Source organism: Staurois parvus, unplaced genomic scaffold (genome assembly GCF_062004578.1).
Source record: "Staurois parvus isolate SC_StPar_1 unplaced genomic scaffold, SC_StPar_1.0 ptg001134l, whole genome shotgun sequence".
Taxonomy (NCBI): Eukaryota; Metazoa; Chordata; class Amphibia; order Anura; family Ranidae; genus Staurois; species Staurois parvus.
In genome coordinates this window covers 319,258-391,346 of record NW_028318930.1, presented here as the reverse complement: position 1 = coordinate 391,346, position 72,089 = coordinate 319,258, and the positions used below count along the sequence as shown (strand labels likewise).

The window sequence follows — 72,089 nt, the reverse complement described above, 5'->3', positions numbered from 1 at the left end:
CCCGGCCAGGGTTGTGGGAAAGAGGCCCTTGTCCCCATCAAAATGGGGACAAGGTGCTTTGGGGGGGAGCCCCCTGCCCCAAAGCACCCCCCCATGTTGAGGACATGTGGCCTGGTATCGTCCCCCCCCCCCCCTTACCTGACCTGCCGGGCTGCATGCTCGGATAACGGTCTGGTATGGATTTTGGGGGGGACCCCACGCTGTTTTTTTTTTTTTTTACATTTTGGTGTGGAGTTACCCCTTAAGATCCATACCAAACCCGAAGAGCTTGGTATGGATGGGAGGGGGGACCCCACGCCATTTTTTATTTATTGCGTTGCTGGTGTTTAAATGTAATTCTCGCTTTTTTTTTCTTCACTATAGCTCAGAAATTCAGCTGTCACTTTCCCCAGCTAAAAGAGAGAGTTTTCTTTGAGTTTATTTCCCTAAAGGAAACAATGTTTACTTTTAGTTTATTAAAAGATATAAAGTTTTCTGTAACTTCGGAGAAAGTGATAGATAAGCTTGTTTACTTTAGTGCAGAAAAAAAAAAAGCTGGCATTTGCATTTAAAAATCAGCGCTGATATACACTTTGTATTGCGAAAAAATTATTAACAATTGTGTAAACCGAGGCATTATTTTCAATGGATTTTCCTTCGTAAGTCGAAAATTACGTTAACCGAGGCGTTGGCAAACTTTGGTATGCCTGTATTAGTATTGCAATCCTTTGTATTGGGATACATAGAACCAACATACATCTCAATTGGCAACATAGCACAACATTTGTGTCACATTTGAGATATCTGGCTAGTTACACTGACCTTGCCCAGGGACTTAGGGTTGATTCACACCACAGAAATACAGGCAGGATTACTGTTCAACAGCTCCATGGATTAGTGGTTAGCACTGTTGCCTCACAGCACTAGGGTTGTCAGTTTGAATCCCAACCACGGCAATGAATTTGCATGATCTCCCTGGGTGGCTACCCTACCATAGATGTGCTGGTAGCAGCATCTTTGCTTTCTGTCTAAATGATCCCTAGAATGTGAATTAGAATGAGGCCTTGTCTGTTCAAACACCTTTAAAGCTGCACCTTATGTGAATGTCAAACGATGGGATAAGATAAGGGCCTGGACTAATAATTGATATGATAATGCTGGTTTGCACTCCACCCCCTTTTGGGAAGGATTTGTCAAGCGAAGAGCTGAGAGAGAGAGAGAAGGATTTTAAAAAAATGAATAAAATAATGGCATGGAGTCCCCCCCCAAATCCATAACGGAACCTTATCGGAGCATGCAGGTACCGCATGCCTTCAAAGATTTATTTCCTTTGTTGAATTGCCTGCTTGGTTCACACTAGATGCGATTTAAATTGCGCTTTTTGTTGGCAATTTCACCGGGTTTTCTCTAGATTTACCAATGAGTTATTGCGTTTTCAATTGTGTTTTGCATTGCGATTTCTATTGTAGTCTATATGTGAAATTGCTACAAAATGCAGAAAAAGTTAGACAAGAACTACTTTTGAAATTGTGCTGCAGCAAATCGCGTATGTTAAGACTCTCACATCCATATTCATTAGATCCGATATCAGGTACAAGTTCAATTCCCAAATCGCACCTGAAATCGTGCACCCTGGATGCGACTTTGCATGCCCTGCGACTTGCAAATCGCATGCCAAATTACACCCGATGTGACAGGGGGCTAACACCACAGTCCCATCTAATCCAATTTGGAAATTGGGCAACTTACAGTGAAGTCGTACGATTTCAAAATGAGATTGGATATGAATAGAACCTGTAGTGGACAATAGGGTGCAACTTGGCCTACGATTTGCAAGTCGCCTAGCATGCAAATCGCATGCCAAATTGCACCCGATGTGACTGGGGGCCACCATGGTCACATCAAAGCAGATTTTGAAGTGGTGCGACTTACACTATGGTCACATCATGTGACTTACAGTGAAGTCGGGGGAATGCTGATTTAAAGTGCGATTTGCAAGACATCTGACACAGATCTCTCTGCAAATCACGTGAAAAGTAGTGTATTCATTGCTTTGAAAATTGTTGTGGCTCCAACCAAGTTTGAACCACACCAATATGAACGCTCTAATAGCGGTCACATTGAATGCGACTTGGCATGTGATTTGCATGACATGCGACTTGCAAATCATATGCCAAGTCGCACCCTATTGACTGCTATTAGAGCGGTCACATGGGTGCGTTTCCGACACTGATTTCTAAAGTAGTACATGTACTACTTTTGTGGCAATTTGCATAGATATCTGTGTCAGATGTCTTGCTAATCGCAAGGAAATCGGAATCTTCACTGTAAGTCGCATGATTTCTAAATCGGCTTTGATGTGACCGGGGTGTAAGGCCTTTTTATGTTTGATTTCCTGAGTGTTTTTCCGATTTATGGGAAATCCCACATACTAGCAAAAGTGAATTGACATTTTCAGTATTGCATGCGAGATGTGGTCATGTGACTGCCTTAACTCATGCGATAATCTGGAGTGACTTGTGCCCATAGTGCCAATAAATATTGCCATGGGGTTCCCTTTCACATCCCTGTTCAATGTTCTGTTGTATGCTGCACAGGTACACTTCACTGTGGCTTTTTTTCTGACTCTGATTTGTGGGGCCTGTATACCAAGTGTTAAGGCAGGTGGGAAGAGAATTAACTGGTTGCCGTCCAGCCGCAGTGTTTATACTGCAGCAGGGCGGCACCGCTGCGCAGAATCACGTTTTTAAACGTCATTTTGCAAAACAGGTAGGGGGCCGCGGGTGTCAATCACCGGGTCCTGGCCGGTCCTTACCCGCCGGGTCCCAGCAATCACTGACAGGGAGCACGGCTGCAGTGTTTACACTGCAGCTCTGCTCCCTGTCAGTTCCCAGCACACTGATCCTGAGAGAGGAGTTTATCTCTCTGGATCAGTGTGTTCCTGTGAAGCACACACCCCCACCCCCTAGTAAAACACTCCCCTCACAGTTAACCCTTTCATTGCCTAAAAAAGGTTAACCCCTTCCTCCCCAGTGCCATTAGTACAGTGTCAGTGGTTTTTTTTTTGCACTGATCACTGTATTGGTATCACTAGGGATGTCAGTGACCCCAAGTCAGTTCCCCCCCAGTGTCAGAATGTCCGCCGCAGTCCCGCCATAAGTCGCTGATCGCCGCCATAAGTCGCTGATTGCCTCCATTATTAGTATAAAAAAAATTAAAAATCCAGTATCTATACCACCATTTGTAAACGCTATAACTTTCATGTAAACCAATTAATTTACACGTATTGGGATTTTTTTTAGCAAAGATGTTGCAGAATACATTTTTGCCAAAATTTATGATGAAATTTGATTTTTACATTTTTTTACTGGACATATTATATAGCAAAAAGTCCAAAATATTGTTTTTTTTTCTCAAAATTGTCAGCCTTTTTTTTTTTATAGAGCAAAAAATAAAAAACACGCAGGCGATCAAATACCACCGAAAGAAAGCTCAATTTGTGGGAAAAAAAGACATAAATTTAATTTGGGTGCAGTGTTGCATGACTGCGCAATTGTCAGTTAAAGTAAGACAGAGACGTAACACAAACCGCTTCTGCTTCGCGCTCCTGCTGTGTTCACACCCCACCCAGATAGCGTCAGATTGCCCGTCAGTACATCAGTCATCACATTTAACCCCTTGATTGCCAGGAACACGCTCATGCACAATAAACCTCCATTGCTAGTATAGTGTCTGAATGGCATCTTTGATCCGTTCAGCACTATACCAGCGTTCACATTAGTATAGTGTCCCCAAAAATGCGTTAGCGGGATCAGCCCCGGCACCTGCCAGCACCTGCGTTTAGCCCCTACGCTTACCCCCCCTTCTCCCCCAACAAGTGCAGTGTCAGTAGGTCACTGTCACTTTATACATTACAAACAAAACAGCAGTGTTCGCAGAATCAGGCCTGATCTCTGTTAGCACTTGTCAGTAAATTTTGATGATTCTCATATGCAGCAGAGTGCCAGTACTAGTGCCACGCTACCTTTTGGTGAACTGGCGAATACTAGTGGTCTAGTACATCCTGGTCTTTCACATATCTCTTAGATTGTAAGCTCCCAGGATCAGGCCCGCCTAACCCTCTTGTATTGAACTGTATTGTTCTGTATTGTCTCCCATTATATTGTAGCGCTGAGCAAACTGTTGGCACCATTAATCCTGTATAATAATAATACCAGCACTGCAGTATGACTTGGCGACGTGGTGAGTCCCATAAGTGCAGTATAAGCCGGTGCGATGGCGAGCACAAGTATTGTCCCTCAACCACAAATTCTGCAGCACCCGTACTTCCCCCATTCACTGCCCAACCCGGAATTCAGGTGGAAATAGCAAATTTAACTACTCCCCTTGATTTTTGGAGCTGTTTTTCACGGAATATCTGTATGCCTTGATTGTGGATCAAAGCAATTTATATGCACAACAATTTATCACCGCCAACCCAAATTCAAACCTTGCCAGACCTGTCGCATGGAAACTCATTACGGTTTTCGAATTTACATTTTTTTGGGCCTAACCCTCAACATGGGCATTACTAAAAAAAATGAATTGCGGTTGTATTGGTCCGCAGACCCAATTCATCATATGTCGTGTTCTCTGCTGCCATGGCCAGGCATAGATATGAGAGTATAATGTGTTTTATGCATTTCAATGACAATACACTCTGTCATCCTCGGGGTAACCCTGAATTTGACCGACTGCACAAAATTCAGCCCCTCGCAAATCACCTTATCCAAAAATTTGCAGATGTCTATACTCCACAGCAAAACATCTGCATTGATGAGTCCCTCATTAATTTTTCTGGCCGCCTTGAATTCAAACAATTTCTCCCCAGCAAGCATGCCAGATATGGGGTTAAGATGTAGAAGACCTGTGAGAGGGCAACAGGCTATACTTATAAGTTTCGGATTTACGAGGGAAAAGATAGTCACGAGGAGCCCCCCGGATGCCCAGACTACATGGGGAGCAGCGGCAAGATAGTTTGGGACTTGGTGTCATCCTTTTTCCATATGGGGTACCAATTATACGTGGAACATTTTTATTCAAGCGTGCCACTATTTAGACATTTGTTCAATCTTGGAACTCGCGCTTGTGGCAAAGTGTGACCTAATGTGTGCCCACCATTAGAAGTGGGTGGATGCAGGGTGGCATATTCTAATGGTGGGCATACCACACACTTTTTTTGGCAGAGATTTCTTCTCTTTTTTTCATTCAGCCCACAGGCTGCATACAAAAAAAAAAGAACATAGCATATATAACCAACAAGGATCAGCGACGTACTGGTACATCACTGGACTTTAAATGGTTATACCAGGATGATGCCTAGAGCTGCAGGCGTCATCCTGGTATCACTTTTTTCAGCCGGCGATCGGCTTCCATGTAAAAGCAATCGTAGTGGCTAATTAGCTGCAGGATTGCTTTTACAAGCAGCAGGAGATGATGACCCCCTCCCCCGCTGCCTTCTCGGGCAGTCCTGTGCCATCGGGGGAACCTGAGAATGCAGCCGGTGTTTCTGCCAGCTGACCATAGAGCTGATTGGAGACCAGAGTAGCTCAAGAGCACGGAGGTGCCATGAGGCCGGTAGCATATTTATCAAAAACAATGCCCATCCCAGTCCAGGGCATGCTGGGGTGTATCCAAGCTTTGCAAAGGGGGCAGTGCATGCTATAAATTCTACAGGATGCCCAAACTTTTGCAGACGCCATTTTTTTGTTTTCTGTTATTTTGAAAGTGTAAATGATGGAAATAAAATCTAACTTTTGTTGACATATTATAAGAATGTCTAATCTGTAATTTGATGCCTTTTGGAGATTTTTCCATCTTTCCTTGGCTTCTTTATGCACATTAATACAAATTTTTAGCTGGGGTGCCCAAACTTTCGATCCCCACTGTATATGAGATATGTACACACTAACAAAACTGTCTATGCCAGCTTCATGTAGAAATGAGTGTTTTTGCAAACTTTACAAAAAAGCAGATAAGGTTTACTCTCATTTCTAAAAAGTTGTAACCACAACTTGGGCGTTGGGTCAGATTACAGCCATGGTCTGTATGGCATGATAGATAAAGCAAAAGAGTGAAAATGCAAACCTCATACAAATAATTGTTGAGTTAAGGTAAAAAAATGTACATGTATTTGATTGGATGGTCTGAGGATGTGTTTGCCCAAAGACTACAGTATAATAACCCTAATGTTATGCCAATAAAATTGAAGTGTTTGCAATCGCAACTGAGGTGACTTGAGTGCATTCACTTTCCGAGATCTCGTAGCTGTGTCCAGGTGTGCCCGTTGGTATCTTGAGGGGGCCCCCAAGGAACAAAGGAAAAAGACCACCTACCTACTTTCACCAAGGGTGGATTATCTTTTCACGAGTTCATGCACTACTGTTCGTCATGGATAAACCACATGTGCCATTCATAGGCACTCTCTGAGTTGGTACTCTCACACAAAGGACATTCCATTATTCAGGAAATATTATATGAACTTTTTTTTTTGCACCATTTACCAGTTTACATCATTATTGCACTTTGTTGACTTTACATGCGTTTATGATTGTTAACATGCATTTAGAGCGCTGCACTATTACTTTAACATATTACTTTAACATTATTCAGGAATGATTATATGAACTTTTTTTAGCACCATTTACCAGTATACATCATTATTGCACTTATTTACCCTTTTTTGATTTTACATGCGTCTATGATTGATAACATGCATTTATAGCGCTGCACTATTACTTTAATATAGAATAGTTACATGATTAAAGAGAATGAAGATCTATAATTATATTGGGAAATTAAAACTAGACATTCCCAATTATTTGAGATATAAGTGTGAAAATGTTTGACATATGAAAATAGAATGTATGACATTCATTAGGAAATGCATTAGTTGTCCGATCATTTTTGGAGAAACAGCAACCAAAAAAAAAAGAAAATTTTTAATATAGGTGTGCTTTTTATTGTAAATTATAAATATTTTGATATGCAAACAGAAAAACGCCAACGGGACAAAGCCTGCGGTTGTGTGCCACCTAGCGAACATATTCGGCATTGCATCTAGAAATGTGCCTGACGTGATTCTGGATTTACTAACAGGAAAGAGTCTACAAAGTAGACTCTTTTCAATGAGTTTGCTATACGCCTTTCTGATAACTGACAGGTCTTGATTGATTGAATTGAGTCTGCCTGAATGTTCAGCATCTGCTGGTAGACTCATTTCTTGGTAAACCAGGGTCCAAGTGTCTACAAACTATGGTATATATAATGGAATTTACGCAGCTTTTACTTTTTGACTGCCTATTAGATTTCATGAGCTGCTAAAATGCCAGGGCAATACAAAAAACCCAAATGACCCCTTTTTAGATGGTAGACACCCCAAGCTACTTGCTGAAAGGCATGTTGAGCCTTTTTTTTTTTTATTTGTAACTTTAATAAGATATTTCTCACACCTGCCATGAGTGTATATGGAATTACACCCCAAACACATGCTCCTACTTCTCCTAAGTATGGGGATACCACATGTCAGTCTTTGGGCATAGCTGAGATGCACCACCTTCAGGCCTTCAAGGATTTCCTCATGTAACTTCCTCACTACCTGTCCGTTTTGGAGGTCCGGAAATGCTAGCATAGTAGAAGCATCCCCCAAATTCCACCATTTTGGAAAGACACTTCAAGGTATTTGCTGAGGCATGTTGAGCCCATGGAAGATCTTTTTTTTTTTTGGAAAATGACAGAAATGTTTGTAATTGAATGGGATATTTCTCACACATGCCATGGGTATATGCGGAAATACACATTTAGCTAGTGCTCCTGAGTATGGTGATACCATGGATGAGACTTTTTGATTGGGGGGGGGGGGGTCAATGAACACCTTTGGGGGAGTAATTTCCTAATTTAATTTCCTCACTACCTATCACAGTTTTAGAGGCCCTGAAATGCCAGTATAGTAGAAGCCCCCCCCCCCCCCAGATGGTCCCATTTTGGAAAGTAGACACCCCAAGGTATTTGCTAAGAGGCATGTTGAGTTCATGGAAGATTTTTTTGCCACAAGTTTTTGGAAATGGCAAACAAAACTTTTTTTATTTTTTTTTTACACAAAGTTATTACTTTAATGAGATAGTTCTCTCACATGCCATGGGTATATGCAGAATTACACCCCAAAACACATTCTTCTACTTCTCCCGAGAATGGGGATACCCCATGTGAGTACCCAGGCCCCGAAAATCCAATGAACACTTCAGGCTGTCAAAGGGCGTATTTCCTCGTGTCACTTCTTTACTACCTATCACATTTTATATTTTGGAGACCCTGAAATGCCAGGAGAGTACAAACACCCCCCAAATTACCCCATATTGGAAAGTAGACTCCCCAAAGAATTTCATAAGAGGAAGGTGAGTTTTTAGCAGAACTCATTTTTTGTTACTAGGGTGTCTACTTTCCAAATAGGGGTCATTTGGAAAGTGTTTGAACTGTCCTGGCATTTTATACCCAACATTAGAAGCTACACATCACCCACTCTTCTAACCACTTGCTGCTGTGAGAATAAACAGATCGGTGCTGCGCTATTTGGCGTTCCTGCAAAGCAAACGGTTAACAATAACACACAGTAACGATATAACATTAGCTCAATAAACCAACTTTTTTTTACTGAAATCTGTGCCAAAAAAGTGAAAAAAACGTATGCCAAAGATGGTGTGTAAATTTGGACTGTCGTGTCTATGTGAATGGAAGACCGGGTGAAAACATCCTGATTGCCCTTCTACTTCACTGCAAGCAATTCATCATTCCACATTCAGGCTTTCTCCCCCTTCGTCTGGTGTTTTCAAGCCGTTGGGGGAAGCCCCAGTGGTTAGGTTGTACAGTACCACATGAGCCAATTCCACAATCAAATAAAGTGTCTAAAAAGTGGTATGCTTCTATAGTTGTTGTCCACATACAATTGGTACCCCATAAGGAAAAAGGGTGACACCAAGTCCCATACTATCTTGCCACTGCTCTCCATGTAGTCTGGGTATCCTGGGGGCTCCACATGACTATCTTTTCTCTCATAAATCCTAAAAGAACATCCTCACAGAGCTTATACATTTTGACCTTAGATCTGGCAGCTTGCTGAGGAGATGCTGCTTGAATGTGAGGTGGTCATAAAAATGAATGAGATTCATCTATGCAGATGTTTGTTGCGCATACACTGTGTGCACAATTATTAGGCAAGTATTTTGACCAAATCATCATTTTTATGCATATTGTCCAACTACAAGCTGTACAAACTTGAATGCTTTTTGGATTTAAGCATATCAGGTGATGTGTATTTGTGTAATAAGGGAGGGTGTGTCCCAAGGTGATAAACACCCTATATCAAGGTGTGCATAATTATTAGGCAGCTTCTTTTCCTCAGGCAAAATAGGCCAAAAAAGAGATTTAACTGACTCTGAAAAGTCAAAAATTGTAAAAAGTCTTTCAGAGGGATGCAGCATTCTTGAAATTGCTAAGATATTGGGGCTTTATCACAGAACCATCAAATGTTTTGTTGCAATTAGTTAACTGCCAAAGATTTTAGACAAATCAAATGTGAAGCTACCAGGAACTCATTATCCTCCAACATTGTCATATTCCAGAACTGCAACCTACCTGGTGTGCCCAGAAGTAGAAGGTATTCAGTGCTCAGAGACATGGCCAAGGTAAAGAAGGCTGAAACCACTGAACAAGACACATAAGTTGAATCATCAAGACTGGGCCAAGAAATGTCTGAAGAGTTTTTTCAAAGGTTTTATGGACTGATGAGATGACAGTGACTCTTGACGAACCAGATGGATGGCCCCGTGGCTGGATCAGTAACGGCACAGAGCTCTACTTCGACTCCCTCAAGACGCCATCAAGGTGGAGGTGGGGTACTGGTATGTGCTTGTATTATTAAAGATGAGCTAGTTTAACTTTTTTGGGTTAAAAATGGACTCAAAACCAACTCCCAAACTTACTGCTAGTTTTTGGAAGACTTTCTTCAAGCAGCGGTACAGGAAAAAGTCTGCATTTTTCAAGAAGACATAATATTTATGCAGGACAATGCTCCTTCACATGCATTGAAGTAGTCAACTGGCTAGCCACTAAAGATCTTAAAGATGAAAAAATAATGACATGGCCCCCTTTCTCACCTGACCTAAACCCTATTGAGAACTTGCGGGCCCTTCTTAAATGGGAGATTTATGGTGAAGGAAAACAGTATACCTTTCTGGACAGTGTCTGGGAGGCTGTGGTTGCTTCTGCACAAAAAGTTGATAGTCAACACATCAAGAAACTGACAGACTCAGAGAATGGAAGGGTTATGACTGTTATTGAAAAGAACGATGACTATATTGGTCACTAATTTTTTTTCTTTGAAATTTCAGAAATGTTTATTTGTAAATTTTGAATTGCTTATTGTTCTCACTTTAACAGATGAAAATAAAGAAGTGAGATAGGAAAATTGAAATTTTTCATTTAGTTGCATAATAATTCTGCACACTAGTAGTGAATAAATGCAACAAGAAATATTCTTGTAAGGAAGTCAAAACCTCACTTTTACGTTCTTAAATATTCAGGTTTGAGATTTATTAACATTTTGAATTGACCAAGAGCACTGTAGTTGTTCAATAATGAAATTAATCTTCAAAAATACAAGAAAGCACAGAGAGGTAAGTGAGCGCTAAAATCCAACTAAGCTGCTGAAAACACCAAAAGGTACCAAAAAGACCCTCCAAAACATCAATATAAAAATGGGTACAGCGCTAATTGCATATCATAATATGAAAATATCAAAGTGTACAATACGCAAATAAATAGATGATAAATATATAAATGTCCAATACAACACAAAGTGACCAGTGATGTCTAATAAAGTGATATTGCAATGACAATAAAGTGACTTAGTGGCAACATATAACTCTGTCACTATGTAGTAACCAACAGTGCTTAATAAAGTGCTGGTATAATAATTTCAATGTCCAAAAAGGTGATGTACAGAAGATCTGATGATCTTCAATTGCTTGTGTTCTCTATAATAGTATGGTGATGTGGCCGGTAATATAAGGATTGCGCACTCACCAGATGCGCAATCAGATAGCGCATTTAGAGATAACTCTCTCAGTAGATCAACTGAAGATCCATCAAAAGGTAAGTATGGTCTGGTCTGGAGTTCCCTCACTGCTTCCTCTGCTGTTGGCAATGGCTCTGCCGTTCCCCTAATGCAGCTCTGTGGGTTGTAAAAGCTCACAGGAAGCCCAAAAAGAGGAGGCAAATAGCGTGATACTGCTTATAAAATGTATATTTATTCCATATATCGCAGTAGCAAGGAGAACAAAAAACACTGACCATGTGTTGAATTCCAAGATGGCCACCGGGACCCACGTGGTGCTGGCGGCGTGACGTCACGACGTTGTCGCTCCTCCCTGACGTGTTTTGTGCTATTGCACATAATCATAGGGGGTTACAACATGGTCAGTGTTTTTTGTTCTCCTTGCCACTGCCATATATGGAATAAATATACATTTTATAAGCAGTATCACGCTATTGGCCTCCTCTTTTTGGGCTCCCTGTGAGCTTTCACAACCCACAGAGCTGCATTAGGGGACCGGCAGAGCCATTGCTGATAGCAGAGGAAGCAGTGAGGGAAGACCAGACCATACTTACCTTTTGAGGGATCTTCAGTTGAAGTTTCCACAGTCTGTGTTGATTTGGGGAGCCATGTCATCTGCTGGTGTTGGTCCACTGTGCTTCATTAAGTCCAGGGTCAATGCAGCTGTCTACCAGGAGATTTTGGAGCACTTCATGCTTCCTTCTGCAGACGAGCTTTATGGGGATGCTGACTTCATTTTCCAGCAGGACTTGGCACCTGCCCACACTGCCAAAATTACCAAAACCTGGTTCAATGACCGTGGGATTACTGTGCTTGATTGGCCAGCAAACTCACCTGACCTGAACCCCATAGAGAATCTATGGGGCATTGCCAAGAGAAAGATGAGAGACACGAGACTAAACCATGCAGAAGAGCTATTGAAGCATCCTGGTCTTCCATAACACCTCAGCAGTGCCACAGGCTGATAGCTTCCACGCCACGCCGCATTGAGGCAGTTATTGCTGCAAAAGGGGCCCAAACTAAGCACTGAGTACATATGCATGCTTATACTTTTCAGAGGTCCGCTATTGTTCTATGTACAATCCTTGTTTTATTGATTGCATGTAATATTCTAATTTTCTGAGATTGTGGATTTGGGGTTTTCATGAGCTGTAAGCCATAATCATCAAAATTATGACAAATCACGGCTTGAACTATCTTGATTTGCATGTAATGAGTCTATTTCATATATTAGTTTCACCTTTTAAATTGCATTACTGAAATAAATGAACTTTTGCACGATATTCTAATTTTTCGAGTATCACCTGTATATCAGAACAAAGTAACAGTGTAGTGGGCAATAGTAGAAATTTGACCATTTATTTAGCTAAAATTACGCTTACATACAAAATTCTTGTATCTCAGCATGTATTCATTCATAAAAAAAGCATGGTGTGTAAAACCTTCTCCAAAATGGCCGCTCCGCAACTTCCAGTTTACGTCTGATGTTATATTCTGACATGTTTCTGACATTTTGTGGGATTGATAAGGTAGAGGAACACTAGAGAGGTAGCAACAAAACCAGATAGGTTTCTCAGAATTAAACTTTTTGGATTTTTGAATTAGACACGATGGGCTTGAATGTAGAGTTAGATCTTGCTTTTTTTTCAGGTGCATGATCCCAATTAGATAAGTGTGGGAGTTAGTGTCACTATCCCCTTTCCATTCTATTTTCCACTCTACTATTTTGGGTAGGGGGCCAATTTTCTAGTTTTGTGATGGATTTTGGTAAAATGCCTATTTAGTTTCCTATTGAATATTTTTATACACATTTTTATACATATCTACTTTAATACTATTTCTTTCTTCATATTTATAAATGTTTAGCATGAATATATATGTTGTGTGAATATTTTCCGTCTGCTGGGCTTTGTGGTACTTTAAGAAATCTTTGTTTAAGAAATATTTGCTCACAGGCACTGACCCCCTCCCATCGTGTGATTTCGAAGACAAAAGGAATGTTTTTCTTTCTACAAGATAAGACTTGGAAGATCACACCTATACCATGATGGAGATTGTTTTCATGTGGAAATGACCAATCAAAGACTAATATAATGCTTATGCTGTTGTCACATGACTCTCGCATCATTTTGCATATATAAACTCATTTTCTCATTATAATAAACTAGAAGCATTCAGACTGAACTTGTGTGTCAGCGTGAGTCTCTTCCAGTGTGCGCACATTCCAAAGCTAGCTAGCAAAGATTAATTAGGACAGGAGCAGATAATCAACGGACACTTTTGATCCTTATCTAATTGTTTATTTAGTCCACTATTAGAAGATTGTACAGTTTATTTATGATCACCCATGGTATAACTTTTTGCACAGGGCTAGATTTCCGGCTTTGAACAAATCCATTTTGGTAGCTGTATATTTTACTCCATCTAATTTTATATAGGATAATATCTTACTCCATTTGTTTTTATATAGGATAATATAGTATCTATTTGCTCCCCATTCGGGTTCATTGTTACTGTGAGAGGAGTTTTTCCTTTTTTAAGGTCTATATACTCTCACAGGGGCCACTCCCCATTAGATTTGAGGAGCAAATTGTAGGGCAGTTAGGGTGATTGAGGATTTATACTATAAAATTAAATATTATAAAATATATATTGATACCGATCTTTAATATGAGGCTAGTATCATGGATCTTATATGGCCTTGATATTTTATATCTTACTTAATATTTTATATTAGAATTTCCTATATGAGCCATTGGCCATATGATATGAGGTATAAAAACATAATTTTAGCTATATATTTTATTCACATAGCCATATTTTATGCACGTTATTCATATATTCAGCTATATATATTTTATGCATATATTCTATTCATGTAAATGATTTTTCATCCAGTCTTAGAAAAGAGATTATAAAAGGTATTTAATTATAATTTTAGATTAGTAGTGATTGTGTTTACTTTTAAGATGCACTCCACCACCAATACAAATGGTTATACCAATATCTTCCTTTTTTTTATATTGTAGCAGATCCATTATTGTACCACTAGATGGCAGTGTACCAAGAGGTTATGTATTATATTATGATTTAATGTTTAAGTATCCCTATGCTGTAGCCTTATAGAGATGTAATTATATTACACCTCTTTATAACCACATTGCCATACTTTTCATTCGTGCCATCGATCTGTACCATGAATGTGGGCTAAAGGGAATCCTCCAGTATGTGGCTGCCCTCCTCTGTTAATGCTGAGGACGGATGTGGGTATGTAAGTGGCTGCCACTCCAACATATACAGCCTTTGATGAAGTCAGAAGTGGCAAAAGTAGAGAGGGAGAGAGTAGCTGGCTCAGGCTCCCAGCGGCTCGCTTAGAAGCTGAGCCAGGTGCCACTCCAGACTCTATGGTAGATACCAACTTTGAAATCAGGATCTCCGCTGTTAGCTGAAAACGGGTCACAGGAGTGCAGAATAAACTTTGGCTGTACTTTTCCCTTAAATTCTACATTTAACCCCCCCTTTCAGGATCCCTAGTTTATAAATCCATCCTTCTTCTTTCTGATTATAGATCACATCCTTTCCAACAGGTTTCACCTTTTTGAATTGGTAGTAAGTTTAGGTAGGGTCCCCAGAATGTTTCCAAAATTGTTTTGGGACACTATGATCCATTTTGCTATCAATGTTGTGCATTCATTCTTCTATCAGTTAGGCAATGTGCATTGCATGCTGCCAATATATTGAGACCCACAAGGGCATTACAGAAGGCATACTACATTGATAGAATGACGGTAAAATCCTTTTTAGTTACATTAGACCTAAAGCTGCAAATAATTTCTATGAGCACTTTTAGAATTTTACAACATAGTATGTGCAGTGAAGGGATGTGCTGTCTAGCAATGGCAGGTAGGTGGATCTATTGCCCTTCTCTTATCTACTCTTTGTACGCTGCCTTAATGTGTCGGGAGTCCTACCCGTTTAGTCCTTTGGTCAAGAGCATGCACGCTGTGATGTGTTCAAAAACTGTGCTAGTGGGAGAGGAAACAAAGTGAATGCAATAACAACTACAAACAAGTTCTGTCATTTTCAAATATGAGAACAAGCATTGTGGATAAAAAATAGCCATAATTGAACTTAATTTGCTAAACGTTAAAGTGAAATTTCACTCTCACTCAGGATTGGCTATTTTATTAATCCTTGTTGCTAGCATTAGTAAATAGGTAGGAAAGTATCATATTTACTTGTTTCAAAAGTTTTGTTTGAATTACTTCAGTTGCTTCCTGGTTTCTGGCCTAGGCAAATGAGGTCATACATCCCGATTTTCTCACCCTTCTGCCTGTATACCTGGGCTAAGGGCAGATGGATTCTAAAAAGTAAATGCTACATTAATCATTTACCCCTACTCACTATAGCCACAGCCAAAAGATACTAGGGGGTGATGTTTCAGCAAAATAAAGCATGCAGGCATGGATGGATGGGTGAATTTACATTGAATATTAAAAATACATTAACCACTTGCCTCCCAGGCACTTTTACCCCCTTCCTGCCCAGACCAATTTTCAGTGCTCTCATACTTTGACAATTGTGCAGACATGCAACATTGCACCCAAACTACACTTATTTATTTTTTAGACAAATAGAGCTTTCCTTTGGTGGTATTTAATCAGCACTGGCGGTTTTATTTTTTATAAAGTTTTGTAAATAATTTTTCTACTTCACTGATGGGCACCGATAGGTGGCAGTTTCAAATGATGGGCACTATTGGCTGCACTGATCACCAGGACACTGATAAGTGTAATGTCCGCCTGTGAAATGCCACTTACCGACTCTTCAGGCGCTGTCAGCGTGAGGATTGTCGATAACCAGCATTTTATATTTACCTGGTGATCAGCTGTGATTGGACACAGCTGGTCCCATGGTAAAAGCAGTTGTGATTGGCCCGTTCCTTACTCATGTGATCAGCTGTGTTCTGAGGACACAGCAATCACAGATCTGGAGCTCAGCGGGGGGGGGGGGTATTTCTGGGAGGACGCCTATGGACACCCTCCCAGAACGAACTGCGCTGTAGCCGTCTTTTAGCTATAGCACGGTTAAATAGTATTTTGTTTGCGGTTCTCAGATGGAATGTAACTGCTTTACGGGCTCATGCACAGTATACCTCAGCAGAATTCAGTGCATCAGTCAGCATCAATAAATGACAGGCTGCACATCTGAGCAGTTGTAGTGATACGTTTAGCCTTTTTCACAAAATCAAGAGGCCATTCATCTTTCCATGTGACCACTGAGCCATGGTGTTGGCAGCAGCTGTATGCAAACACCTATGAATACCAAGTGCAGGAACATGCCATATTCTTGTGGTTTACATCCCTCTGCATGAACCCTTACGTACAGCTTTCTCCTGTAATTACTATCTGCACTCTTCTTGATTTTGTGCATGGATTCTGGTCCATGGGGCTGTAGCAGTTGGCTATGTTCACACACTTCTTTCTGTGCTAGTGCTTCAACAATTTCTGAAATGGCACAGTATGCTCCAGAACCAGCCTTGCTAGAAAAGAGATTATCAAATACACCGCTGCGACTTTGTCAAAGCTGCAAATTTTTTTCACTGAGAAAACTATCAAAAATGACCTATAGCTGTGTGGACCTGTGGTTCTCCTGCCCTATTTCCAAACCCAAGCGCTACCCCCCCCTCCATTTTTTGTTAATCCCCCTCTATCTCTCGTGCTGTTCCCTTTTGTGCTCTCCCTGAAACTGGTCAAGGGCTTCAGGTGATCTTTCTCTATGACAATCTGATGTTACCTGCTTTCCCTCAATATTACTGCAGAGCCTTGTTTCGTCTTTTATCTATGTACATGTTCATACACCTAGTATGTACTTTGATACATTATGGAACAAGGATTGCTTTCCTTCTGCATACAGATGGCTTGATAGCCACGATATTTGTAAACATGATGTGCAGGTATGATTATGTAAGCACTCTTCTGATATGCTCGTACTTCTGCGGTATGTTATGACTTTTATTCATGTGTTGTTATATTTGAAAACAACAAAAATGAAACATAAAAAAATAGTTATAGCAATAATGCCCATTCACTTACAAAAATAACTCATCAGACAATGCTACATTTTCAACTGGGGGGTTTTGGTGAGCTGATAGCTTTCTGCCTACGGTTCCTTCTGCTTTTCCCCACAGCCACATCAGCTGTGCCTTGGAAATGGCAAAGCAGAGGAATGGGGTGGAGGTATAGCAGCAGATCCAAGGCACTGTTGCAATATAGTTAGAAGACTCCAGGAGCTGTACATTCTGGTACCAGCTCCACAGGGTTTAAAGCAACAATAACTATTTTTTAGGTAAAAAATAAATATAAAACACATGTGCATTAGTTGTTTTTCTATAAATTTCCTTCAGAAATTACTTTTTAACTGTGCTGTGGCCACACTCCCATTCTATTTGTGTCCCCAGGAACTATGGAGCCTCACAGGAGTCTAATCTACACTCACACTCCTACTTTGCGCTATAACAATGCAGTGTTAATCTAAGCCAAGGCAAACTTGCACTAAGTAAATAGATACCAAATACATAAAAAAAAGCACATGCATCTGCTAAAGAAAGAACATTATTCAAAACTGTCCACAGGTGATACCTTAAAATCCTTACAATTCATCAATTGAGAGCTCATCCTCAATAATGGTCCTAGAATTATTCCTCTCATTCCAAATTGCACAATATCTTGTGTTACCTGATCAGATGTGGGACACACAATTATAGGCAAATGGTAAAATACAGATCTAAATACAAGGGTGTGCGAACTGTATTACCAATTGCAGTTAGTTTGGTTTACACCAGGGGTGTCCAAACTTTTTTCAAAGAGGGCCAGATTGGATGAAGTGAACATGGTGGAGGGCCGAACATTTTTCCAAACATTCTTTGAACCATTACAATTAAATGCAAATAACTTATTTTATGCCAAGTTACCGTATTTTTCGCCGTATAAGACGCACCTGACCATAAGACGCACCTAGGTTTTAGAGGCAGAAAACAGGAAAAAAAAAATTCTGAACTAATGGATTGCAGACACAGTACAGGAGATGACCAGAGACTGCGGACAGCACAGATGACTGCTGACCTTTGGGGAGGTGGGGAGCGGGTACCTGAATTTGACAGGTACCCGCTCTTACTTCCGCAGTTGTTCTTTGATCTTACCTGTTCCTTGATCCAGCCGCGCGCTGTCTTCCCGGCTTCTGTAATGGTGCTCGGCATGACAGCCGGGTGCCCAGTGCGCATGAGCGAGAAGCACTTGCGCTTTGCGATTGGTCCGGCGGCTTCTGGGATCTGTCATGTGTCCCAGGTACCGCCTTACCATTCACAAAAAGCACCGCTTCTTGCGCATGCGCACTTGGCACCCGGCTTTCATGCCCAGCGCCCACACTACAGAAGCCGGGAAGACAGCGCGCCGCTGGATAGAGGAACAGGTAAGGTCCCGCTGCAGAGCTGAGCGGCCGGCCTGCTATTCTGACACGGCCGCGGTGGAAATACCGGACCGGCCACTCCATAAGACACACTGACATGGAGGGCCGTATTAAACCGACCCTCGGGCTGTAAATGGCCCGCGGGCCGGACTTTGGACATGCCTGGTTTACACTATTTGATTACCTTGTGACAGAAGGGCAGCCCACTGATGAAGGTCATCTGTCGGTGCATTTGCAATTAGTAATTGTACTGTACAAACCAATAAAATGCTGCCCCTTTCTGTCCTAATTTGAACGCCGATATGCAGGAAATTAGTACAAAACAGATGACAGGATTCTATTTAAATGCACATAATAGGATACAATAGGGCCTGACGTTTCAATCTTGGAGGACAAGTGCACTGATCCTGTTTGCCCCTTTAAGTTGATCTAACAGCTCAAGAGATGCATACTTGCCTTGATCTGGTGGCAACAGCCCCTAGGGACGGTTTACCTCCAGCATTGCAAATCCTCTTTGCTACATTTGCACAGTAAAGCCCAGGTGCTCTACTGAACAGACACAGGACAGGAATGTAAACAGGCCCTCAGATGTACAGTGGAAGACCACCAATCCTTCATTGCACATGATTGCAGAGGTACGGTGGACTAGCTGAATTGCTTCAGGGAACTGATTGAACAGCAGAGAGGAAGTGAGGAACAAATAGATGGTGGTGGAGGAGGGGTCCAGGGGGAAAGTTCTGCATTGTACTTTTTTCAGCCGACTCAGGTTTAGCTTTAAAATGTAGAAAGTGATAAAAGGTATTGGTTGTTAGTACTGCTACTTTAAACACCACTTTAACAATCTACCAAAAAAAAAAGTGTGCTATAGCAATAGTATTAATGATCACATTAAAACGGTCATTCTACAGTAAACCTGAGCAACAAAATATTGTGTCAACAGCAAAAGAGCCTTACCTTTACAGAGATTAGATTTGGGGGCCATCAGAACTAAAAAGTCACACAGAAACCAATTAAATTTTTATTCATTTATTATTCAGCAGCAAAATCCTCACAGGCCAATTGAAATCCTAGATTTTTTTTTTTTTTTTTTAAACCCATCCCCTTCAAATTTGATATAAATTTACTATTTTCAATTCAACCCTCCCATTATCCCTTTTAATTACCATCTATTGGTGCTGTATCCTTCCCAGGGGATGGCTCCAGCGTGCCTCTGGTCTCCTCTTTGCTTTTTATTAAAAAGAAAAACTTGCAACTCCTTCTGGCATCCTAAGCGCTCCACTTGTATACAAAAAGAAAAAAAAAATAAAAAAAAAAAAAAAATTCTATACAATAGCCAATTGGATGATTAGGAAAAAAAAAATTCCACACGAATTGGGTTTAGATGGGGCAGGAATCCACTCCTATGTTCTTGTTATCTGATCCCGCTCCATGAATCTTGGCAATTCATCCCTATCCTATTCATTCCTTCCTATGATTTGAATCCAATGATCCACAGCTCCAGGATTGGGATCCAGTGAGCCCACTCCAATCCAAACCTTTATAACCAGCAAAATCAAAAAAAAAAAAAAAGAGGCAGAGTTAGATATTATCAAAACAGGTTTCTGGGAACTGATCAGTTATGTGTGCAGACTTGAAACAAAACAAAGAAAAAAAAAAAAAAGTGTATGCACATATAACGATTACATTTCCCAAAAAAGTCTAATTGAATGGTATATCATTAAAATATTAAATAGACGTCTTATTAGTTCATAGCATGACTTAAGACAGGCTGGTGTCACAGAAGAGATTTTCACAATGAAATTTACAACCACAGTGTGCTTCCCCAATTTGCCATAGTGGGAGCCTACAGAGAAAAAACCATCATGCCACAGGTGTCAGCAGGGGATTTGCTGCAAATACAGACTGCATTTCTGACTGAACACCTGCTTGTATAACATCCTTCCCCTTAGACCACCACAACCGCCAGAGGAAGCATGTCTGTTTTAAATATTTGACAACTGTGGTAATAAAAGCACCCATTTGACACCAACCCAGGGGGACAATTTGTTCTTTGAGCAATATTTTTGTTATACCCACATATCGCGGAAGCAATAAAACAGCCACAATGCTTATAAAATGTAGTTATTTAGGTCAGATTATGCTGCCTTGTAAAGCATTCCAGATGTGTATTTAACCAATAATCAAGAACCTGAACTCTAAGTACCAACAGACGTAAAGATTATTGTCTATCAACGTAATTTACAGCACTACTTCAATAAATTAATGTCACTATTTGATGTGTTAGGTATAAACACATGCTGTACCTCTGTCATAGTACTGGTATATATTCATGGGGAGGGTCGACTGTAAAACACACGTTTAGAGTTGGTGGGCCTTTTGCAACGGCTTGGTTACACATATCTTTAAAATGGCAAATTGTATAACTGGCATTACCTGCTATAAAACGGTCAAAAGTGCTTTCTTGGCCAACATGTTTTGTTCTGGCCTATTTATATATTCTGCACAAGCAGAAAATTCCATAAGTTGTGCAGTACTGCCATATACACCACTTGTAAAAAGTGGTGTGACATTATCGCATTATTCACATTTTAAAGAAGAATGCGTTAAGACTTCTATCCAGTAATCTGATACAAATGAACTGGCTAAGCATAGTTAGAAATAATTCACTACTCATCTAAAATCTATAAAATGGTGAAGAGCTCACAAAAACAACCAGTGAGTCCACCTGTGTTTTATCACCAGAATTCCATTACCTGGAGACCAACTTTCATTTACATAAGAAAAAAAAAAAAAAAAACCCTGGCCAGGCAAAAGCATGCATCTGGTATGTATGAACTTGTGTTGCACACTTGTTACACGTCAGCGACTCAGTGTGTAAAGCTGTAAAGTCATAGCCTACATCTTTAAAAAAAAAATAATAAAAAAATTCAGCAATGGCAGCTTCCTTATTTCTACTCTCAATGACTGACTTAAAGGAAAACAAAATATACACTTGAGCTCTCATATAACCCCACCTAAAATGCTCCCCCCATTTCCCACAATTAAAGTAAATCTACTGTAAGCAATTAACTTGGTGGCCTTTCAAGTTGTCTTTTTAGTTATCTTTTTCCTGAACAAGGATAACTCCATCAAACTTAAAGCAGAACAAAACACAAATACTTGCCTCCCTTGCAGTGTCAAGACATCTTCAGTCTCCCTCACTGGAACAGACATCTCCCTTTTTTTTTTTTCTGGGTCTTTGGTCATCTTAAATGCACAGGCTGGGATGGTAAAACTCTTAAGCATGTGCACAGTTCATTCATAGCATCACCAACCTGTGCCGGCATGTTACATCTCACCAAGCCTGTGTGTACATTCTAAAGCATCTTGTGAGGAAGGAAGGTAAAAAGCCTTCATTGCTGAACGGACTTATCCCAATTCATGGCTAAAGGTTTGCTTCAAACACTAAAGAGTGATGCAGTTTTGCCATACTCAAACGTTCTACCTGGTCCCTTGTGAAGTAAGGGCACTACAATACCCCATGATGCTCTTAAGTAGTTTCTTGATGCTTTTAGTTTAACTCCCATACATAATTTGCAGCAAGCTGCTAAAATATACAGTGGCATTCCGCAGAACTATATCAGCCAAAAGCTATAGTAGTATTTAAAGAGTCTTAATTTGTAGAAAACAGCATCACTAAGCAGATGACACCAGATGCTGCAAAGACAAAAATATATAATGATGTTGCCCACAGCTGTATGAACCCTGAAGCTAAGCAGACAAATTACAATCACTTTGGCAGCCAAGATAGTTTAATTATATAAACTGTCTTTATTAGGCTGCCTGAAGTACCACTTTTACCCATGGGGTCTATCAAAAGTTTCTTTGGCACAACACACAGATCATGTTTTCCAGATTGGAGAAAATTAGGGGGAAAAGGGGGTAAAAAGGGTTTTTGTTTTTTTTTAATTCGAATGCATTCTCTGCATTAAGGTACAAAAAAACAAACACACTTGGTATGAAGGGGTCCCAAGCACCAAGGGTCCAATGAGCATCTGAATCAAATTGAAAAGTAACAGCATCCTTATGTGTACACAAAAGCTTGGACTTATTTTTGATGGAGCTATCCTGACAATTATCCAATGTGGCCACAAGGGGTAAACAAATCAGGCATCACCAAAGTTGAAGGCTTACAATACTACCTATAGAAGCTATAGTAGCATGCATTTCCACATCTCGCATGTTGTATTTCTCTGCTGTTTCAACCCTTAAAAATATCAATGTGGTGTATTACAAGAATATGGCAAAAATTGTACTGTAAGATAATAGATTGAATAACAAAAAGCTTTTAAAAATGTATAAATGAGTGGAAAAGGAAGCGCTGCAACCTACAAGCCTGTAATGAGTAGTTTTAGGTATCAAAAGAAAAAAAAAAAAAAAATAAACTGTCCTTCAACAATAGTCTACAAACATCTGATTTTGAAATCTATTTAATTCTGACAAATAAAAAATAAAATAAAAAAAAAAAACAAAAAAAACAAAACAAAAACACAATAGCAATGTTTACCAGTCAGTCACAGAGAGGACATGCAGAGTTAGCAGTATTGATATTATACTGTAAACAAGTTAAGAGGCCCACAAAACAATATCGTGGCAGACTTCACCCTACAAGCACTTTATTAGTTTAAGGAGCAATCCAAGGTCTTGCTTTTATAATACTTATAGCATAAATTCAATACTGCCAATTTGTCTCACAATAGCACTTGGAGTCATACCATGGCCTCCATTTTTGATTTGATCCTCCTCAAGCCTCCATCTGAAAATCCTAAAATGATTGAAATGTCCTCCATAATCCATCTCTTCAGATATGTCTACAGAAAGACACATGAAAAGCAAGGTAAAACAAGATTTCCCCACAAATGAAAAGGAGAAAAAAAAAAAAGTTAATATTTAAACCACAACCACCCCAAATCCCCACCGCCACCACACATTGCAGACAACACACCACAACACTGGTGCTTCTGAAGAGAGGCTGGTCGACTTGTGAAATTATACCTACAACTGCTAAATACGCTTTTTGGGCATGAAGGAATGGAAAAGGAAGATACTGGTGTAAGCATTAGCCTTACTATTCTACACAGAAGGCTTAGCACTTCAAAACTTTAATAAAACAGTGAATTAAAAAAGTACTGAATAAAGTAACTGTATACAACATGAGGGGCTACAAAAGAAGCATCACTTTTCTATTTATGTACGGGAACGAGATCTGCTGTGACGGGGAGAGTAGCGAGGGGATCCTCGGCTTCTTCTTGGAGAGTAGCTGCGGCTGCGACTGTTGCTTCTACTACGGCTTCTGCTACGACTACGACTGCGAGAACGCGATCTTCCATAGCTTGGGCTTCTCGGACCATCGACTTTTACACGAATGTAGGCAGTTTCTCCCTATTAAACAGATAGAACCTGGGATTGAACAAGCCAAGCTTAAACAGCTATGCATTGCAGGCAAGATGATATACTCTGAAGGTGATGGAAATCCATTGTTATTGAAGAAGCCTAGACAATCTTACCTTTAGACCCACAAGATTAATACCCCCATTAATAACCATGCAGCAATGGTAGAAGGAAAGCAGAAAATCTAATATATTTACCTCATGTGACCTAAATTTAGTGTTATCCAGTTTCCGCACTGCATAGGTCATATCTTCTTTTCGCACAAACTCCACGACACCAGTACCATCTCGGTAAACATCAGCGTAACATACATCACCTGCTTCACGCATGTGATCCTTCAGATCCTGCCAGCTTCCACTTGGAGGAAGTCCTGAAATGAAAGATGAGAGAGGAGCTTAACACTTGCTAGTACAAAAAATGAACTCTTGTGAAAGTATTCTTGGTTTTGGATAAAGTTGGGGGGGGGGTTTAAGAATCTGGTGAGGGATTAAAACTCCTGAAAGCGGCTTGCTGTGGGGGCACCCGAAAGGAGGGAGGAGTCAAACGCCGGTGGGGAACCCAAGAAGAGGGGAATCAGGGCTGGTTTGTGCAAAAACATTACACTGAGCAGGTAAGTGTGACATGTCTTATTTTTTTTTAAAAAACATTAAGCCTTTAAATTTAAGGTGTTTAGTCTTGGACAACAGAGATGGAAAAAAATGAACACCTTTAACTTTATACATGTTCATAACCTAAAGCTTCTATTTTTTTACTATAGTGTACAAAAATGTTAGTGTTAACGTAAACAAATCAATTTTTGCATGCTGAATTCAAAGACTACCTATAACTTCAATTGACAAACGCAGAAATTACATGCACCACATATATTACCCTTACCTGATACTACTACTCTGTACTCTGAACGCCTGGATGGAGGCCCATATCTTCCACGAGGAGCACCTCCACCACCACCACCACCGCCACCACCGCCGCCGCCACCGCCTCCACCACCACCCCCTCTTCCACCAGCTCCTCTGCCACTTCTTGGAAACTCTACACGTAAACGATAGCCATCATAATCATAGCCATCTCTTCCATACACTGCATCTTCAGCATCCCTGAAAGAAAAAAAAAAATAAACTTTGTTTGCATAGCTGTATTTGTATAAAGTGGACCTTCAATCCAAATATAAACAAATCCACACCGCACCCATATATGGATTTTTTTTTTTTTTATAACTTCACAGCCTTTTATGTACAAAACAGTGTGTCTGCGCATGCATGGAAATCCCCCTGCATGTCTACAGATATGCCACAGGGCTCTGCCAGAACGCAAAAGCAGCATGTACCAGACCAAAATGAGATGCAGCAGCCTTGAGGAGGCCAAAAGTGAAGGGGAACAGTGTCTCTAATTTTTATTTTTTTTTGGGAAAAAGGTCACATTTGCTTAAAATACAGGACAAAAAAAAAAAAAAAAAAAAAAAGACTAAATATTGGCAAGATTGATGTCATATAAAAACAATGCTAGCACAAGTTGCCTACACACATTTCAACTTCATGCAACTGGCTCCACAAAGCTGTTCAGCAGAAGGCCACATTCCAGAACAGCAGAAAGCACTTTGACTGTGGCTTCATGGACACAGCCACTATGTCCCAATACTGCTTAACAACCTCCCACCCGCCATATAGTAGTGACGGATGCAAGGCGGTTCTCTTGTTCTGGGAGGACGTCATATGACGTCCTCCCATTCTAACCGCGCAGCTCTGGGAGTGCGCAGCGCGGCAATGCGCTGTGCCCCTTTAGAAACAGATCACCGATACACGGAAATAGCCAAAGATGTCGGCTCGGTCATGTGATCAGCTGTGTCCAATCACAGCTGATCACAGGTAAACGCCGGTTATCGGCATTTCTCTCCTCACGAGCTGTCACGCTGACAGCTCGTGAGGAGGAGAGCTGGCAATCGGCGTTCCCCAGCAGCGCCACCTGTCAGTGTCCATCAGTGCCAGATCTCAGTGCTCATCCATGCCACCTGTCAGTGCCCTTCAGTGCCAATCTAAGCTGCTTTTCAGTGTCACTCATCAGTGCCACCTATCAATGCCAGTCAGTGATGCCTGTCAATGCCCATCTGTGCCACCTACCAGTGCCTCCTCATCAGTGCCCATCAGTGCAGCCTCAGCGCACATCAGTGAAGGATAAAAATCACTTATTTACAAAATTTTATAACAAAAACTAAGAAAAAAAAAAGTGTTTTTTTTTTCAAAATTTTCTGTGGTTTTTGGTTTAAGAAAAAATAAAAACCCCAGAGGTGATTAAATACCATCAAAATAAAGCTCTATCGGTCAGAAAAAAAGATAAAAATTCCATATGGGTACAGTGTTGCATGACCACGCAATTGTCATTCAAAGTGTGAGCACTGAAAACCTGAAAATTGCAATGGGCAGGAAGGGGGTAAAAGTGCACTGTATGGAAGCGATTAAGCAAGGAACATACATTCCTCAATGATATTGTGTGTGCTGTAAATTACTTCCAGCATTGGTTTGGTTTCTTCTTGCTGGAGGCTGCCATTTTGCTGAAGCCCAAGGCCAGCAGTAAAAGTTAAGTTTTTAGGAGATCGGCCTCTAGTGGCTTTGATTTTCAACATAGCGAAGAAAAAAAACAAAAAAAAAAAAAAAAAAACACAGCAACTGAGCATGTTCAGGGCAGAACGTGATGGTGCATTACTGGATTTTAAACTGTACAGGCACCTATTTTTAATGCTTTTCATAGCTCAAGGGGTCATGATGAAGTGACCTAGCAGGACTTTAATTTCTGACTAAAGTTCCAAGGTAAGTGTGGAGCTGTACACTGACATTTGTCACACTGGGAGCAGTGGCTGTATCCGTGGAGCCGCTGCATTACAATAGACTGCTGACAAGGGAATGCATGCAACAAATTGTGTCAGCAAAACACAGCCCTGCATGGGGCACACATCCAATCATCCCCAGCAGGGTTCATTTTGCTGGAATGTGGGTGGCCCTTCTCAATTCAGCTGTACAATGCAATTATGCAAATAAACACCTTGTGTGAATGATGCCTAGGGCAAGTATTTTTATTCATTCATCCCCCCCTACCTGCGCAAGCATTTATCTTCTCTAGTAAGGGGGCTCCACTGGTAGATTTTGCAGAAGCCCTCACTTTAGCTTTTAATCCAAGGCCTGCCATACATTATTCAATCTTCTTGTATATTTTTTCTTTAGTTTCACCAAAACTAAATGATTTCAATTTGAATGCAATCAGGCAGGCTCTTGAACTACATAGTTGAAGGTAACTCTAAAGGAATTTGAATAAGAAAATTGTATAAAGTTGTCATCGGATGAGCTAAAGAGGGTCTGAAATGCTATCCCTGACATCAAAGGGATGCACATAATGTTCAATATATGTAATGCTTGAGAGGACTGTCAAGACTGCAGAAATGAGGGTTTGAATGTATGGACATGTTACATTTTTGGCTGGGGATATGCTGCAGAAAACAATATGAAACTAGCAACATGTTACAGGAGGCTATTAGAGCGAATTGCTATTACCATAATCGTTCCCACTACTACTGCTGAGGTCCGAGGGCCGCATATCATATACCAAAGGGCCACAGGTTGAGCACCAGGGCCCTAAGGCCTGGTTCACACCAATACAGTTTCCCACACCACATTGCGATTACATTAATGCGATCTAGTGCAAGTGTCAACGATAACTCAACAACGCCCCAAAACAGATCGCAAAATATGATGCGATTGCCAGAAATTGCGTTGCATGGCTGAGAACACGCAAGAATGCGATTCGGGTGCAGATTTAAAAGAAGGGTTCTGCCACTTTTTGGGACAGATGCGATTTGAGCCATACAAAATGAATGGCTCAAATTGCACCACACAAACATTTGCATGGATTTCACACAGTAATACCATGCGATCTCAGTGGGAATTACATGTGGTGTCCCGTACTGCAGTGTGATCCCGGGCTTCGGGGTTTTATAAAAATAATATTCACATTGCTAAATGACGATCTTCATCCCTTATGCTAAAGCTTTGTGAATTGGGCCCGAAGACTTCACAGTGAAAGCACGGTGCAGGCCCAGTTGACCCCCATGTGTGTACATCGGCCGTAAATCACGCCTGCAAACAAAGACCGCACCGTTAAAGCCACGCGGCCCAGACCGCCGCCTCCTCCCCTAGGGGGCGCTAGAAAGGCCTACTCGAGCATGTGCTCATGGCTGCACGGCCGCCCACCTTGCTGTGGAAGATTCACGAGGCAGGCTGGGCCTAGCGCGGCATAGGAGAAAACTGCACGCTCTGCCTTACACTCAACCTGCATAACCGACTCATTACCTGGGGTCCTCGAACTCCACGAAAGCAAATGGCGGGCCTCCACGCCGGTTTTTCAGGTCGATGTCTCGGATGGCGCCGTACTTGTAGAACACGTCCTCTATGTCCTTGGTGCGGATGTCTGGAGGCAGGTTCCCCACGTATATCCGACAGTCATTATTACCTGCCGGCCCCCTAATCACGCCACCCCCTGACATATCCAGCTTGACGGCTTTTAAAGGAACAAGCTCACAGAGAAAAAAACAAAATCTAGCAGAAGCTTATGCCTCTACCTAGCGAACGGAGCAACCTAAAATGGCGACCACAAGAGCTCTCTTCCTTTCTTGCACCGCCTCGCGCACGGATACACCAACGGCAGAAGGGGAACTGTAACCTTCCGCGTAGACAGCACTCTGTGAAGGGAGGAGACTAGGACTAGCAGCAATACTAGAAACTACTAAGGAGGCAGAGCGCCGCGAAGAGACTTTTTATGCGGGGAAGCCGAGCTTCTCTTCAGCCCCACACGCAGATTGGCCGGTCTCTGATGATGTAATCGGAGGAGAAGGCTTCTCCTTCACCAGTTGGCTCGGCTAGTCTTTAAAACGGAAGCCCGCCCTCTCATCCTGCCTTGGGTTTTAGCGCGCTTTGCTGTGCTCTTTGTTCTCTGGTGGTATGTGATTATCAATGTAATGTAGATTAGGCTTTTTTGGTCTATAGTATGCTATAGATAGTTTTAGCCACCAAAATGTCTGACATTTTCAGCCCATGCCATTTAATGTGAAAGGCAGTGCTAACTGAAGTGCAGTTTTAGTTCGGAATTCATTTGCAATGTACATGCTGTGAGGTGAATATATAGGTAGGCATGGTGACCATACCTCAGTGGTAGTAAACAACAATTTTTATTTTTCACGGTTCACTGCAGGTTTCTACCATAATGTGCTGGTGTGCACCATGTACTATCGCATTATGGCAGACTGACCTTTTGTACAGAGCCATTAACGTCTGGTCTTCTTTCTGGGTTCACTCTTTCTGGTTGTTTGAATGACTGGGCCGTGTTTGTCATTCCTGCATGCACATGGGAGTCCCTATCACAGCAAGACATTGTCTGCATTCATGATACACTTGGCCCACCTTTAATTCCGAGCATGCTGTGCCTGAGCAAGTCACTTCATCAGCTGAAGTCGATGTGAACATCTACACCAAGGCAATGCCTGCATTCACCATACACACCCCATCTTGAATTCAGAGCATCCTGCGCAAGTGACGTCAGCTGATGTGAATCTCTACAGCAAGACGCTGTCTGCATTCACCATACACAGCCCATCTTGAATTCAGAGCATACTGCGCCTCCGCAAGTGACTTCGTCAGCTGAAGCTGATGTGAATATCTACAGCAAGGCGCTGTCTGCATTCATACACAGCCCATCTTGAATTCAGAGCATACTGCGCCTCCGCAAGTGACTTCGTCAGCTGATGTGAATATCTACAGCAAGACGCTGTCTGCATTCACCATACACAGCCCATCTTGAATTCAGAGCATACTGCGCCTGCGCAAGTGACTTCGTCAGCTGAAGCTGATGTGAATATCTACAGCAAGGTGCTGTCTGTATTCATACACAGCCCATCTTGAATTCAGAGCATACTGCGCCTGCGCAAGTGACTTTGTCAGCTGAAGCTGATGTGAATATCTACAGCAAGGTGCTGTCTGCATTCATACACAGCCCATCTTGAATTCAGAGCATACTGCGCCTGTGTAAGTGACTTCGTCAGCTGATGTGAATATCTACAGCAAGGTGCTGTCTGCATTCATACACAGCCCATCTTGAATTCAGAGCATACTGCGCCTGCGCAAGTGACTTCGTCAGCTGAAGCTGATGTGAATATCTACAGCAAGGTGCTGTCTGCATTCATACACAGCCCATCTTGAATTCAGAGCATACTGCGCCTGTGTAAGTGACTTCGTCAGCTGATGTGAATATCTACAGCAAGGTGCTGTCTGCATTCATACACAGCCCATCTTGAATTCAGAGCTTACTGCGCCTCCGCAAGTGACTTCGTCAGCTGATGTGAATATCTACAGCAAGGCGCTGTCTGCATTCATACACAGCCCATCTTGAATTCAGAGCATACTGCGCCTCCGCAAGTGACTTCGTCAGCTGAAGCTGATGTGAATATCTACAGCAAGGCGCTGTCTGCATTCACCATACACTGAGCCCATCGTGAATGCAGAGCATACTGCGCCTGCGCAAGTGGCTTCATCAGCTGAAGCCGATGTGAACATCTACAGCAAGGTGCTGTCTGCATTCACCATACACTCAACCCACCTTGAATTCTGAGCATACAGCGCCTGCTCAAGTGACTTCATCAGCTGAAGCTGATGTGAACATCTACAGCAAGGCGCTGTCTGCATTCACCATACACTCAGCCCACCTTGAGTTCAGAGCACACTGCGCCTTCACAAGTGACTTCATCAGCTTAAGCCAATATGAACATCTACAAAACAGTGCAAGTTTAGCTATTGACAGTACTTATAGGTAATGCTTTATAAGCTTACCCATAGGTACAAGTTTAAATATTTCATATAGCGTAGTACAGGTTTTTCACCTTAGGTATAATTTTTAAAACAAATTACTACAGAATATTCTTGCCTGTTTTCTACAAAAAAAAAGACTTTGTATGCCTCTTGTCAAAACATTCACTTTTTTTGCTATCAGTTTTTTAAAAAATTGCGCACTGACTGTGACACCAGTGTCTTGTACACACTCTTTTAAAATGACCCTAAGGCTCCATTCACACCTATGCGGTTTGCTTTTTGTCCGTTTTGCATAGCTTTTCGCAGTTCTTGTGTTTTTGTTTAGCTTTTTGTTTTTTTTTTGTTTAAGTGGAATTTTTTTTTTTTTTGCTGGGCAGAATAAATTTGAAAAACAGCAAAACGCACTACCATGCATTGCAGCAGCTTCTCCATTGAACTCTATTATAACAAAAATGCTTCTTGCTTTTAAAAAGTCCCTGACCCTTTCCAAAAATGCAGCTGCTTAAAAAGCATAGATGTGAACATGTTCTATATGAAACCATGTTAAATGGACTGTAATGCGTTTCTGCAAAAAGCACTAAAAACACTTTGGTGTGAACGGAGCCTAAACATTATTCATTTTCTCCAAAAACATTTCATACACATTCACTACTTAAAAGAGAAGTTGGGCCAAACTTTTGGCCTTCTGCTGTTTCTCAGTCCTGTGAGGACTGAGATTGAGCTCTGCAGTCACTTTTGCAGCAGTTTCTTTATTTCGGGTTGCAATCCTGCACAATGTCCTTTTTGCCTTTCTGTCAGTTGACCACGTCGACAGGGCTTACGCTTATCAGATAATGTTTTCCCAGAAACTGTATATGCCATCATAACCTGTCATATTGCACCTCGTGACATGGCAAATAAATTGGTAAGTTCAGTCAGAGGCACCAACAATTTGCCCTTTTTGAAGCTCAGTAAGCTCTGACATGACTGTCTTACTAGCAGGGCATGCCGTGAATGATGAGTGTTAGGCTTCACACCTGTTAGCTGTCTCATCACACAGCGGACTCAAGAGTGTTATCACTTCTGCTTTTAACAAGAAACGTAGTCCTTTTCATGCCTGCAAATCATGTTGTGTTTCAATTTTTTTTTTGTCTAACCCCTGTACATTATACTCAAATGGAGAGCACTAGATGTTCCTTGTTCCTTTTTTATTAACCCGAGAAAAATCTATATTATTTGGAGACAGTGGAAATTGGAATTGGTGACATGTTGGCCAAAAGTAAGTGATTGTGAAACTACCTTTCATTGTGGTGGCATGTCTTACTGGAGTTTGAAGCTATCCCTCACAGGCTTTCTATGACCTCCTGTGATCTAAAAGATCCAATATGAGGGTAAGCACCCAACTTTTACATGGGTGAAGGGTGTTTTGGGAGTCCAGAGGTGGTGGTTTCTATTACTTGAAAGAAAAGAGACTAAGATCACTATCGTGGTTTAAAAGAAAAGTACGGACTGTAGAAAAAAAAAACCCATCATACCTAGGTGGATGCAGCATCTGTCCCCTGTTAGCTCTGCAGTGAAACTAGAAACTAAATTGTCAAAAAAGGGCATGGGGAGCTGGACACTGTCAAGAGGACATTTAACAAAGCAAATAAAATACAGTAGAGTAGAAAGTGAGTTCTTTTAAACAGCCCTTTAAATTACATACTTGGAAGATGCCTTTAACCTCCCTAGCGGTCTGATTATGTCCATATTTCTGTGCTCAAAGCGGTACCTTTTTTTTGCATGGAAATATGTAGTTTTTTTTTCATTGTAGGCCTGTAATTTTTAGGAATAACTCACTGAAATCTGTCCGAGCAAGAGTCTAGTAAACATCCCAGGTATGTTAAAATTTGAAACACAAAATCATAAATTATAATTTAATAAGTAATCATAAATAATATAATAATGTTGATTCAATAATATAATCAAACCAAAAATACTGAAATTTGATATAGCGCCAAGTTCTCACTGAGCAACAACGCAAAATCGTTTTCAGTTTCTGATGAATTTCCCCACGAATCACTCAATTCTGCAAGTGGTTCTGATTTACTATCACTGTTCTTTAGCTGGTCTAAAACCGCTTTTGACCTAAAGGGACGCTTTTTGGACACCATGGACATTTCTCAGTTTCCAGGCAGAAAGAACAGTAAAAATGCAGGCAGGGCACAGGACAAAGCACTAGGGACAAAATGTATGTGAAATGGTTTGATACAGTAATGTTTTACTATGTGATTTTAGTGTATTAGTTAATGTCAGTTTTTGACGTTGCAGGGAACGGAACCCGGAGGACATTGCCAGGGACGCTTGTGGGCTCCACTTTGTACCTCCTACAGTTGGGTGATTGTTGGGATACAGTAGATAATAGTTTCTGATCTCCTCCCGGCCCTTAATTGGCAGGTAAGAGGGTACATTTTTAAACACTCCACAGTGCAAATAAATTATATATAAAAATTAAACTACTAAAAATAAAAGTCCCCAAAAAATTATATATAAATTGTGCTCAATCCCCCCCAAAAAAATGTGCTCACAAATTCTTCAAACAAATGTGCTCCCACCATCCGTGATTAATGCTGTATCCCCACTCACCAGATGGAGTAGACTCTCTACGGTATGGCAAAAGAGTCAAACAAGCTTAAAGTGACTGGGCATGTCCTCCCAGATAACTCTGTGCTCAATGTTCTCCAGGAACGACTCCCGGGATTAGATGACAAGTGAAAACAAAACAAAAAACAACAAATAGTGCAATACTGTAAAAAGAAAACTTTAATTGTATGAAAAAGGCTGCCTTCTATGCACTCACATGATTAAAATAGTAAAAAGGGTAGTGAGCGCTGTCTTAAATGTCAGCAGCTAGAACACTATAGGCAACCATAATGCCTTAAAATATATCAACAATTCTAGAACAACAGAGTGCAGCGCTTAGCGAAGTAAAAAAGTCACTAAATAAATGTCCACAGTAGTACACTGTACAAATACGAATTCCCACGGCTCCGTCTAATAACAGAAATGCGCACTCACCGGAAACGCATGGGTTATGCGCGTGTGTGATCATGCATCACAAGCAATAGGTACATCTGAGGTCAGGCAGCCAAGCATCTCCCTCACGGTGGATCCTCACAGACTCTTAGCTCAGGTACAGGGGTCCCTTTAAGGTCAGCCCGGCGTTCCTTGTAAAAGAACTTCCTCTCAGGATGGCAAAGGTGTTTATTTCTGTGGGGGTGATAGCTCCAAAAAGGAGCCCCAGAACACAAATGCCAAAGATAGTGTAGTATGTCCAAAGTATTTATTAATTTAAAACATAATACAGGGCAGTATGCATGTCAGACTTCAAACACAGTAAGCAGCAATACTGACCCCTTAGTAATGATGGCCGCCGGGCCTCCTCGTGGCTCCGGCGGCGGAATGACGTCACGTTCTGCGCAGCTCCTCCTTAGGCCTTTCGTACTAGAGGCACATCATCAGAGGGGAGGCTGCACCTTTTACAAGGAACGCCGGGCTGACCTTAAAGGGACCCCTGTACCTGAGCTAAGAGTCTGTGAGGATCCACCGTGAGGGAGATGCTTGGCTGCCTGACCTCAGATGTACCTATTGCTTGTGATGCATGATCACACACGCGCATAACCCATGCGTTTCCGGTGAGTGCGCATTTCTGTTATTAGACGGAGCCGTGGGAATTCATGATTAAAATAGTATTCAGGCTTTCATAATCAGCATAGAACCAGCAAACACAAATGCTCCTGCGCTTGGGGATGGACTCGATGCAAGCTACAACCACATTAGGAATGTCCTGGAACATGCACACCTTGCTGCCCTCAAATAGACCGGAGGAATCCAAATATACTGAATGAGGAAAGAACAAACAGAGGGCGCACAGGCCTAGTGCATTACCATAAAAAATGTTTAATAAATTAAGTCCCAAAAAGCCATGGCTCTGAGGAAGAGGCAAGTCCTCGAAATGCATCAGCCTATTGGATGTTTACACTCCCTATTGCGGACTGTTACTCAGCGCGGTGTTGACCCAGCTGTTCTTTTATGATGTGCCTTGACTTTATTGTCGTTTGTGAGTACAACACCTACTCCATTTCTTATTAAACATTTTTTATGGTAATGCACTAGGCCTGTGCACCCTCCGTTTGTTCTTTCCTCATTCTTTCATAATCGGCACAAAGGCTCATATTATAAGGCTTAATTCATTTATAGAAGTGGACTGGCAAAGATAAATCAAAATCCCTTTTCAAATAGCAGGAAATCACTCTGGAAGGCCGCAAACCAGCATGCGTTCCACTCACTGGAAGTGACGTCACCACGCACCCACCGGGACCGGAAATAAGTTGACGCGTTTCGCCCTCCAGGGTGTTATCCAAGACCTCATTTTCCATCTCACAGGTTCTTTTTTATACCTCTCCACTACTCCTCCCCTTTTTTTCATTCAGCCAAATCCATCTCATGAACCCTATAACTCCTCATCCCTCCAATCCACTTCCCAATTACAATCTCCAAGCCCACATACACATAACAATTTCAATACTTAAAACCACAATCACTTAAAATTACTCCATATTCATTAAATACATGAAAAAATATGATAAAAAAACAAAATAAAAAATATATAGAAATAAAAATAAACAATAAAAAAATAAATATAAAATAAAAAACAAAATAAATAAAAATAATTTCAAAGAAAAATAATAATGAAAAAAAACCCCCAAATTCTACAAAAAACAATCAAGGAATTCATATCTGTTAAACACTACCAATTTGACAAGAAACAAGATCAACATCTATATTCAACCCCTTTGGGAATAATGTATTCAATTTTAGGATCCATCTTGTCTCATTCTGTGAAATCGACTTAGTCATGTTTCCACCACGCCAATGAGGCTCAACTTTGTCGATCCCACAGAACCTGAGCAAAGATGGATCCCTATTATGGCACTTCCTAAAATGGTAGGACAAACTGATGTTTAAAACCTTTTTAAATGTTTCTAATATGCTCACCCAGTCTTACAGATAATTTTCTAGTTGTTCTTCCCACGTATTGAAGGTGACAGGGACATTCCAACAAATACGTGACATGACTATCACATGAAACAAATTTCTTAATGTTATATAATTCACCTCCCACATTTGAAGAATCCCACCTGATCCTAAATTAATTTATAGGAGACCACCAAGTATTCGGAATAAACTTGTGAGAAATGTCCCACCTTTCAAGAAAATTACTCTTTTGGATTAGGTGGGATTCTGGAATGCTGCCTTACCCAGTTACAGACGCATCTCTTGGCAGGGACTTCCAGGCAACAAATACGAAAGTCCTTTCCTTTGCTGTTTAGAGCGGTAGGTTTCCTCGCTGATGCCTCAGCCAAATCGGTTAAACTAGCTGCAAGAACATCTGCCCTGGTGAATTTGGCTAGAAGGGCATTATAGTTGAAGCCCTGGGCCTTTGTGCCTTACCCTTTTCAGGTGATAAATTTTTTTTGGTCCAGATCTCCAGGAGGCCTTGGAGCGTACAGCAAATAAAAAGAGGGCGTTTCCAGAGAGTAAAAATAGCTCTTACTCCAGGAGGGTTTTTCGTCAAACGTAGGTCCAGCAAAGTAAGGATGTTCAGCCCAAGAAACATTGCACAGGGCACAAGAACAAGGGTAAGAGGGGGCTCTTATGCAATCCTCCTCAGGGCTCCTGCCAAGTCTCATTGACTCGAGCATCCCAGTGGGAGGAAGACTGGGGACCTTTCTTGGTCAGTGGGCTTCAATCTCCTCGCACGAGTACATTCTGGACGTGATAGAAAAGAAGTACAGGTTGGAGTTCGATGCCAGTTTCAGGTATCTGGTAACAAACCTTCCCAAGTATCAGGAGAAGGCACAGGCTCTATGTGGCTTGATTAGAGACCTGGTGGATCAACGAGTCCTTACTCAGGTTCCCCAGAACGAGGAAGGGATGGGATTTTATTCCCATGTTTTCATAGTGAAAAAGCCATTAGGCAAGTTTCACCTTATCTTAAACCTGCGCCCTCTCAATCAGTCTTTAAGATACAAACGTTTCAGGATGGAATTGATCTCTGTGAAAAAAAAAAACATCTTTTACCCAGATTGTTTCATGGCTACTCTGGATCTGAGGGGTGCGTATCTGCACTTCTCCATACAGCATGTGTGTCAGAAATACCTAAGGATTGGTAAAGAGATCCACCACTGGCAGTGTCAGACTCTACCTTTGGTCTGGCCTTGGCGCCAGGAATTTTTACAACAGTGCTTGGGGGAGACCTTGGCCCCCCCTAAGAACGAGGTCTATTATGATCATTCCCTATCTAGATGATATCCTCTTCGTGGCCAGGTCTCACCAATATACAGTGAGGAACAGAAGTATTTAAACACCCTGCGATTTTGCAAGTTCTCCCACTTAGAAATCATGGAGGGGTCTGAAATTCGCATTGTAGGTGCATTCCCACACTGAGAGACAGAATTTATAAAAAAAAAAAATTCAGGAAATCACATTGTATGATTTTTAAAGAATTTATTTGTCTTGTACTGCTGAACATAAGTATTTGAACACCTGAGAAAATCAGTGTTAATATATGGTACAGAAGCCTTTGTTTGCAATTACAGAGGTCAAACGTTTCCTGTAGTTCTTGACCAGGTTTGCACACACTGCAACAGGGATTTTGGCCCACTCCTCCACACAGATCTTCTCTAGATCTGTCAGGTTTCAGGGCTGTCGCTGAGCAACACGGAGTTTCAGCTCCCTCCAAAGATGTTCTATTGGATTTAGGTCTGGAGACTGGCTAGGCCACTCAAGGACCTTGATATGCTTCTTACGGAGCCACTCCTTGGTTATCCTGGCTGTGTGCTTTGGTTCATTGTCATGTTGGAAGACCCAGCCACGACCCTCTTCAATACTCTGACTGAGGGAAGGAGGTTTTTGCTCAAAATCTCATAATAAATGGCCTCTTTCATCCTCTCAATACAGTGCAGTCGTCCTGTCCCCTTTGCAGAAAAGCACCCCCAAAGCATGATGTTACCACCCCCATGCTTCACAGCAGGGATGGTGTTCTTGGGATGCAACTCATCCTTTTTCCTCCAAACACGACGAGTGAAGTTTAGACTAAAAAGTTCTACTTTGGTCTCATCTGACCACATGACTTTCTCCCATGCCTCCTCTGGATCATCCAAATGGTAATTGGCAAACTTCAGATGGGCCTGGACATGTGATGACTTGAGCAGGGGAACCTTCCGTGAAATGCATGATTTGAAACCATGACTGCGTAGTATTCTACCGACAGTGACCTTTGAAACTGTGGTCCCAGCTCTCTTCATGTCATTGACCAGCTCCTCCCTTGTAGTTCTGGGCTGATTCCTCACCTTTCTTATCAGTGATACCCCACGAGGTGAGATCTTGCATGGAGCCCCAGTTCGAGGGAGACTGACAGTCGTCTTTAGCCTCTTCCATTTTCTAGCAATTGCTCCAACAGTTGATCTATTTTCACCAAGCTGCTTGGCAATTGCCCCGTAGCCCTTTCCAGCCTTGTGGAGGTCCACAATTTTGTCTCTGGTGTCTTTTGACAGCTCTTTGGTCTTGCCCATGGTAGTAGTTGGTGTCTGACTGACTGTGGGGTGGACAGGTGTCTTTAAAGAGCTCAGACAGGTGCTACTAAGTTAGATTAATGAGTGGAGTAGAGGTGGACTTTTTAAAGGCACAGTAGCAGGTCTTTGAGAGCCATAAATCTTGCTGTGTCTTAGGTGTTCAAATACTTATGTTCAGCAGTGCAAGACAAATTCTTTAAAAATCATACAATGTGAATTCCTGTGTTTTTTTTTTTTTTTTTTTTTTTTTTTTTAAATTCTGTCTCTCAGAGTCGGAATGCACCTACAATGTGAATTTCAGACCCCTCCATGATTTCTAAGTGGGAGAACTTGCAAAATCGCAGGGTGTTCAAATACTTCTGTTCTTCACTGTATAATGGATAAAATAGGTGCAGTGCTAAAAACACAAAGTAATGATGTTTGAGTGCCAATAAAGTGATAGTCTGTGCAAATCTAGGTGCAAAATAGTTGTAGAATCTGCAATTAGTGCTCCAAAATGTGTGGTGAAATTATGCACCCACCAGATGCGTAAAGTAAATACGAATTAAATATCACTCCAGGGGTCTCCTCTAGAGGTTGGGTAGGGTCCTAGTCTGGGCCAATCCTCCTTCTGGTTATGGTGGTGCTTGTCAGGAACTCACAGGTAGGAATATGGTCCAGCTGGCCAGAGATCCCTTTAAGGGATGGACGTGTGTAGAAGCCTGCTTGAAAGGGACTCCCTTCTCTGGATGCTATGTTGGCTGGATCATGGGGGGCCTCTATAAATAAATTGCTCCATGCAGGAGACCATAGGGAGTGCCCATAGTGTAGTAAAGTAGGTATACATTTATTAGAATAAAAGCAAAATTATAGCAATTCCAAAACTCCAGAAAAAAACAGTGAGCAGCAGAGTAAATGCACTTAGACTAACCATCCAGTAATTAAGATGGCCACCGGGGCTTCCACATGGCGCCGGCGGGGTGACGTCACAGCGTCTTTTGGCTCCTAACGCGGTTCGTGCACGCACACTTCTTCAGAGGGTGGATACCAATGACTCCATGTAATTGTTACATTCATTTTATAGGCAAAATGGTGCGTGCGTGTGACATCGGCGCCATTTTGACGAAGACCAAATTACACAAAATGTCCCCACGCATGTGCGGCGCCATTTTGCCATGGATGTTGCGGAACAGTGATAAGATGCCTAACTTAATAGGTAAAGACAATAACAAGGTAAGTTAATGTAAACAATAATGGCGGTGACAACTTAATGTCGTTTAAAATACCATTCCAGCAAATACTATGAAAGGGGGGAAAAGTCAGCAAGTAATTTATGGGAAATAAAGTATATTCCTCTAAAGCATGTCATTATGCAATGCAATCATTAATCATGAAGTGTCATGTTCTATCGAGGCATAAATAAATGGATGTTAAAAATACTCCCAGGGTTAATAGATATTTAATAAAATTTAGATAAAACATTAAAGCACCCATAAATTGGCTAACATATATGACATAAAGCCAAATAAATCCATAAAATGGATAAAAAATAACTAAGGAAAGAAAATTTATATATACGGTCTTAAACAAGATAATAATCGCTTAAAAACAAAGCCATGGCAAAAAATGGCCAAACTAGGTAAAATAGACGAATGTAAAACAAATGCCATAAATGGCAAGCCAACAGTAATACAAATATAAAAATATAGAAACAAACACAAAATAGTAAATAAAATGGCAAAAAGGGCAAAAAGTGTAAAATATATAATAGTATATATGGTAAGGTATATCATAAAAATCATCAAAAGGTCTCATAAAATCATAAAAATAAAAAATATAATGCGTGTGGTACATGTATGATACGTAAGGTGCTAACTGTTATCAATAAAACGGTTCACATCGATTTCAACATTATGCCCATCAGGGTGTAAAGTGCCCAATTCATAGATATATCTAGTTTCCATTTGTGAGACCGCTCTGGTTTTGTGTATACCCCTCCAATGTGGGGTTACCACATCAATCCCCATGAATTATAGAAAAGTGGGATCCCTATTGCGGTGTCGTCTATAATGCAGGGACAAGGAGTGCTCCTTGTACCCTTTTTTTGATGTTATAGATATGCTCTCGTAGGCAGTCTCTCAGCCTCCTAGTAGTGCACCCCATGTATTGTTTAGAGCATTCTAATAAATAAGACATATTTGCTATTGCAGCAGATGAACTTATCAATATCATATGTCTTCCCAGTATGGCATGATGTATAGGAGGCAGGGTGGATAAAAATCAATGATTTTTTAAAAAAACTAAAAAAAACTGATTTTTTTAAAATTTAAATCTGATTATTTTTAAATAAAATGCTTTTTGAGGAAAATATATTACCATCCAAAGGTAATATACATTCCATTAATCCATTCACAATGTCATGCTCTTCCAGAGGTTTTTGTAAGATTATTGGGCAGTTTCTCTGCCTACAAGATATTATCACAGATGCTTGGTTTACTTTTGCAGTTCTCAAAACTGAATTTGACTCAGTGGAGATCACATGCCTCTTCTTCACAGCAAAAATGTTATAACATGAACAGAGTTAAGAAAAAGACCTTAATCCTAACTTCAACAAACCTATGAATACAGAATCAACCCCTTCAGTGCTAAGTTTCAAGAAGTTCAGTGAATAGAATAGAAACAATATTTTTCTGATTGTTTGGAGTGGAATAGATCAGCACAAGAAGAAAGTGAAACTAAGTGTGAGGAGGAAGGGGCTGAGAGTCTAAGTTTCTTAAAATATATATATTTTGTTTAGCCAAATTAGTTAACAAACATGGATGTTTGTTTAAGCAAATAAAATATGCTGGAATGTTATTGTTTCAGTTGAATAAATCTATTTAAATTGTTATTAAGGTAATGATTATTTTTCTCCTTCCTAAGTACAACAGAAAAGTTGTCCAAATATGAATGATTAACCTATTAAACGGGATAAAAAAACTAATATGAAAAGTTGTTCTAAAAATCTTCATCTACTTGCATATTAAAGTTATACCAGCAAGAATTAGTCTTTATGTAGAAAACTATGATTTAAATCAAGCCTTACTGACTATTGATTTAAATCAGTTTGATTTAAATCAAATCCACCCTGCCCCAAATCAAGGGGGAGGCGTGTCTCCACTAATAACACCAGACACTACCAATCTAATGACAACTATGATTTCCCTCATACTCCTAGAGGGCATGCACAACACTACAAGCCCCCCTGGAGGAATCAACCTAATCATAATCCACCTCAGTGGAGAACTCAGTGACTATACCCCTTCCTCACCTAGGGTTAATTCTAATTACAATGGTCTACAGTATAATGGCACTAACTACCAGAACCATTTTTTAGGGAAGGGAAAAATAAGGAAAAGAAGCGACACCATAGAGGTAAGAAAGGAGGAAGAAGGTACAATAGATGTTATGAAAAGGAGGTTTTAACAGGAAAGGGTATTTTTAACCTTAGCAATACTGACCTTACCCCTGCTGAACTTACTTAAAGGCCTTAAATATGCCCCTATTAAACAAATGAAAAAAATTCCAAGCATATATTGACATACAGAAGTTTGCGAGACGTTTATCGGTCAAGAGACATTTTTTGAACAACCCACTAGAGCTAACACTAATATCTATTCTCACTTGTGCAATGCTTCCACCTTTAACCACCCACCTCAATTCCTCTGTAGGATTATTTAAGGATAAGACTCTGAAAGATTTGAGTAATCTTCATCTAAAAAAAGCCCTTTTCTGATCCACATATTAACCACTTCCTGTCCGGACACTTTTACCCCCTTCCTGTCCAGGGCAATTTTCAGCTTTCAGCGCTATCACACTTTGAATGACAATTGCGCGGTCATGCAATACTGTACCCATATGAATTTTTTACCATTTTTTTGAGACAGATAAAGCTTTATTTTGGTGGTATTTATTCACCGCTGGGATTTTTATTTTTTTTACTATGTAAATGAAAGTCCAAAAATTTTGAAAAAGTGGTTTTTTTAAATAAAATTTTGCAAATAAATAATATTTCATCCTAAATCTTGGCCAAAATTTATTCCGTTTATTTTTTAGTAAAAAAAAAAATCCAAATTGGTTTATAACCAAAAATTATAATTTTTTTTTACATTTTTATTTTATTTTTTTTTATTATTTTTTATTTATTTTTTTTTTTTAAATACTGTCACCCTAGCAGTACAGTGTCACCATGGTGACACTGTACTACTTGTGGGGGGTGATGATTTTTTTTTTTTTTTTTACACTGATTGCTTTTATACCCATCTAGGATGTAAAAGCAATCATTTCTCTTTCTCTCTGTCTGCATTCTTGCAGTCATTGAGAAATACTGAGTGAGCTGTGATTGGTCACAGCTTGTCACATGGTACAAGGCTGTTGTGAATAGCCTTTTACCATGTGACCTCTGTGATCATTCAGATTTCACACGTAGTAAGCAATGATGTCACAAGTGACATCTTGCTTACTACTTTGCATGTGATCACTGATTCGCCAATCAGTGATCATATGACCGGGACCTCGTACAGAGGTCCCGTCCGACGATCGGTGTTTCACTGTGTCCGGAGGACACAGCGGACACCGGAGCGCGCACAGCTAGACAAGGCGGGTGCCGTTTAGGAACGGCAACCCGCCCCTGGACTGCCCCAGCCCTGCCGTTTATAAACAGCAGGCGGACAGCAAGAGGTTAAAGGGGCTGTCAAATCCCTCCTTGACAAAAAGGACCTGGTCATTAGACCGGCTGACAGAGGAGGGGTGGTCATTCTTAATAAAAAGGATTACATGGAAGAGATGTATAAGACTTTGGATGACACCTCTACATATTCCTCATTACCTAAAGACCCCCTTCCTGGTTATAAGCGTTCCCTCAAAGCCATCATTAAAACGGGTTATGATAGAGGTATTATTAATAAGAAGGAAAAGGCATTTCTATGTCCTAAAGCACCTAGTAGATTACCTGTATTGTACATATTGCCAAAAATTCACAAAGACCCAGTGAGACCTCCTGGCAGGCCCATTGTAAGTGGGATTAACTCATTATGTTCCAAGGTTGGCGCTTACATTGTCAATTTTTTACAACCCCTGGTGACACAAACCCCATCATACCTGCGAGATACTAAGCAAGTCTTGAGAATAATCAAGGACGTGGTCACAACACCCACCACCTTTCTTGTCACTGCTGACATTGAGGCACTATATAGCAATATCGACCGTAATGAGGGCATTAAGGCTGCAGACTATTACTTGAGACACGAAAGTACATTATCTTCATCTCATATTGATTTCATATTAGACCTACTTAACTTTGCAATGAGTAAGAATTACCTATGTTTTGATGATAAATACTACCTGCAGATTAAAGGGGTGGCAATGGGAGCTAAATTTGCTCCCAGCCTAGCTAACCTCTTTATCTCCTCTTGGGAAGAGGACATTATGCCCGAGCTGACGTTATATAAGTGCTACATAAACGATATATTGCTATTGTGCAATGGTGATGAACAATCCCTTAATTTTTCGGGACTCTTAATAATAATTACATCAATATCAGATTATCGTATACAGTGGGGCAAAAAAGTATTTAGTCAGCCACCAATTGTGCAAGTTCTCCCACTTAAAAAGATGAGAGAGGACTGTAATTGGCATCATAGGTAGACCTCAACTATAAGAGACAAAATGAGAAAAAAAATCCAGACAATCACATTGGCTGATTTGGAAAGAATTTATTTGCAAATTATGGTGGAAAATAAGTATTTGGTCAATATCAAAAGTTAATCTCAATACTTTGTTATATATCCTTTGTTGGCAATGACAGAGGTCAAACGTTTCCTGTAAGTCTTCACAAGGTTGGCACACACTGTTGCTGGTATGTTGGCCCATTCCTCCATGCAGATCTCCTCTAGAGCAGTGATGTTTTGGGGCTGTCGCTGGGCAACACGGACTTTCAACTCCCTCCAAAGGTTTTCTATGGGGTTGAGATCTGGAGACTGGCTAGGCCACTCCAGGACCTTGAAATGCTTCTTACGAAGCCACTCCTTTGTTGCCCGGGCGATATGGTTGGGATCATTGTCATGTTGGAAGACCCAGCCACGTTTCATCTTCAATGCCCTTGCTGATGGAAGGAGGTTTGCACTCAAAATCAAACGATACATGGCCCCATTCATTCTGTCCTGTACATGGATCAGTTGTCCTGGTCCTTTTTGTGGAGAAACAGCCCCAAAGCATGATGTTGCCACCCCCAAGCTTCACAGTAGGTATGGTGTTCATTGGATGCAACTCAGCATTCTCTCTCCTCCAAACACGAGTTGTGTTTCTACCAAACGGTTCTATTTTGGTTTCATCTGACCATATGACATTCTCCCAATCCTCTTCTGGATCATCCAAATGCTCTCTAGCAAACTTCAGATGGGCCCGGACATGTACTGGCTTAAGCAGGGGGACACGTCTGGCACTGCAGGATCTGAGTCCCAGGCGGCGTAGTGTGTTACTGATGGTAGCCTTTGTTACGTTGGTCCCAGCTCTCTGCAGGTCATTCACTAGGTCCCCTCGTGTGGTCCTGGGATTTTTGCTCACCGTTCTTGTGATCATTTTGACTAGAGATGAGCGAATCGAACATGACGAAGTGGAATTCGTTCCGAAGATTTGGAAAAATTCTATTCGCGACGAATCCGAAGATTAGCAAACTTCGGATGCACGAATCGAATTTTCCCAAAAATGGCGGCGACATGTGTGGCCGCGGAGAAAATGGACAGAGAAGATGGGGCGGGGATCTCTGGGAAGGCGCGCTGACCCATAATGTATTCATGACATGTGATCGCATTAGCCAATCAGCAGCCAGCCAGCACTATAAATCACGGCCATCTTAGAATTCTCCATTAGCCTCCGGTCATTCAAGAGAGACAGACCTGTCTGTATTAAGGGACAGAGTTAGGGCCACAGAGACTTTAGGGCCACAGAATCGTTACTCAGGGACACAGAATCGTTACTCAGGGACACAGAATCGTTACTCAGGGACACAGAATCGTTACTTTGGGCCACAGCTATCAAAGAATCGAAAATTTAAAGTGACATAAACCCTTTTTTTTTTTTTTTGGTGGCTGTCGTGCACAGTTGGTGCTGCAGTTTGCCGATTGTGCTAAATAAACTGACTTTCTGCTTCACAACCACTATTGTACGTTCAAAGAGTTAAATCCATATACACGCCGGGTGGCGGTAATATTTTTTGGGCGATTAGTGCATTCCAGTGACATAAACGTACAGTTTCCAGCCAACGGCAAGCTGCAATTGACCGATTGTGCTAAATAAACTGACTTTCTGCTTCACAACCACTATTGTACGTTCAAAGAGTTAAATCCATATACACGCCGGGTGGCGGTAATATTTTTTGGGTGATTAGTGCATTCCAGTGACATAAACGTACAGTTTCCAGCCAGCGGCAAGCTGCAATTGACCGATTGTGCTAAATAAACTGACTTTCTGCTTCACAACCACTATTGTACGTTCAAAGAGTTAAATCCGTTTTTATTTTTGGGGTGCTTATTGAATTAAAGAGTATGTCAGACAACACGCAGAGGAGTGGCAGAGGAGGCAATGTTTCAGGAGCGAGCAGACGTGGCAGCAGAGGAAGGGGTCGAGGTAGCACTAGTCGCAGCCAGAGGCCAGTGCTCCCGGTGTCATCCAGCGGTCGTGTCTCCACCGACAACCCTGCCGTCATCAATTGGTTGACTTGGTCATCTTCCTCTTCCCAGGTCACCTCTGACAGCTACAGCCAACGGTCGGTGGATACGTCAGACACAACCGTTAGTTGGCATGGCCCGGGAGCAAGCCCACTGAAATCACGCGTCCTTGACCTGCCCCTGTCCTTTGGTGTTCCCTCACCAAGCGAAGTATCGCATGCTGTGGGCTCAGCCCCACTGTACAGTGAGGAAGAGCTAACAGAGGGCAGTCAGGAACGGGGGGAGACATCCGCCTCTTCAGCAGCCAGGCGAAGAAGTACTGGCGAGGAGAGTGGCTCGGTAGCCGGTCTAGAGACAGGTCTGTCTCCTGACCCACACGCAGCCGAGGGGGCTAGTAGTGACGCGGAGACCCTAATTGATGATGATGAGGCTGATCGCACTTGGCAGCCTCGTCATTGGGCTATTGCTTCCGCATCATCAGGAGAAGAGGGTGCCAGCTTGCCAGCGAGCAAAACAGTCGGTGGGTTGCCCAGGAGGCAGCAGGGTCGCAGCAGTGTCAGTGGAGCCAAACGGCCACGGAGTAGAGCACCAGCTCCACTGCAGCCTACCACCACGACCAGTAGTGGTGCCGGTGTGCACGGAGGAAGTAGCAGTCAGCCAGTGAGGTGTAGCGGGGGCAAAGTTTCCTACTCGGCGGTGTGGCAATTTTTCGTCAAGCCGCCCGAGGAAGTAAACGTAGCCGTATGTCGACTATGTGGCCAGAAAGTCAAGCGTGGCCGGGGGGCCAATGTTGGGACTACAGCGTTGCGTCAGCATATGCAGCATCGCAATTCGGTGGCCTGGGAAAACCGTGATAAAGATACGGCGGTTCTGCCTGCCCCAGCCCCCGCTCCATCACCCGCTCCATCACCCGCTCCGTTACTTGCTCCGTCACCCGACGTCAATCGCCCTCTATCAGCCAGTCAAGGCTCCAACACCTCTGCTGAGGGGAGTTGTCGCTCGTTGGCATCTTCCGCTCGTTCAGATGCTCCTTCTCCTGCTACTCCTCTTCACGGATTCCGTCAGCAGTCTTTCTTGGAATCCGTTTCCAAGAGACAACAGTTTGCGAGCACGCACCCGACGGTGCAGAAGCTGAACGTCCTCCTGTCCAAGTTGCTGGTGCTGCAGTCCCTCCCTTTCCAAGTGGTGGACTCAGCACCTTTCCGAGAAATGATGGCTTGTGCCGAGCCGCGGTGGAGAGTGCCAAGCCGGCATTTCTTCGCCAAAAAGGCAGTGCCAGCCCTGCATTCACATGTAGAAGAGATGGTGAGCCAGTCTTTGAGCATGTCGGTCTCTGCCAAAGTGCACGGCAGCGCCGACGTGTGGAGCTGTAACTACGGTCAGGGACAGTACATGTCATTTACGGCCCACTGGGTGAACGTGGTGCCGGCACAGCCGCACCAGCAACTTGGACAGGTCACGCCGCTTTTGCCTCCACGTTTGCACGTCCTTGGTCCAGCAAAGATGTCCGCCTCTACCACCTCTTCTTCCGCTGTGTCCTCAGCCGCCACCCCCGTGCCAAGTCCCATTACCCGACCGGCATATCACATGTGCAGGGCTGCACCTGGTATGCCTTGGCGAACGTAGTCACACAGGGGAGGAACTTCTGAGTGTAATGAACAGAGAAATCGACAGATGGCTGTCTCCGCGCAAACTGAAAATCGGAACCATGTTGACCGACAACGGAAAGAACATGGTGTCTGCTCTGCGTCAAGGAAGGTTGTGCCATGCGCCATGCATGGCTCACGTGTTCAATCTGGTTGTCAAGCGGTTCCTAAAATCCACCATCCCACTGCAAGACATCCTTAAAATGTCACGTAAACTTTGCATGCATTTCAGCCATTCCTACACCGCAAAGCACACCCTCCTTGAGCTGCAGCGGCAGAACGGAATTCCACAGCATCGCCTGATCTGCAACGTTGCAACAAGGTGGAATTCAACCCTACATATGTTAGACCGCCTTTACGAACAGCGAAAGACCATCACCGATTTCCTGATGTTACAAGCGGATAAAGGTACTCCCCTGTGTAACTTAGATGTCAGCCATTGGCAGCTCATGCGTGACACCTGCCGCTTGCTCAGGCCCTTTGAGGAGGCCACGCTATTCGTGAGTTGGCAGGACTATGGGATGAACGACGTCATTCCTCTGTTGCACGTCCTGGAACAAATGCTGTTAACAATGGCTGGTCAGGGTGCGGTAGACGTGGCGCACAGATCTCAACGCCACATGACCCCTGTGGGGGCAGGACAGGAAGAAGAGGAGGAGGTAGAGGAGGACATTGGTGCTCAGGAATTATTGAGTGAAATGGGTGGTTTTTCCACTCAGCGGACAGGAGTGGAGGAGCAGGAGCATCTGGTAGAGGAGGAGGAGGAGACAGAGGACCCAGACGCACCGTGGCAGTATGCTGTGGAGATGGAGGCAGGGAGTCCCTCGCATTCCTTGGCACAAATGGCCCATAGCATGCTCGGTTGCTTGCGTAGCGACAGCCGAATAATAACCATCAGACAGAGGGATGACTTTTGGCTGTCAACTTTGTTGGACCCTTGCTACCGTTCAAAAATGGGGGCCTTTTTCACACCTGCTGAGAGGGAGGCCAAAATAAAGTACTATAAAAACCACCTATGTAGTCAGTTGGTCTCTGCCTTTCTGCGCCAACGTCCATCCTCAGACACTGTGGGCCCTGTGCGCTCGCGGGAATTGCTTTGTATATCTGTCGCCTTAGGGGCCGCTGTCTGGCGACATAATTTTTTGTCACTGTGTAGACATCTATTTATAGGCCGATGTTTGGCCACAAAAATATATTTAGTAATAACCTAGCCGTTCAGGCCGCTCCCTGAACACCTCGGGAATTGCTTTGTATATCTGTCGCCTTAGAGGCCGCTGTCTGAACAGCTCATGAATTGCTTTCTATATGTGTCGCCTTTGAGGCCGCTGGCTGGACAGCTGATGAATTGATTTGTATATATGTACTTATTGTCCGCTGTCCGGACAGCTCATGAATTACTTTTTGTATATAGCCTTCCAAACCACTCTCAGAATAAGTCATGATATTCATGCTGTGTATAGCCTAATAGGCCAATGGTCAATCAAGTCATGATTGTTATAGTGTGTATAGCCTTATAGGCCGCTGTCTTTACAACTTTATAATTCCATGCAGTATATAGCCCTATCGGCCACTTTCTGGCATCCAGTTGCTGTAGCCCCCATCACCACACTGTGCCACGGGCCCCTGTACCGCCTTCTCATACTGCTGCCAGATCCATCCTCTGCCATGTGCGTCTTTGTCGTCTGCTCACGCTGCTGGGTTCCAGTTTTAAACCTAGGCCTGTGTATGGCTTTTGAATACTGCTGCCTCCACCGCCACCCTGCGCCATGTGCCTCTGTCGTCTGCTCACGCTGCTGACGGCTTCCGCTTTTTAACCTAGGCCTGTGTATGGCTTCCGAATACTGCTGCCTCCACCGCCACCCTGCGCCATGTGCCACTTTCGGGTCTCCTCACACTGCTGCCAGGTCCATACTGATTCATGGCCCCATGTACCGGCTCCTCATGAACGTGGTTCAGCGGGTTTGCATCACTTAACGGCAAATCGTTGACAAATGCTGGGACATTCAGTGTTGTGCGCATTAAGCCAGACACCAAAGGGCAGCACAGACCTGTTATTACTCGCTCAAGCATGGCTGAACAAAACCAGTCTCTACCACAAATTGGACCCAGACCTGCCCAGGGTCTCGTAACTAGATTGCACGGAGGAGTAGAGTCCGTTATCGGAATTAAATAGACAAAACGCCACACCAAAAAGAGTGGCCATTTCCAACACTTATTCCAGAAAGAGGAACAACCCGTTTCATATACGGCCCGTAGACGTTTCACGTCTGCCACATTCAGTCGATTTAAGACGCAAGCTCCACTTCCTGTGGTCTCTGACCGTCGATATACCTTTAAGTGTCAGCTTTGAAGCTATATTCCCTCCGGAGCACTGACACTGGTGCCCTTCCGTCAACATGCCTTTAAGTTTCAGTTTTCAACCATATTCCCCACAGAAGCCAAACTCTTGGGTATCCCAGAAGCTGCTCAGCGGGTCAGGGCAATAAAGCTCCCGGGTTCGCAGGTTGTTCCGTCTTATGGATGGAAGTACGACGGTATATGATCTTCTTCGCACCCACGGCATCACCTCATAGAATCTCTGCATTGCATCTGCAATCACAACGCTGACTTCCCGGATCGCCACTCAGCCATTGGACTCTTGATAGTCGTCTCCCCACACTGCTGCTGGGGGGACTTTTTAACCTAGGCCTGTGTATGGCCTTCAATTGAAGCTGCTTCCGCTCCGCCACTCTGCCATGGGCCTCTTGGGTATCCCAGAAGCTGCTCAGCGGGTCAGGGCAATAAAGCTCCCGGTTCGCAGGTTGTTCCGTCTTATGGATGGAAGTACGACGGTATATGATCTTCTTCGCACCCACGGCATCACCTCATAGAATCTCTGCATTGCATCTGCAATCACAACGCTGACTTCCCGGATCGCCACTCAGCCATTGGTCTCTTGATAGTCGTCTCCCCACACTGCTGCTGGGGGGACTTTTTAACCTAGGCCTGTGTATGGCCTTCAATTGAAGCTGCTTCCGCTCCGCCACTCTGCCATTGGACTCTTGATAGTCGTCTCCCCACACTGCTGCTGGGGGGACTTTTTAACATAGGCCTCTGTATGGCCTTCAATTTAAGCTGCTTACGCTTCGCCACTCTGCCATGGGCCCCTGTACCGCCTCCTCTTGCTGCTGCCAGGTCCAGAGTGTGTCATGGGTCTCTGTACGGCCTCCCATTGCTGCTGACTTCATCGCCAGACTCTGCCATGTGCCACTTTCAGGTCTCCTTACACTGTTGGTGGGTTCCATTTTGTGATAGGGTGCTGTATGGCCTTCCATTGCTGCTGCCTCCACCGCCACCCTGCGCCATGTGCCTCTGTCGTCTGCTCACGCTGCTGACGGCTTCCGCTTTTTAACCGAGGCCTGTGTTTGGCTTCCGAATACTGCTGCATCCACCGCCACCCTGCGCCATGTGTCTCTGTCGTCTGCTCACGCTGCTGACGGCTTCCGCTTTTTACCCTAGGCCTGTGTATGGCTTCAGAATAATGCTGCCTACACCGCCACCCTGCGCCATGTGCCTCTGTCGTCTGCTCACGCTGCTGCCAGGTCCATACTGATTCATGGCCCCCTGTACCGGCTCCTCATGAACGTGGTTCAGCGGGTTTGCATCACTTAACGGCAAATCGTTGACAAACGCTGGGACGTTCAGTGTTGTTCGCATTAAGCCAGACACCAAAGGGCAGCACAGACCTGTTATTACTCGCTCAAGCATGGCTGAACAAAACCAGTCTCTACCACAAATTGGACCCAGACCTGCCCAGGGTCTCGTAAGTATATTGCACGGAGGAGTAGAGTTCGTTATTGGAATTAACTGTGAGGGACTTTTAAACCTAGGCCTGTGTATGGCCTTCAATTGAAGCTGCTTCTGCTCCGCCACTCTGCCATTGGACTCTTGATAGTCGTCTCCCCACGCTGCTGCTGGGGGGACTTTTTAACATAGGCCTCTGTATGGCCTTCAATTTTAGCTGCTTACGCTCCGCCACTCTGCCATGGGCCCCTGTACCGCCTCCTCATGCTGCTGCCAGGCCCGTAATCTGCCATGGGCCCCCGTACCGACTCCTCATGCTGCTGCCAGGCCCGTAATCTGTCATGGGCCCCTGTACCGCCTCCTCATGCTGCTGCCAGGTCCAGAGTGTGTCATGGGTCCCTGTACGGCCTCCCATTGCTGCTGTCTCCATCGCCACACTCTGCCATGTGCCATTTTCAGGTCTCCTCACACTGCTGGTGGGTTCCATTTTGTCATAGGGTGCTGTATGGCCTCCCATTGCTGCTGCCTCCACCGCCACACTGTGGCTCCACACTCTGGTTTTGGCCCCGTGACTGCCCAAATGAGTGAAGTGTGCGGTGATTCTAAGATCGACGGCACTCATCTGCATGTCATACTGACTGACAGTATTATTTCTCTTCCCCAGCAGACTCCAAGGGCATTTAAATTAAAGGTACAATGTTCTGCACTAATATAAAGGCTCTCTGAAGCCTAGAAACACCCTTTTTATAAGTTAAATTAGCAGCGAATATATTCGGCTCGAAGCGAATTTATTCGGCGAATCAGCCGAACCGAATTTTTGAATAATTCGCTCATCTCTAATTTTGACCCCACAGGCTGAGATCTTGCGTGGAGCCCCAGATCGAGGGAGATTAGCAGTGGTCTTGCATGTCTTCCATTTTCTAATTATTGCTTCCACAGTTGATTTGTTCACACCAAACTGCTTGCCTATTGCAGGTTCAGTCTTCCCTGCCTGGTGCAGGTCTACAATTTTTGTTTCTGGTGTCCTTCGACAGCTCTTTAGTCTTCACCATAGTGGAGTTTGGAGTGTCATAGTGGAGTTTGGAGTGTGACTGTTTGAGGTTGTGGACAGGTGTCTTTTATACTGATAACAAGTTCAAACAGGTGCCATTGATACAAGTAATGAGTGCAGGACAGAGGAGCCTCTTAAAGAAGAAGGTACAGGTCTGTGAGAGCCAGAAATCTTGCTTGTTTGTAGGTGACCAAATACCTATTTTCCACCATAATTTGAAAATAAATTCTTTCCAAATCGGCCAATGTGATTGTCTGTCTGGATTTTTTTTCTCATTTTGTCTCTCATAGTTGAGGTCTACCTATGATGCCAATTACAGGCCTCTCATCTTTTTAAGTGGGAGAACTTGCACAATTGGTGGCTGAGTAAATACTTTTTTGCCCCACTGTAATTATAGTGCTGTTGAAATTAACTTCTTAGATCTGACCCTAATGAGTTCTAATGGCAGATTAACCACTATGTCTTATTTCAAATCAACGGACCGGAACAGCTATAGCCCAACTGATAGTTGTCATCACCCTAGTTGGTTGGCCAACATACCTAAGGGTCAGTTCCTCAGAATTAGGAGGAACTGTACAGATATTGACAATTACCATCAACAGGCCTCTATTTTAAAAAATAGATTCTTAGAAAAAGGTTACAACAATAAGGTCCTTGAAGATACCCTTAAATTGGTGGCTAATATGGATAGAGGTGATATAGGATATATTTGATAACACTACTAGACCAACCAAGAACTTAATCTGTCCATTTATAACCACTTTCTCCACCCAACATAGGGCTATACATATTATTCATAAGAATTGGGGTATATTGAAAGCTGACCCTGTGCTGTCAAAAATCTTACCGGAAAAACCTGAAGTTATTTTTCGTAAAACTACCACACTTAGAGACATGATATCTCCCAACGTGGTTAATCCACCTACTAGGTCCCCAAACGCTTTTTAAACTCAAGGGTTTCTACCCTTGCAATAAGTGTATTACATGCACATGCTACAATGCAAGGAAAAAAAGAATCGCCTCCTATACATCATGCCATACTGGGAAAACATATGATATTGATAAGTTCATCTGCTGCAATAGCATATATGTAATATAATTATTAGAATGTCCATTCTCTAAACATTACGTGGGGCGCACTACTAGGAGGCTGAGAGACTGCCTACGAGAGCATGTCTATAACATCAAAAAAGGGTACAAGGAGCACTCCTTGTCCCTGCATTATAGACACCGCAATAGGGATCCCACTTCTCTGAAATTCACTGGGATTGATGTGGTAACCCCGCACTGGAGGGGTATACATAAAACCAGAGCGGTCTCACAAATGGAAACTAGATATATCTATGAATTGGGCACGTTACACCCTGATGGGCATAATGTTGAAATCGATGTGAACCGTTTTATTGATAACACTGTTCAACAAATTTTTATTTTTTGCCAGTTTTGGAAACAAAAGGATCCATTTCTTAATGAATTTCACATTCTGAGTTCAAATATAACAATGAAATTTGTCTATTGGCTCTAGTTTTTCTGTAAACGGAAAGTTTTCTACTATAGGCGTAATGACTACATAATGCACAATAATTATATAGATGTCTTTCCACAAATATAAAGCAAGTGATATTGACTACATAACAAAGCCTAAATGGCATAATATATTGCATAGGATTACCAAGAAAAATTATAGCCATAAGCTAAGTTGAATCATTTTAATACTTAGGATTCTCACTAGTTTTGCCTTCAGTTTGTGTCGGTTTTGCTTCTCTTGGCTTTTCTCTTGTATTCGAGGAAAGGGCTATCTCTTACAACTGCACGTGACTACACGCTTCAGGTTCTTCCTCACTTGACTCAACCACGAAGGATTCTGGTGCTTTAGGAATTGGTAGCCCCTCTCCATGAGGAACTGGACATATTGCCGATGGAATATTTGGATAGTGCACAGATAACTTTTTCTTCTTATTTAGCCCTTTTACAATTGGAGGCACCATACAAAAGTAACAATTACTAACATGATCTGTTGGCTCTCTCCAAATCATTGGCACAGCGAAAGGCATAGATGCCTTTTTTCCATTCAACCATTGCTCCAGTGCCGTCCCACAAGAATTGCAGCATATATGTGGTGCCCAGCTCTTGTCCTGGTCTCCTATCTTGCAGCCAAAATATAAGTTGTAGGCTTTCTTAATCATTCCTGTTATCCTCCTTTTTTGTGAGATAAAAGTTATTTCACCGCAGATATAGCAGAAATTATCTGCTTTATTCACACAAGTTCGAGGCATTACTGAGTAGCCTATATAAGCATAAAACGAAATGTAAAGACGCTGTCGAACTACAATCAGCTACAGATACTGCAGCTTTTATGCAGTGAAGTGATGCAATTAAAGGCTAATATTGCATCATCTCAGTATACATGCAATTTTCTATTGGTCACCAGTATCAATTGCGCAATATGCAGCTGAAGTTGCATCATAATTTTGAATGGCTTACGTCATTAGATGGGTGAATATATCATGGAAACTAGAGCCAATCAACATTTTTTAGGGTCATTTTCGTTTTCAGCACCCCAAAATTATGTAAGATTAGCTAATTTTATGCCCAAAACTTTTTAACTGTTGAACAGTGTAACAGTTAGCACCTTACGCATCATACACGTACCACACGCATTATATTTTTCATTTTTATTTCATATGAGATGGGTTGTTTTTATGAGTCCTTTTGATGATTTTTATGATATACCTTACCATATTATTATTATTATACAGTATATAGCGCCAATAGTTCGCTCAGCGCTGTATATTACAACGGGAGACAATACATGAGACAGTACAATAACAATACAATGCGATACACGAGGGGTTCGAGGGCCCTGCTCCTTGGAGCTTACAATCTAGGAGGGAGGGGATAGTTGTACGGGAGGAAAAGCTGTGGGGGATGGAGTGGTGGGAAGAGTGGAGGAGATCGGCAATTAGCAGGGGGCAGGGTAGGCTTCCCTGAAGAGGTGGGTTTTCAGGGTGCGCCTAAAGGAGAAGAGAGTAGGTGATAGTCTGAAGGATTGGGGTAGGGAGTTCCAGAGGATGGGTGATGCCCTGGAGAAGTCCTGGAGGCGGGCATGGGAGGAGGAGACCAGGGAACTAGAGAGAAGGAGGTCTTGTGAGGAGTGGAGAGTGCGTTTTGGGTTGTATTTGGATATTAGGTCGGTGATGTAGTTTGGGGCAGTATTATGGACAGCTTTGTACGTTAGTGTGAGCATTTTGAATTTGATCTGTTGGGCAATCGGAAGCCAGTGGAGGGATTGGCAGAGGGGGTGGCGGAAACGGAGCGGTTGGTAAGGTGGATGAGTCTGGCTGCCATATTCAGGATCGACTGAAGCGGGGATAGCCTGTGGTGAGGGAGGCCAGTGAGGAGGGAGTTGCAGTAATCGAGTCTTGATATGATGAGGGAGTGGATGAGTTGTTTAGTGGTTTCTGGGGTTAGGAATGGGCGTATTTTGGCGATGTTGCGGAGGTGGAGTCTGCATGAGTTTGTTAGCGATTGGACTTGGGGCTGGAAGGATAGATTGGAGTCGAGAATGACACCAAGTACTCTGGCGTGTGGGGTGGGCCTGATGTTGGCATTGTTGGACGTGATGGAGAAGTCGGGGGGGGGGGGGGGGGGCTGCACGGGCTAGGGGGAAAACTAGGAGCTCGGTTTTGGAGAGGTTCAGTTTAAGGAAGTGGAGCGACATCCAATCTGATATGTCGTTCAGTAGGCTAGTGATATATACTGATACATAGTGATATATACTATTATTATATATTTTACACTTTTTGCCATTTTATTTACTATGTTGTGATTGTTTCTATATTTTTATATTCGTATTACTGTTGGCTTGCCATTTATGGCATTCATTTTACATTCATCTATTTTACCTAGTTTGGCCATTTTTTGCCATAGCTTTTGATTTTTTAAACGATTATTATCTTTGCATATTGTTTGAGACCGTATATATAAATTTTCTTTCCTTTTTATTTAATTTGTATCCATTTTATGGATTTATATGGCTTTATGTCATGTATTAGCCAATTTATGGGTGCTTTAATGTTTTTATCTAAATTTTATTAAATATCTATTAACCCTGGGAGTATTTTTAATGTCCATTTATTTATGCCTCGATATAACATGACACTTCATGATTAATGATTGCATTGCATAATGACATTTTTTAGAGGCATATTCTTTTTATTTCCCATAGATTACTTGCTGACTTTCCCCCCTTTCATAGTGTTTGCTGGAATGGTATTTTAAACGACATTAAGCTTTCACCGCCATTATTGTTTACATTAACGCACTTTGTTATTGTCTTTACCGATTAACTTAGGCATCGTATCACTATGTTCCGCAAAATACATGGCAAAATGGTGCCGTGCATGCGCGCGGACATTTTATGTACTTTGGTCTTCGGCAAAATGGCGCCGACGTCACGCGCCATTTTGCCTATAAATTGAATGTAACAATTACATGGCGTCATTGGTATCCAGCCTCTGCAGAAGTGCGTGCGCACGAAACGTGTTAGAGCCAAAGACGCCGTGACGTCACACCACCGGCGCCACGTGGAGGCCCAGCGGCCATCTTAATTACTGTAATTAATAAATCCCACCTAACCAAAAACACCAAAAAATATATAGTCCCAAATAAAGTCAAAAATTACAAAAACCCCACACATACACACAAATGTCCCTCCTGTATATTAAAAGTGAAAAAATTGTCTAAATAAGTAGAGCCTCCCAACGGCTTCCATGAAAAGTGTTACCTCAAAAGAAAAAGAAATAATACATAGTGCATTATCCTTTAGATAATCTTATCAATATGTGAAATCACTCTAGTGAGTATCACACAAGTGATAAATATAAGTGAAATCAAACGTGTATGTGAATCACTCTTCAGTGCCCAAAATCAAACAAACACAGTGTGCACTTCTAGTTTGAGTAAGGAGTGAAAACCCTTACCAATAATCAAAAGTTATCTCGCCTTAATGTCATCCAGATATACAGCGATGAAAATAGCCCTGGAGAAATCCACAAGGATTATTTTGCACCTAGATCTGCATAGACTATCACTTTATTGGCATACTCATGAACATTATTACTTTGTGTTTTTAGCACTGCACCTATTTTATCCATTATGTTTTTGAAGATTTTATTACTGGTTGCCTTTGGTGTTCTAGCTGCTCAGTTGAGAACGCTCACTTTGTTTCACTACTGTTTAGGTCTCACCAACAGTGGACAGAGGATCTGCGGGTTGCCCAGAACTTCCTCCAGAGTCTAGGGTGGCTCATAAACGGAGACAATCATGTTTAACTCCCTCCCAGAGAGTCACCTATCTGGGGCATGAGACTTCCTCGGTAGAAAGATCTTCCTTCCATGGTAAAAAATTCTCAGAATAGATCAGGTGCTGGCAGTGCTGTCAATTTGGCCATTACAATTAGGGATATCATGAGGGCAGTAGGTCTCATGACATCATGCTTCCCAGCTGATTCCACCAGCGCTCACTGCAGTGTTTTCTTCTGGAACGGGACAGGTCTGCACTAGATCTTCCAGTCCTGCTCCCTTCCAGGATCAAGAGATCTCTTATGGTATGGTAGTGGCGAATGCAGCACAATATAGCCAGGGATCTGGAATGGACCACACAATATCCGGTTATCACGATTGATGTCAGAATCTTTGGATGGGGAGTCCATCTAGGCGACAGAGTGATCCAGGGGTTGTGGTCCTTGGGGGGGGGGGGGGGGAAGCTCTGAGATCCTTGAATCAGAGGGAGCTTCTTGCAGTCCAGCGAGTGCTGGATTTCTTTCAACCAGATCTAATAGACCATCACCTGCAGATCCGTTCAGACAATATGACTACGGTGGCATACATCAACAAACGGGGGTACAAGAAGCCCTCCTCTCCAATCAGTCGTGGACAGCATACTGTCTTGGGCTGATTGAAACGTGTTTGATATCTGCCATCCATATGAAAGGAGTGCAAAAGTCCCTAGTTGATTTCCTAAGTCGGCATCCAGTCAAGCACAACGAATGGTCTCTCAGCCAGGAAGTGTTTGCGGCCATCACTGTGAAATGGGGCATGCCGGAGGGAGATTTCTCTGCTTCCCAAGAAAACAGGAAGGTTAGCTGTTTCTTCTCCCTAAATCCGCAAGATTGGGCCTTGGGTGTAGATGCCCTCGCATTCCTCCAGTGAGGCTGATCCCAGCAGTCCTGCAATAATTTTTGTTGGAAAGGAAACAATTGAGTACTGTCCGTGATACTTTTTTTATTTGCACTAACATACAATTTTGAGGACAAGCTTTCGGGGTATGTCCCCTTCTTCAAGGTCTAAGCAGTACTATTAAAAATCACAAAGTTTAAGCAGAATGTTAGAATGGATTGAGAGAAAAAAAAAAGGGGCTACAGATAAGATACATCAAAAGTGAGGGGGGGAGGGGGGATACAACACTCACACAGAGGGGGTCAAGTTTTAGCTAATAGTCATAAAGCTGTCGGATAGTGGTTGAGGAATCCCATGTCCAAATTAAGACCGTTATCTTTAGTGTCAAATAGAATTATCATTCTTAGTTCAAATGTTTTTCTTTCCTGGATGGATTTAAATTTTCCTTTCAGAACTAAAACATTGAGGTCTTCCATATTGTGGCCTGGTTGTGAGAAATGGTGTCCTACAGGTGTGCAGAGGTCATCTTCTTTATGTTCCTTGATGGTATGTCTGTGTAAATTCATCCGTGTTTGCAACCTCTGTCCCGGCACATACAACCCGGCACTAGAAGGGATAAGAAAAATAATCAAAGATTTACAACCCATCATAACAGAGGATGGAACTCTGAAAGAAGATACATCAAAAGTGAGGGGGGAGGGGGGATACAACACTCACACAGAGGGGGTCAAGTTTTAGCTAATAGTCATAAAGCTGTCGGATAGTGGTTGAGGAATCCCATGTCCAAATTAAGACCGTTATCTTTAGTGTCAAATAGAATTATCATTCTTAGTTCAAATGTTTTTCTTTCCTGGATGGATTTAAATTTTCCTTTCAGAACTAAAACATTGAGGTCTTCCATATTGTGGCCTGGTTGTGAGAAATGGTGTCCTACAGGTGTGCAGAGGTCATCTTCTTTATGTTCCTTGATGGTATGTCTGTGTAAATTCATCCGTGTTTGCAACCTCTGTCCCGGCACATACAACCCGGCACTAGAAGGGATAAGAAAAATAATCAAAGATTTACAACCCATCATAACAGAGGATGGAACTCTGAAAGAAATATTCCAGCAACCCCCAATACTGGCTTTCAGACAACCCCCCAACCTCAGAAATAAACTAATCAGTAGGAAACTTCCTTCTGATGATGCCACAAATAATGGAAGCAAACCCTGCAATAAGAAACTCTGCAAGCTGTGCAACCAAATCAATCCATCAAAAAGTGTCAGACACTCAAAAGGGATCTTCAATATCTCCGGATCATACAGCTGCACCTCCAGTAATGTTGTATACCTTATCCAGTGCAGAAAATGCAGCAAAGGATCTTATGTTGGTGAAACAGGACAGAGGTTGCAAACACGGATGAATTTACACAGACATACCATCAAGGAACATAAAGAAGATGACCTCTGCACACCTGTAGGACACCATTTCTCACAACCAGGCCACAATATGGAAGACCTCAATGTTTTAGTTCTGAAAGGAAAATTTAAATCCATCCAGGAAAGAAAAACATTTGAACTAAGAATGATAATTCTATTTGACACTAAAGATAACGGTCTTAATTTGGACATGGGATTCCTCAACCACTATCCGACAGCTTTATGACTATTAGCTAAAACTTGACCCCCTCTGTGTGAGTGTTGTATCCCCCCTCCCCCCCTCACTTTTGATGTATCTTATCTGTAGCCCCTTTTTTTTTTCTCTCAATCCATTCTAACATTCTGCTTAAACTTTGTGATTTTTAATAGTACTGCTTAGACCTTGAAGAAGGGGACATACCCCGAAAGCTTGTCCTCAAAATTGTATGTTAGTGCAAATAAAAAAAGTATCACGGACAGTACTCAATTGTTTCTGTCGCAAATGCACTAATACGGCTACAATCACCTCAAGTGTTGGAAAGGACAAAGCTCATTCTGGTGGCCCATTTTGGCTGAAGAGACCATGGTTCTCTCTGCTGTGGAGCCTTGCCTCAGTTCCCCCCTTCCCTCTCCCAGAGAGGGAGGATCTGGTCTCTCAGGGTGCAGTGCGGCACCCTCAGGTAAAGACTTTGAAGTTGGCAGCATAGCTACTGAAGAACAACTCCTGAAAGCTCAGGGGTTTTCGGACAGAGTGGCGAAGACTATGGTGAACTGCTGCAAGCCTGTAACCAAAGCTATTTATACTAAGGTCTGGAAAAGATTCAACTTCTGGTTGTCGATTGGAGCCCTCTGGATATCCTGACGGTCTTAGATTTCTTCCAGGATGAGGCAGATCAGGGCCTATCGGTTAGTATTTTAAAGGTGCAGGCCTCGGCCCTTAGTTTATTCTTTCAGGTCCCCCTCCAGCAGGATCTTTTTCTAGCTGATTTTTTTCAGGACCCTTTCCAAGAACAGGCCAACGGTGGTCAGGTCCTGTCCAGTTTGGGATCTTTAGTCTTTAAAGCTTTGGTCTTTTGTCCCTTTGAACCTCTGGAGAAGTCTTCAATAAAGTTTTTAACTCTAAAGACTTTGTTTTTTGGTAGCAATCACATTGGCCTGTAGGGTTAGTGAATTGCAGGCGCTTTCCAATAGGGAACACTTTTTGTCAGTTTTCACGGATAGAATTGTTCTCAAAACGGATCCTGGGTTTCTTCCCAATGTTTCCTCCTCCTTTTTATAGGTCCCAAGATATAATTTTGCCGTCCTTCTGTTCTGCTCCCGCAAGCAAGGAGGAGGAACGATTAAGTTTTCTTAGGCCAAAAGGCTTCTTCTAATGTCTATCTTAGGTCCAGAGCAGGGGTAGGCAACCTGCAGCTCTCCAGATGTTGCAGGACTACAAGTTCCATCATGCCTCTGCAAGTCATAGCTGTAACTGTCAGTTTTGTAATGTTGCAATGCCTCATGGGAAATTTAGTTCCTCAACAGCTAGAGAGCCGCAGGTTGCCTACCCCTGGTCCAAAGAGCTCAGAAAATCAGATTCTCTTTTTGTTCTTTTCGCGGGAGCGCAGAAGGGTTTCAGTGCTTCCAAATCCACCATAGCTAGATAAATTAGGATGGCTATTGTGGAATCGTATAATGTTATTAGAGATTTTGCCTCGTTTGTTAATGTGCACTTAACCAGATCATTGTCAGCATCCTGGGCAGAGAGAGCTGGTGCCTCGCCAGAACAGATTTGTAAGGTGGCCACTTGGTCCAGCTTTTCTATCTTTGTGAAACATTATTGCCTGGATCTCCTTTCTAGTGAGGATCAGGCATTTGGACGCAAAGCCCCCCAGGCAGTAGCACCGCCCTAGTGGGTAAGTTCTTGATTATCGTCTCAAGGGGCTATCCTGGAAGACGTTTTTGAGAAAACCAAAGTTAGGCTTACCGGTAACTCATTGGATGAGGTTGATCTTTGATCGAAATGCATCGAGGTTTGATGACGCAACTTCTGCTGATGTCACATCCGCCCTATGGAACGTACACCACTCTGAGGAGCATTTAGTACAGCGACTTCCACACAATAAGAACAATAAGGCGGAGTACACCAGGTGCCAAGCATAGGCACTTTATCTGTGAGTGAAATTATTTTACATTTAGCCCCCCCCCCCAATAAAATACCAAGCGGTTTTACACTATGGGAAATCTTTTTTTTTTTTTTTTTTTTTTTTTTTTTTTTTTTAACATGCCTATTCTAATAGTTGCAGAGATCTGGAGAAAACTGTTCCATTGGGGAATGCCTCACAAGCACTTTAGACCACTCTAGAAATAGATGGTCATAGGCTAAGGGTGAGTTCTAGTCCACGTGGGGCACCTTGTTGAGCACAGCGGCGCACTTTGATTTAACTAAAAGAATTAGACACTTCAGTTAAGTGGAGCACATGCACTCGTTGCACTATTTGGGACTTTGTTAAATTTATGCTGTATGTTATTGTTTGATATACATGCACATTATTATATGTTAAATATTGATGCGCGGTCCATTTAAATTTTATTCATGTTTCCAGTGTAACAAAATGCCATCCTTTTTTCCTACTTCACACTGAATTTTTTTTTTCTGGGCAAAATTTTTTCTCATGGCTTCCAAATTTCCAGAAGTTTTACATCTCTAATGACTTCATATTTTGACATCATGTATTTTGGATATGTCATTGATTTGTATTTTTTTTTTTTTTTTTACTTTTTAAAGCCTCATTCACACAGGGCGATTACATCCATGCAGCAACTGTACAAACACAGTCCCAATATGACATCTGTTTGGGTGCAGATGTTGGTCCTTGCACCGCACAGCTGTCATATTGGAAACAGCGGCTGTGTCCATGCAGCAGACATCAACTGGACTGAAGGCACCTGTGCATCCCCGTGCCAGCAAAACACCGCACAGATGTAATTGCCCCTTGTGAATGAGGCCTTACATTTAGCTTTGCTTAAAGTGGAACCTCATCCTCCTAATGAAAACTTTGTTTTTCTCCTTTTACCTTTTTGGTACGTTTTTTTATGCTTTATTATTATATTTATAAACCCAGTGGATCCAGTTTTGTCCTCTTCCATAACACTGCTTTTCTACAGGTCCCGTTGCACGCTGTCATATTTCTTTACATCATGGAAAGCTTGCTGTTTCTTGCAGCCAGCCCCCCCTAATGATGTGGTGCCGGATCCTGAACAGGTGGGGTCCTGGCACTTAGTCTGTTTTACATATTCTATGAATGATTGTAGATAATGCCTCCTGGGATACCAGCATCATAATTTCCAGGAGGCAGCACTGTTCACCATTCATAGAACAACATGTAAACTGACTTGGCACCAGATCTCTCGCTGCATATGTGTTAATTCTGGTTCTGTGTCTACTTACATGTTGCTCAATGAATAGGTGGATGTACAGCTGTGGCCAAAAGTTTTGAGAATGACACAAATATTAATTTTCATGAAGTCTGCTGCCTCAGTTTTTATGGTGACAATTTGCATATACTTCAGAATGTTATGAAGAGTGATCAGGTGAAATGCAATTAATTGCAAAGTCCCTCTTTGCCACGAAAATTAAAAAAAAAATTGCACTGCATTTCAGCTCTGCCACAAAAGGACCAGCTGACATCATGTCAGTGATTCTCTCGTTAACACAGGTGACAGTGTTGACAAGGACAAGGCTGGAGATCACTCTTGATCATGCTGATCAACTTAGAATAACAGACTGGAAGCTTTATAAGGAGGGCAGTGCTTGAAATCATTGTTCTTTCTCTGTTAACCATAGTTACCTACAAGGAAACATGCAGTCATCATTGCTTTGCACAAAAAGGGTTTCACAGGCAAGGATATTGCTGCTACTAAGATTTCACCTAAATCAACCATTTATCGGGTCTTCAAGGAGAGAGGATCAGTTCTTGCGTAGAAGGATTCAGAGCGCCCAAGAAAGTCCAGCAAGTGCCAGGATCATCTCCTAAACTTGATTCAGCTGCGGGATCCGGGTACTACCATTGCAGAGCTTGCTCAGGAATGGCAGCAAGCAGGTGTGAGTGTATCTGTACACACAGTGAGGCAAAGACTTTTCTGTAAAACGTACAGGGATTGGACTGCTGAGGACTGGGATAAAGTAATTTTCACTAATGAATCCCCTTTCCGATTGTTTGGGGCATCTGGAAAAAAATCCTTGTCCGGAGAAGAAAAGGTGAGCACTACCATCAGTCCTTTGTCATGCCAACAGTAAAGCAGCCTGAGACAATTCATGTGTGGGGTTGCTGCTCAGCCAAGGGAGTGGGCTCACTCACAATTTTGCCTAAGAACACAGCCATGAATAAAGAGTGGTACAAAAACATCCTCTGAGAGCAACTTCTCCCGACCTTCCATGAACAGTTTGGTGACGAACAATGCCTATGCCAGCATGATGAAGCACCTTGCCATAAGGCAAATTTGATAACTAAGTGGCTTGGGGAAAAAAAAACATCAACATTTTGGGCCCATGTAGAACTCCCCAGACTTTAATCCCATTGATAACTTGGGGTCAATCCTCAAGAGGCTAGGGTAACAAAATAAAATCCCACAAATTCTGAAAAACTCCAAGCATTGATTATGCAAGAATGGGCTGCCATGAGGATGTGGCCAAGAAGTCAGTTGACAGCGTGCCAGGGCGAATTGCAGAAGTCTTAAAGAAGGGTCAACACTGCAAATATTGACTGCATAAAGTCAATGTAATTGTCAATAAAAGCCTTTGACGCTTATGAAATGCTTGTAGTATACTTCAGTATACCATAGTAACATCTGACAAAAAAGATCTAAAAACACTGAAGCAGCAGACTTTGTGAAAATTAATATTTGTGTCATTCTCAAAACTTTTGGCCATGGCTGTAATGCCTCCAGGGATATGTAAGATAAGTATTCCAAGTAGCTACAGGAGGAGACTAAAATGTCATTCTCATCTAGGTGAAAATCGAGGCAGGTCAAACAGAAAAATGTAAATAAAAATAATTTAAAAAGGAGGATTAAGATGGTACAAAGATTTTTTGGGTGAAGGTCAAAATAGGTTAAATACTCCAGCAGCCCATCAAGCTGACTAATTTCAATTTGAAAAAAGGCTTTAGGATTTGTTGTGACACTTTTTTTTTTTTGTTTTGTTTTTTTGCAAAACCAGAAATACAGTTTATTAAAAGAAGCCAAGACTCTCCAGAGCACACAAGTATACATGTGTGTCATATTATAATAACAGCAGTATAAACAGAAAAATGCTAGTAAATCTAGACACAGTTAATCCCAAGCTTACATTCCAAAACCACATTGTAGTGATAGATCCACTGAGCCTTTTTGATATATACCAGGTACATGCCCATAAGAAAAAGCCTCAACTTTACACAAATTGGCCAGTTGCAAAACAGTTTAAGGGCTTTACACAGGTGAATAGTTGCTTACAGCAAATTCCACAGGCAAGTATCAGTGGATTCCTGAGCCTGGGATGATGGGTATATTTGAACAGCTGCAGCCTATATAAAGTAATGGCACGCTGTGAAGAGCCATTGCTGTTTGCAGTGTATTTGGACAAAAGGGCACATCACTGCTGTCTCTAGAGAGCCCTGTGTTGGTAAACAACTCTCTTCTGTCATTTGCTTAGCTGATCATAAGGTTCTGGCCATAAATCATTGGCCGGGACCGCTGATCAGCATGTGTTGTAGCCAATGACAACACAGCCGAGGCAGTGGGCATGCCCCCTACTGGGAAGAATCAGCTCACATGTATGTGATCCAGCCTGGGGGGGGGGGAATCTGCCACAGTATATTTGCGGTAGATGGCCAGGAAGTGGTTAAGTCTTGGTGACTGCTTTCTATTGCAGCTGCAGATTTTTTATTATTATTATTATTATACAGGATTTATATAGCGCCAACAGTTTGCTCAGCGCTTTACAATATAATGGGAGACAATACAGCAACAATACAATTCAATACAAGAGGGATAGGAGGGCCCTGCTCCTTGGAGCTTACAATCTAGGACTTTACATAGACTTTCTTAAATTTCATCTGCAAATCAACAAGACAAACATTATTATTATTATACAGGATTTATATAGCGCCAACAGTTTGAGCACTGCTTCACAATATAAGGGAGAAAGTACAATTACAATACATTTCAGTACAGAAGGAATGTGAGGACCCTGCTCGTGGAGCTTACAATCTAAAGGAAGGGGGAGATGATATAAAAGCTGATAGCTGCGGGGGATGATCTGGTGGAGGTGATTCAAGTACAGTTCTTAGGTGGAGGTGGGGTAGGCTTCCCTGAAGAAGTGAGTTTTCAAAGATCGCCTGAAGGCAGACAGGGTGGGGGCTGACCGGACATGCTATGGTAGGGAGTTCCAGAGGCTGGGAGAGGCTCTGGAGAAGTACTGGAGGCGAGCATGGGAGGAGGTGATGAGGGAGCTAGAGAAGAAGATATCTTGGGAGGAGCGGAGTGGGTGATTTGGCCAATATCTGTGGATGAGGTCGGTGATGTAGCTAGGGGCAGTGTTGTGGATGGCTTTGTAAGCTGTGGTTAGTATTTTGAATTTTATACTTTGGGTTACTGGAAGCCAGTGAAGGGATTGGCAGAGAGGGGCAGCAGTTGCTGATCGGTTGGTAAGGTGTATGAGTCTAGCAGCAGCATTCATAATAGACTAAAGGGGGATAGCCTGTGTAACGGTAGACCAGTGAAGAGGGAGTTGCAGTAATCGAGGCGGAATATAACCAAAGTGTGGATGAGTTGTTTTGTGGTGTCATTGGTCAGGAAGGGGTGGATTTTGGAAATGTTCCGGAGGTTGAGGCGGCAGGATTTAGCCAGTAAGTGGATGTGAGACCCAAAGGAGAGGTCAGAGTCTAGGATTACGCCTAGCACCCTGGCATGAGGGGAAGGACCAATGGTTGTGCTGTTGATCTTAATGGTAAAGTCGTGAGTGGGGGATCGGGAAGGAGGAAATATTACAAGCTCAGTTTTTAAAAGTTTGAGGTAGTAAAGTGACATCCATGCTGATATGTCGCTTAGTGGATTTGTGATACGTGAGGAGATTGAGGGGGTGAGCTGGGGATTGGAGAGTGAGAGATCTGGGTGTCATCAGCATAGAGGTGGTATTGGAAGCCATGGGAGGTTATCAGTTGGCCCATGGAGGAGGTATAGAGAGAGAAAAGGAGGGGCCCAAGAACAGAACCTTGGGGTACCCCAACAGAAAGGTGAAGAGAAGCGGAGGAGGAGGAGTTGTATGTGACACTGAAAGTGCTCTGAGAAAGGTAAGAGGAGAACCAGGAGAGAGCAGAGTCACGGAGGCCGATGGAGTGGAGTTGAGTGAGGAGGAGCGGGTGGTCGACTGTGTCAAAGGCAGCGGAAAGGTCAAGGAGTATGAGTATGGAGTAATGGCCGTTTTACCAGATGGTAGGTCATTAGTGAGTTTTAGTAGGGCAGTTTCTGTGGAATGTTGTTGGCAGAAGCCAGACTGTCGGGGATCAAGAAGGTTGTCACGAATTGTGTCGATCTTCTTCTTGAAGTGACTGGCAATCTCCTGTGCAGTAAGTAAGTTGGTGGGGGGTGGAGTAAGGAAATAAGGGTAGAGAAGAGTTGACGAGGATTGGATGAGAGTGTTATAGTAGGTTTGCTTAGCAGCGTGCAGGCTGCCGTTGTGTTTAAGAAGAGCAGATTTGTAGAGGGTAAAGTCTCAAACATGAAAATGAAAGAAATATACTTAAACATGTAGACTTCCATTTCCATGCAAGTTGTTTAGTTGTCTATGGCTTCAATATTACCTGGTTCACTGAGGTGAAACAAGTATGCAGATCAGGAGTTGTAGCTTCACTTTCTGCATGCTTGTTTGCAATTAGTGACTTGGAAGTTATTGAAGATTGAGACAACTAGAAAACTAGCATTTTCCTATCTGCCTCACTACTGGAAACTCCCTCACTTCCTGTCTGATGAAACCATCGACAACAGTAAGGAAAAAATTTTGTGGGTAGAATCCGACAACCAAGAAGTGTTATAAACCTGCAGTGTGCTACTGAAAATTTAGTAAAATGTTTTGCCTCTGTATAGTCACAAAATCGTTTCCTTGTTTTATAGGTTTTTTGCTACCCTCTATGTACCATATTGAAAAACTTATGTAAAGAATACAAAAAAAAATTCACAAAACAGGAGTGAGATTTCATGTCCAAAAAATTCATCTTTATTTACAAACACCACACTCAGCTGATGGACACAACACATTTCTCTGTAGTTCTGAGAATAAACCACAGCATTTCTGAATCTGCATCACCTTAGCACATTCCAGTCATTTACATTACACAGAAAGATCCCCTGTGAGGACAAAGGTATTTTCAAATGTTTAGACTACACACTCACACTCATCCCCTGGCCAGATAATGAACAATAGATTGAAATAGCTTCTCCAAAACATTACAAAGGCTTCAACAGCGTTTCACAAACACAATACAAAATTATTTTAATCATGTTCTGCTACAAGCTGAGCTTACACTTTTTATAAGGAGAGCATTATGTACTTTTTGCAGTTAGCAGGTTGTCTCTCTGACTTCACATCAATTTACATTTATGGAATACAGAAATGAAATCACAGTTGAGTCGGCCATAGACAGTCCAAATCTCTGCCGGTTCAGCAGGGAACCAGGTATGGGCAGGCTGAATGTACCCAAGCAGCTAGCAATAATCACATATGAAATCCAGCAGGCTGGTTGTACCAAAGTTGATCGATTGCTCAACTTGGGTACATGCAGTCTTGCCCATACATGGTTCAACTCTTAGCCAGTTCTTACTGAACCTACTGAGATTTGAACCATCGATGGCTGGCTTTAGTTCAGTGAATGCTTAAAGAAACAGATGCAGCTATCATAAGCTTGATTTACTTTGTAACATCTCTAATAATTGAGCATGTTTCTCAAAAAACTAATCAGCTTTGTGGTTGCTGCTTTTATAAAGTCATTAGGATTCACTCCTGTTTTCCAAAGCTATTTTACAGCAGAGTGGGGACTGTATGAGCATTCTGTATCTTTGCTATAACAAGTCAGTTATGTTGGTGATCTACAATATGCCTGGCAAATATTCAAAAATTTTTTAAAATCAGATAAAAATACCATAACTTTAATGTATTTTTTTTGTAATTTTATTCTTAGAACTTCCTTTTTCAAGTGTCCCTACCACATCACTATATTCTCATCCTCTCCCCTGTGCGGCCAGAACGTATGGAGTCCTTTGTGAGCCAATGCAATATACGTCTTCATGCTGTGCTGTGCACTGCAACTCCACATGCAGAGTGTAGAGTCGGCAAAAAAGGGGATTGTTATTTTTATCTGATTTAGGGGAAAATTGACTTTATTACCACTTTTGCTACCTGAACAATTTTTGCATTTTTTTCGCACATGTTTAAAAAATCATTTTAGGCCTGAAGATTGCACAAAGCCTCCAAGCGTTATATATTTTCTGTAAGCAGACACCCTAGAGAATAAAATTGTGGTAGTTCCAATTTTTTATGTCACATGATCTTACCGCAAAGGTCTAAAGCTGGCCACACATATAGATTTCCGTTCAAGAATTTTAATTTCAAGAATATTCATTTGATTTTCTAATCATTAGTGGGGTCAAATCGATGTTTGTTTTCAACAGCAGTGATAGGAAAATTTGAAGGGGCAGGGAGGAAAATTTTCTTGATCAAACTAATTTTCGGCCAGGGTATGTGGTTATCATTTAGAAAATACATTCATTTAAAATCAAACATTAAAGGCAGAAGACAAGTTTTGAATGACATTTGTCTATTCACTGAATGTACAAAGACTTTTCATACAACTTTTCTTACAAATATTCTTGTCCGAAAATCTACATGTGTATAGCCATCTTTAGAAATGCAAAAAAAAAGTAAAAACACATTACGGTGAACTTTAGGGCATACAAACCCAATAAATTACCCAACATGTCAAACATTAAATTTGTGTGTGCGCCTGTGAAATGGCGACAAACTTCAGTACCCTATATTTTCTATAGGTGACGCTTCAGACCCCGCAGAGGTATCCTATGTTTGAAATACAAAAAAAATTTTTCGTTGGAAAAATACTGTCACTGAATATATTTTTCAACATCATAAATGCTGCAAATCCAAGCTAGTAGCAAATATGCATTTCTCACTATGCCTAAATATTCCTGTAAATTAATAGAAAAAAGTTGGTCTCCAAAGTGAATCTGTTATATAACCTCATATGGTGAGAGCAGGGATCACCCATTGGCCGACTGCTAGCTTCATTCCCAAAAGAGACAAAATCTTAGCTATTTACATAACTAGTTAAATGCTAATGTAAAACTTGAGGGGTGTCTACAGCAAAGATTCCTTTTATAAGGGACACAATACTCCTGACATTAGTTTGTAAAAAAATAATTCTATACATACACACATACATTGCTAGCATGTGAACAATTTTTTTTCTTATTTTTATATGATTAGTGATAAATTTACATGACATAGAAATGTTCACCATTTTTTTTCTGTGTAAGTATAATGTAATTTCAATAGGCAGAAAATATAAATGACAATTCTATCTAACAGTTTTGGGTGAAAGTAGATGATGAAAAGATCTACTGAATACACTAGGCACACAAACAACCAACTAGAAGGCAGAAGTTGTTCAGTGTAAGACTGTTGCAGAGATTGATTTCTTGAAAATCTTCATCTTGTCTCCTATCTCTAAAAACATTGCCATTTTAAAGCCCAACTTCAAATCACTGAATCAATCATCTCCCCCCCCCCCCCAAATCAGCAGATTCCCCCTGTGGACTTCTCCCCAACAGTTTGTTAAGCTGTGTTTTTTCAATATAATTATCTATTTTCTGAAGTCTTCAGGCCAGATTCAATTCTCACAGGGCTGAGGAAACTTGATCAGCAAAGCCACATGGGAGACCTCCTGCACAAACATCTTGATGGAAGGGTAAGAAGCCAAAAGTTTCTAGAAGAGAATGCATAAGCAAAGATCTGACCCTTCGTGGTACTAAGGATCAAACATTGGTCTAGACCAGTGTTTCTCAACTCCAGTCCTCATGGACCCCCAACAGGTCATGTTTTCAGGATTTCCCTCAGATGAAACAACTGTGGTAATTACTAAGGCAGTGAAACTGATCAAATCACCTGTGCAAAATAATGGAAATTCTGAAAACATGACCTGTTGGGGGTCCATGAGGACTGGAGTTGAGAAACACTGGTCTAGACCCAACTGCAGAAAAGAGAGGATCTGTCCAGAGAAACTCCAGGGATGAAAACCGCTAGACTCACACCAAGCAAAGTACACCTTCCAGGTCTAATGATAAACCTTGAGCCTGGGTTTATATATATGTGGTACGGTATATCACATGTGATTCACAAAGGAACTGCACCGCATTCCTGTTCAAATCACATGCGATTTGTGGGCGGAGCCATTGGAGCCGTACATTTTGAATGGCTCCAATCGCACTGCACCCGCACCAAAAAGATGCAGGACCCTTTTTTGGGTCTGCACTTGAATCGGATCACATGGGTATTCACACCTATGTGATCCGATTTTGCACATCGCATCGTGTTTTGCGGACCACTTTTGGGGTGTTAACATACATACCTGCAGTGGGTCACATGAACAGGGTGCGATCCTGATACGGTGCAGAATTCACACAGAAAATGTGAACCAGGGCTGAGAGAAGTAGACTTTCTAGCCTTTTAGAGATGTCCCTTAGAACCTGGGCTGCACCAGCTATGTTGTTAAAGCCACTGACCAAAAAAAAGCAGATTGTTAAAATGATCCTTGAGACAGAAGAACTGGACAGTCTGGAAAAGCCCATAGTG

At 42.2% G+C, this 72,089-nt stretch overlaps 1 protein-coding gene across 2 annotated transcripts; it reads right to left on the bottom strand.

Annotated features, from left to right (window-relative positions):
* Positions 1–19,605: 19,605 nt before the first annotated feature.
* Positions 19,606–28,856, bottom strand: SRSF1 (serine and arginine rich splicing factor 1). Of its 2 annotated transcripts, XM_089659165.1 has the most exons (5): positions 28,363–28,856; positions 24,902–25,122; positions 24,223–24,395; positions 23,350–23,445; positions 19,606–20,130 (listed from the first exon to the last, which is right to left on the bottom strand). In XM_089659165.1, the coding sequence occupies exons 1-5, from the start codon at positions 28,554–28,556 to the stop codon at positions 20,050–20,052; spliced, it is 765 nt and encodes a 254-aa protein (XP_089515291.1). In that variant the 5' UTR covers positions 28,557–28,856; the 3' UTR covers positions 19,606–20,049. The 2 variants fall into 2 exon arrangements, with proteins under 2 accessions (XP_089515291.1, XP_089515290.1); XM_089659164.1 differs by having other exon boundaries at positions 19,606–24,016; positions 28,363–28,833.
* Positions 28,857–72,089: the final 43,233 nt, after the last annotated feature.

What these genes read in the sequence shown, in the direction of transcription:
- SRSF1 (XM_089659164.1), bottom strand. Translation starts at nt 28,556, where the DNA reads ATGTCAGGGGGTGGCGTGATTAGGGGGCCGGCAGGTAATAATGACTGT. An exon ending in GTACAGAGTAGTAGTATCAG is followed by an intron (nt 24,396 to 24,901) that starts GTAAGGGTAATA and finishes CTTTCATTTCAG; the next exon opens with GACTTCCTCCAAGTGGAAGC. An exon ending in CTAAATTTAGGTCACATGAG is followed by an intron (nt 24,017 to 24,222) that starts GTAAATATATTA and finishes TCTGTTTAATAG; the next exon opens with GGAGAAACTGCCTACATTCG.